The sequence below is a fragment of the Ambystoma mexicanum genome, chromosome 1p, assembly GCF_040938575.1.
Source record: "Ambystoma mexicanum isolate Mex_15411 chromosome 1p, UKY_AmexF1_1, whole genome shotgun sequence".
NCBI lineage: Eukaryota > Metazoa > Chordata > Amphibia > Caudata > Ambystomatidae > Ambystoma > Ambystoma mexicanum.
In genome coordinates, this window is record NC_090921.1 from 945,385,197 (window position 1) to 945,457,285 (window position 72,089).

Here is a 72,089-nt window from a genome sequence, read left to right on the forward strand (position 1 = left end):
ATAAGAAGTCTAAATAAACCTCTTTAGATTCGCCTTTAATCAAATCTGTTTTCTACGTGTTCCGCTACGGTTCAAATTTCTTCTGTTACGTTTGTAAAAAACGCAGGCCAGTGTGTATTCTCTTATCGTGGCCTCTCTCACGATTTACTTATTGCTTGGTCACACTCAAGTCAATATCTCATTCCCCATATATATATTACGTTCTTACTCTCACGTTATATTTTATTCCGCCACCCTCCGTTATTCACTTTGTTTCTTCACTCATCACCCATGCTTTTGCCAACTCACTCAGTTTTTTACTCACTGCTAACATTTTTGTCTTCCGACTCTCGGGATCGTCCGCCTTTTTTACTGCCTCTTCAACCTTCCTACCGAGCCGCTTCTCGTAGACGTAGGAGGGGATTCTATGGAAACTAGGGGACCCGTCACACCCAACTTGCAAGACTTTTCAAATTACACTACCCACTATCTACGGGGAGCTTCACGTCCTTTCAGCCGAATGGCAAAGGCCGTCAGTTATTGCCGGGACTCTAAAGTTTACTCATGCCGATGGCTCTGAACAATCCTCTCAGCTACCAAGTGAACTGGATATCCCAGCCCCTTTGATGAGTAGCGATTACCTTGGAGAGGGATGGGGATGCAGATTCTATTCATACATCAATAATAGAGACGACTCAGGACGTTGGCAGAAGGAAGACTGTTTTAATATCAAGTATCCAAAGCAGGGAGCATAACGAACATCAATAAACTCGCTCTATCCTCTTACTCAAACATTCTTAGTTAAAACTGAGATCTTATAAGCAATACTCATCATCAGTGGCGTTAACCTACGTGTGTACTGATGTCATCCTACATGGTAAACTACAAAAACCTACGTCCATGGGAGATTGGCTCTGAGTGAACATCTATGCATATGATTCATACTAGTCTAAAAAAGTTTGACTGTGTGATTGGTTGCTTAACATCAGGTGGGGCAACTAAGCCCTCCCCTAAAAATGACCACTATGAACGTCACTGAATACACGACGTCCCATTGGTTTACATAACTACAGGACCCCTAATTACACAGTCCTCTACAATTGGTTGCCACTCTAACCACCGTCAGTACATTTCCACCTACGTCTAGCAGCATGCAGGCTGGCCGTCGAGGTGCTGGTGAAGTCTCTTTAACATTAGCTTCCCACCAATTAGCATATCAATCTATCATCACCTCAGTGGTCTACTGTCAATTAGGCCTTTGAAGCTTGGCCTTGAGAGTGTTCTTAGCTCTGAGAAATTTAGGGAGTGAGAAGCAGGGTCTGCCCTCGTGCGTAGGTGTGACCATCTCGTTCGTCCAACTTCATGCTTCCGTGTGACTGGAGACCATGGAATCAAGCCTTTTCGTGCATTTAATACTATTTTTTAATAAACCTCTGAAGTCTTCCTTGTTATGTTCATGCCTTCTGAACAGCAGATTTGTTCTTTTACACGATTTTGTATCCAATGTCAGTTCACTCCAGTTTGATAAGACCTTGGCTTCTTGGCTCGTCCAGCCTCGTCTGCTGAGATTCACTTTGTAATTCAATTTGCTTTTTAACTGCGACACACGAAAAATGAGGCCTTCTTGCTACTGCTATAATGCGTAGTGCAAACATCCATCCTTCACTTGTCCATATGCATATATATATATATATATCATGGACGCAGTAGCGTCCATGTAGTTATGGTTAAGTTGGTGTTTCCATAGGAAGAACATTTTTTGGGTGGCTTATAACTTCGCTCCCCCTGGACGAATCCTCACCAAACTTTGCAAAAAAAGTATATGGCCCACTCCGAATATCTTTGAAAAGTTTGGAGAGGTTTGGTCCAGGGGGGGCAACGTTATAGGGGGGTCCCAAAACTTTTGTTTTTTCCCATAGACATAATGGGAAAAAACTTTGCGCACACCTACAGCCCAAACCGCTGGACGGATTTACACCAAATTTGCGGTAGGAGCGGGGGCCTGGTCCCGAAAGCGTGCTTTTGCAAATTTGGTGTAAATCTGTCCAGTAGTTTTTTTTTAAATGACCAAAATGTAAGGCAAAACAATTAGTGATATCTCCGTTCGCTCCGCGGACGGACTTCCCGGTTCGCTCCATGTACAGTGCCTTGATTGGCCGAGCGGCTTGCTCGATGTCCGCGGACACCCGACGTGTTCGCTGATTGGACGGCGTGGGGCGTGGAGCGTGTCAGATTTTTGGTGGCGCCCGCCATCTTGCATTCGCAGACGACTGCGGACAGCGAGGTGAAACTTGGTTTAAAAATTGTATTTAGTGGAGTGTGTTGGTGTGTAAGAGTGTTTGGGGAGGGTGGGGGAGTATGAGATAGGTGCAATGTTGTATTTTTTTAATGTGCTAGACGCTTTTGTTGTGTCCGATTTGTCTGCGGACAACACGGCTGTTCTGAAATGTTTGTAAATAAACAGAATGGAATTGGTGTCAAGTTGAAAGTGTTCTAAGAAGACGCGTGGGGTCCTGGAATGTTCGCAGGGGGTGTCCTGAAGACGTTGTCTGTATTGTTCGTTGTCAAGCTGAAAGTGTTCTAAGAACACTTGCGGTGTCCTGAAATGGTCGTACATAAAGAAAATGGGGGTGTTCTGATGACGCTGTCCGTATCGTCCTCTGGCAAGTTGAATGTGTTCTAGGAACTTCCTTGTGTCCGCGGACATTAAAATGGTTCAAATGCTTGAATCTGTGGGTGTGATATGCTGCGGTGGTTGTGGCCATGGTATAGAATGTTGGGTGCATGGCCATTTGGCCATGCACCCAAGACTCTATGCCCTGGCCACAACCACCGCAGCATATCACACTCATATGCCATGCACCCAAGAGTCTATGCCCTGGCCACAAGCACAGCAGCATAACACACTCATAGTGACTTATAACTTTGGGTCAAAAACAAATTTATAAGGAACAATGTTATAAGCCAGTATGGGTGTGATATGCTGCGATGGTTGTATTTATCATGTTATATTTACTATTTGGTTTAGTAACGGGAGTCCATGTTTTTCTTGTTCATTTCTGTGATAAAAGAAAATAGCATGTTAGTATTAGTATTTTATAAAGACTTATTACATTGTACAATCACATTTTTTTCTTTTTTTTGACCCTCATATTTAGTAGATGACAAACCAGAGTACTGTGCAATTTGCTCAGTTTCTGTGTTTTTTGCTAAAATCATTGGGTTTGTGGGAGAAAAAAAATCCATGTTGGATTAAAAAAAACCTTTTTCTGTTATGCTACAGTTTATTTGTTTGTTTTCAGTGTTTACTTGTTGTTTCTGGCTAATGCTTTATACATTGGATTGTTCCAGTTTTTGGGAGCAGTAAGATATTAGGTGTTTGTTTGGATATTGTAAAATTTTGGAGCAGTTAGATACCAGTAGGCGTATTCTAACTGTTTATTTTTTTATATAATTTTGTGGTATTGCTTTATCTATTTGGATATTTCTAAATTTTGGGACAGTTAGATACCGCTTGGCGTATTCTAACTGTCTATTGTTTGCTCTTTTTTGCATATATTTCTAAAGTTTGGGACAGTTAGATACCAATTGGCGTGTTCTAACTGTCTATTTTTTGCTCTATTTGAGTGGTATTAATTTATCTGATTAGTTGTTGTAGCATCTTTGGGCAGTTTGATAGCTTTTGGAATATTGTGACAGTTTATATTTTTTACTACAAGTGTACTTAAGGTTTAAGTACAGTTTAGTTATCAAATTTTGGTATTAAGAACATTAAATAAGCGTTTGTAAGATTTGCTGGTAATCTCTGCTTTAGAGTAACGGTACTATCATTACATTCAAACCATCCACATTTCTTTTTTGTATATGCAGTGTAGTGCCCTGAGTTGGTTGTGGCCCCTGCGTGGTAGATTATACCTATTGTTGTGAAGGTTTTCCTACCAAGTGATATTTGACCATGTGTGAATCCAGTCAGCTTGCAGTTCTTTTTGGTACCATCTGCATTGTAACGTAGAAGCATTAGTATTACGTATTTACTATGGGCCTCATTCCGAGTATGGCGGTAAGGGATAGCGGCCACCGCTAACGAGAGCGGTGGCGGTAATCCCTTACCGCCATACTCCGAGTTCCCTTAGCGCCATGGTGCTTTTAACACCTGCTTTTAGCAGGCGTTAAATACCATGGCGCTAAGGGACCTTGATGTTAATTACGCCACCGTAATTTACGGTGGCGTAATTGACGCCTTCCCCACTCCCATTATGCCCTATGGGGCAAGAATGGGAATGGGGAAGGGTAAATGGGGATTGGGGAATTACCGCCCCGCCAACCTTGGAATGGGGCGGTAATTCCGCCAACCACCAAGGCGCTGCCGGTCCGGGTACGGCGTCAACCAAGGCGTTAATAGCGCCATTGGTTAGCGCCGTACTCGGAATGAGGCCCTATGTGTTTGTATTACTAACGTGGAGCGATTACCTGAATTGCAGCTCGAACATAATCTACCGTGGTTTGCATTTTGTACAAGTTGCTGAAATGGAACGGATTCACAATTAGGTATTGATATATACACAAAGCGCTCATTGGGGATTTGTTCTTGTGTCACATTGTTGCAGAGAGTGCATGTATTGGAATGGAAGATTTCATTTATAGGTATGTTTTTGTTTTCCAGTACTAATAGTAAGTACATTAGAAATTCTTGTGGATCTTCCTGTGAGTTTATAGTGAATTTCACCATTCCAGCACAGTAGTCCAATTGTTGTCTTATTCCATAAACACTATACGTGTTGTCAGGATTGTTTGCTGCATTTCTGTGAAGTACTAACATTTGCAAACACAATGGGTCTGTACTGTGTAAGTAAATGTTCTCAACAATTGGTGCTAATTGAAATAGAATATTCATTGCTACATTTGCGTAGCAACTTACACCAACTATATTTAAGAGTTTAAATGGACCAGGTAGTTCTTTATCTGATGGTTTTTTTTGGAGTGTGTCTTCCTTCTTTGAAGAAGTACCTGGTTTACTTTCCCTAATTGATTCTTTTTTGCTTGTGGCACTTGATGAAGTATTACTTTCTTTTACTCTCTTTGGAGGATTTGCAGTGACATCCTGTTGCTTTTCTGTTTGATTTATTTTTCTTCTATAATGTTTTACTTTTTGTGGAACAGAATATGTGTTTAGATGGGGAGTGTATAGTGAACGAAGTCTATTGTATTCTAAAATGCAAGGAATATCAGCATTTATATTACTTGCATCAAAGTTGATTAGAAATAGACCCGCAAGTGTACGTAAGCGTGATAGTGCTACGTAGCTCATGCCTTCTTTAAAGACTGTGTTACCAATGTCTGTCATTGCTTTGTCTAGGGTAAGGCCTTGTGATTTATGAATGGTGACTGCGTATGCAAGAGTTAGAGAAAATTGTTCTCTGCGTACATACATGTCTTTGAAGAGAAGGAATCGAGCTGTTGAGCGTCCTGTTCTTTTTACTTCTGAAAGTTTGTCAAAGAGAATATTGACAAACTGAATTTTGTTGTCACGTGGGTATGTTTGAAAGCCAACAACTATACCCAGTGCTCCATTAACTAGCCCTTGGTCCACGTCAACGTTACGTTTCAGCATTACTCTGCAATTTAAGGATCATTTTAATATCTTTTCCAAGCCTGCTGTGTTTGAGATTGATTTTTATAAACTATTTAGTCTTGTTGTGGCTTGGTCACACATGGGTAGTGTCATTCCATGTACATCTAGTTTTGTCTGTGGCGCTAATTTCCATTATTGGTTGCATTTCTTTACTTAACATTATTTCATTGAATTTGAAACAGCTTGCAAGAGTTGGCATTAAGGCCATACAATTGACATTTTTGTGGGCTAATTGTTCCATAACATCTGTAGCACATGCATTATCACCATAAAGTGCATGAATGTGCCGGGTTTTCAATATTGCTTCTGCTTCTTTAGAAAGTATACCAACTCTGATACTTTTTAAGATGTTGGCATAAGTGAGATCTGCAGATTGGCGCATGTTTTCTGTTAATTCTCTGTATTGGAAATGTTGCCAAAGGTTGACATTTCCAATGCTGCCAACAGTTTTACGGCAGAGTTTGTGTCCTAATGTTTTAAAAATAGGCTCACCTTTTACTGGTGTCAATTGAAGAAAATCTCCGAAAACAATAATGTGTTTTCCTGCAAAGAGCTCTTCATAGTTTGTTCTGAGTACTTCTTGTAATCTGAGGTGAATCAAAGCCAACATTAGGTTGGACACCATGCTCACTTCATCTATTAGTAGCATTTTCATGTGTTTCAATACTCTGCGTAGTTCCATTGCAGCTTCTGCAGAAAGTTTGTAATGATCTAATTTGTTTTGGTGTTCTACTGGCAGGAGAAGTAATTGGTGTAAAGTGACACCACCTATGTTGTAGGCAGCTAAACCTGTGGGGGCAGTGACAACAGCTGACAGTTTGTTGTTTGTCAATTGTTGAAGGAACTTACTGATGATTTTGATTAGGAATGTTTTGCCAGAACCAGCTTCACCACTGACATACAATAGTATAGGTTTGTAATTTTGACAGGTGCATTCTTTGTTTTCATGTTGTACACCATGTGCAATTTCTTTTGTTACTTCTTGAAAAATGCTACGTTGCTCATTGTTTAGCTTTGATTGTAGTATAGTTAAGTCTTCTTTTTCTTCATACTGACACATGGTGTTTTCTACTTCTATCATAGCTATTTCTGCCTCATTTGTTATTAGTGGGTCTCCCAGTGGTTCTTGGCTTCCTGTGATAGAAGGTTGACTACTGTCAGGAGTGTCCTTATCTAGTTGGGCCTGGAGTTCTTCTTCGTGTTGCTGTTCATTGTGCAACATTGTTTTGTACTGTACAAAGTTTACATCAGTTATACTGCTTTAATTTGCTTTGAAAGCGTCTTCATATGAGTCATAGCTATCTAGTATTTCTTCTTCTTTTCTCCATGGTTTAAAGAGTTGTAGCAGGGACATGTAATATACTTCTTTATGTTGAGGAGTCTTTAATGACAATTTGATATGATTGATTAAATTTGGTTTGGTGAGTTTTACTAAGCTGCCTTCACAGTTTGTCACTTTGTATTTACGGTTTTGTTCATCAGGTTTTATATTATTTTTGTATGTGTAGTTTGGGCTATGTGGTATACGCACATGGTTTCCAAAGTGGTACTCCTGTTTGGGTAGTATGTGTCCAATACATTGTTTTTTAAAATGTCTGGCTGTTGGGATCTTGTTTGGCTATTGTTTCTATATCTTCGTATGATTTTAGAACTATTTTTCTAGATTTAGCTGGACCAAGACTTAGCCATACTATATTTGCAGATTTACCATACAATGCAGTACCAGTTAATCGATCAGCTGCTTCATAGGATCCACATTCTCTATGGGACAGCATTTTTATGCCCCAGCTGTATAATTTCTGAGACACTGTTTTATCTGATGACAGGTCATTCCAGAGGTCTTGGAGCTCTGTCTTTTCTGATTTGGTTAAGTATGCTGTGACATATCGTTCAACTGCAGTAGAATTGTCTGCAATGTACTGCACGTCTATGTTTGCATTCCATAAGTGGGCAATGATTGCATTGTAATCATTGATATATTTTTCTTCTTCTTTTCTTTTTATGCAATATGTATTTTTAGGCGACTTACCTTTAACACTATTGCTAACTGAAGACATGAGGTTGTTCACTTGACCTGTATTTGTAACTGGTCTAGGGAAACCAAATCGGCATTTGGTGTAGTATTTCCCTTTGTTTTTGTATTTGCGATGGCAATATTTGCCACATTTGTGTCTTTAGAATTGTAATATTTTTACATGAAGATCACTATTTGCGGATTCTGATGGAATTTCACAAGTGACATATTTTTCAATAAACTGTAAAACAGTGGCATCACTGTCTTGACCAAATTTAGGAGCATCTTTAATCCATCTCCAAAAGAAGTGTTGCACTTCTCCAAGGGGAGGAACAGTTTTATTACAAATAAAATGTAGCATAGCAATGAAGCGATGGTGAAAATATCTTGAAACATTAACAGGATCCTGTGAACAAAGTTCTCCAGGTGTTAGTATATCTATGTTTGTTTTGTTTTCGTTTGATATGCGTAGGAAAGCATGTAAATCTTCCCATGCATATTCTGCGCAACTTAATGTAACAAACCAAGTAGGTGGGCCAAGGTTTCTGATCATACAACGTTCATCTCCATGACGTCGAAACCAGTACTCTTTAGTACCACGCATATTTGCTAATAGATTTGTAAGATTTGCTTGTAAAACCTCATCTTTTTGTTGAACTTTTTGTAATAATTGTGTAGCTGTCATATTTTGAAAGTGTGATCCTGATTTTAATATGTGTGCAACTCCGTAACATAAAGTTGCTAGTTCACTTTCAAAGAGTAGGTGGAATATGTATTCCACATTTTGTCGAAATCTGGGATCTTCAGAATATATTCGTAATGAGCGATATTCTGATGCTGATATTTGAATAGGTCTATCATCGTATCTTCCTCCTTTGCCAGTAGGAAAGAGTAGAGGAAAAGCACATGCTTCTATACTTTTTTCCCATATGCTGATTGGTGATCCTTTTGTTTGACGCATTTGGTACGTTTCCAGTGCATCTTCTATGGTGTCATTAGAGTGCAATGGATGAATTGTATAATGGTCTAAATGTTTGATATTGTTGCAGGATCTAGGAACTCAAATTGACCAGCATCTTGTGTCTCTTGAATTATTTCAGTTGTATCTTTCAAGTTTTCTTCAATATTAATTTCTTTGTAATATTCATTTTTCTCTTTAAGATATTGCAGGGCTTCTCTAACTTTATGTAAATCTACAAGTTGTTGCCAAATTTTTTTGTCTTTTCTAGGTACTCCATTTACCAAGATAATTAAAGATTGCTGCATTGGACGTTGCACTCCTAGAGTGTGCACATTTTCTTTTAGATCTAATGGTAAATACACTACTTTTCCACAAATACCTTTTACTAATTCAGAGGGAGGTAATTTTGCAGTTTTTGGTTGAAGGCGTATTATTGCTTGTAATGGGTGCACTGTTTGAATTATGATGCTCTCATATAAATTAAGTTGTTGAAGGGGTTTTGGTAGTGGATATAATTCCAAGTTATTTGTGATAGCACGTGAAAGAGTTTGGTTGTTGTCGAGTTTTGTAGTGCAGTAACTGCAAAGTATTATGGGGTCAGTTATTTCGTATTTGTTTTCTTCTATAAGGTAGAGAGCTAATTCAAACCATTTAGAATCTTCATTGTCTTCTATTTTGTATGATAGGTCTACAGTTTTTGTGTTACTTTTATAAAAAGTTCTGCGGCAACATACACACACGTGGTTTGGTACTTCAGCTGAAGTACTTTCAAATTTTAGTATTTCTTTTTTGTATGTGTGTAGTGAAAGGTTGCCATGTGCAGATTTGTTTCGAAGTTGGTTTACAGCTAATTCATCTTGTAAGTGGGTTTCACTTCTAAAATATTTTGTCTGGATATAGTCGATTTCTTCTAGTAGGTCTTTTGCTGTACCATGTAGAAGAATGTTATTTAAATTTGCTAGTGCTAAAGCAGGACTTTTAGCATAGTACAGTTTATAAACTAGATTTCTTATACTTGCATGATGTGTTGATATCCTTTTGATATCATGGAAGGGTGTTTTGCAAGTAGGTCCTGTAATGCAGGCCAATGAATGTCCTTGTAGTCCTGTGTACTTGCGTACTGGACAAGCATCCATATTTTGCAGTAGTTTAATTTTGATTTTGTCTTTGCTTTTCACATATTGATTGAGGAATTGGCGTAAAGACTTGAACATTTTTTTGGGAATGTTACACATTGACGTGCATGGCCATTTGTACACTAGATGTTCTGATTCAGTTGAATGGAGGGGTAAATCTACGTTTTCAGGGCATATTTTTGTAAGGAGTACTTCTTGTTCCATTATGGTATTATTAACTTTTTCATAACTTCGACCACTGCTATGTATGGCAATTGTATTTGTTTGCTTTTGTTTGTAGGCTTCTTCATTAAAGTATGGTTCTGTGCTTGTAGTGTGACTCCATTCACCTCCACATATATTTAAGAAGTTATTTCTGTTGACATTTCGTTTATTGAGAAGTCTTTTTTGTAATTTAGTTATTAGTTTTGTTAGTGGTTTCATTCTGTTTAACGCTAAAATAAATAACTTTCTTTTGAGAAGAAGTGCACTGTCTATCAACGCTTCTAAGATTACTTTCCTACGATAGGTTTGAAGTGTTGAACCTGGTTTCTCTCTTGTTTTTATAAGATTTTGAAGGACTTTGTGACGGAACATTTTGGCTAAAATACTTTTCTTGGTATGCTTACTTCGTACTATATCAAGATTTATAGAAGAAGTTTTATTTGTAGTGATAGTTAATTTTCTGTTAATTGTTTTTTGGGTTGTTTTACTTTTTGATAGAGGAGGCAAAGTTTGTGTACTGGAATCTTCTTCTGTTTCACTACATGACTGTATTGGCTGTTGTGTTTCCACTTTTTTTTATAAATTCTGCTGTAGATGGATGTTTATGCTGGAGACTTTTCTTTTCATTTGCTCTACTTCTGCGTTCCTTTCTACGGAGTTGCTTTTTGGTAGGCATGCTTTAGGGTCTGTTGAAAAAAATACAGAAGGTATGGGTTGGGGTGTTCTGCAATGCATGTGTGTTGTGTGCATGAGTGTTTGAGTGAGATGATAAAGATGTATGTAATGGTGTGTGATTGTGCATTGGGAAGTACAACTACTTGGGATGGGTATTCTTAAATTAATGTGTTAATAAACTGGGGTTCAGATGACAGAAAAAAGTAAGCCAGTGGTGTGGAGAAGTATAAATAGTATATTTAAAGCTATACAATTAAAACAGTTATTTCTTCTTCAACATCTAAATTCTAGTGGCTGAGTTGGGTAATTTGTGTGGCGAAAAATAGGAATTTGTGGTCCATTCTGCCAGTAAATCACTGTTTAAGACGGGAGGATTTTTGGTCAGAATGGTGCAGAATCTCTATTTTTAGGCACAGAAGTAGCATGAATTAACATTAGAGTGTGTTTGAGTAATAATTCAAATATTATGGTAACAATCTACTTACTTTTTTTCTAAAATGAGCAGTTTGCTTCTTAGTTGTTCTTTGTAATTCAAATTCGGCTGCTTATTTTCAGGAGAATGGTCTTCACTGCAATTGTAAAAGAAAGAAATTAGTAATTCGGTTTATATATAGCACTGTTTTTAATTTAGACCGATTTGTTAAATTGAAATGCTCAGCACCTTCTTCAAAACCATTAAAACTGTCTTATGACTAACTGTAGGAAAGAAAATATCTTTACTATGGCTTCTCAAAATCATAATGTACCACTGTATACCACTATTCCTGTAACTAAGCTTTTCCACGTAATAGTGAGTCCATGTGATAGCCTGCTTTTCCACGTAAGAGGGAGTCAATGTCATAGCCTGCTTGTCCTATATAAATGTAAGTAATTATATAAACTAAAAAAATTAAAACCAAGTATGTGTTTGTACAAATATTATTCTTTGAGATTTGATGATAGAGTGTGCATGTAATTTTGTTTGATCATATGTAGTCTATATATTTTATTTCAAAAATGTTAGTTTAACATTATTTGCGTGTGCGTGTGTGTACGAAGAAATTAAACGGTATAAAGGTTTGTAAGTCACAGTTCATTTTAGGAGAATGAAAAAATGATCGTAAATTCATTTTACAGATTATACAAGGTAAAAGTCGGTTAGAAAATGTGTTCATGTACTGTATAGAAAATATGCATACCTGTAGTTTGTGTTCATGCATATGGATATGGACGAAGCTGCAAGTAGAAATCTTGGAGAATTGTCTAGTATTTCTCGTAGATCGTGCTTGCCAATGGTATGAGACTTGTAGTCCGAGAGATTCACCGTACATTTGCAGTGCTGATCTATGATGATGCAGTTACATGTAGAGGTCTTGGATTTGATTGGTGGATGGTCATGTGATTTCTTAGCTACATCCAATGAGGGAATGGCACAAAGAGTGAAGTGGAAATGGTAGAAGGGCTGTCCATGTTACGATATGTTCGCGGACATGGCGGTAGTTCTAGGACACCGCGTATTACATCCTGGTAATTTGGGGTGGGGAGGCATGCAAATGAGATTAAATGTAGCAAGGGATTGGTCAGTAAAGTTTAGTGAGTGTGTTGTGCTAGGAGAGGTTTTCTCAGATATTCTTTTTGCTGAGAGAAGAACAGATAGCTATGGCTGAGTGTTTTAAAAAACAGATTGTGTGGATTTTGGGAGACTCGTGGATACATTGGTTGAAGGTGCATGCAGAAAGCTGTGGAGTATCTATAGATCTTGGATTCCCACATGTAGAAGTGCACTGGCATGGAGTCCGTGGAATTAAGTGGCTGGACTTGCTAGCTCTCTGTGCAACTTTGAAGATAGAGGAACATCTAGACATAATTGTAATTCATTGTGAGGGAACAGTTTAGGACATGTGTCTGGAATTTCTTTGAAATTTGCAATGAAAGAAGGACTTCAGAAGATCATGGACATGTTTCCAAACTCCAAAGTAATTTTTTCACGGATTGCGCAGAGACAAATGTGGCTTCGTTCTTTCTCATGTGGTCCACAAATGGAGAAAGCAAGGCGTAATGTCAATAAGGCTGTTTGTGCCTTCCTAAGAGATTTTGGCATGTCCTCTTTTCACAATGAAAATATTATGTTTCATAGTACATACATTTTTCGCAGAGATGGTGTCCATCTTACCTATGCTGGCAATCAGATTTTTCTGAGAAATGTACAAAATGCATTGCGACCTTTTTTAGAAAATGCAGCATGCATTTCGAAGTAGGTGTTAATTATTTGTAATTTTTGACATACAAACACCTCCCAAAGGCTCTTTTCAGAGCCACCACTTCCTCCCAGAGAAAAATGCAATGGTTACAATAGGGTAGCATCCCATTTTTTTTTATGTTCGCGAACTGTCCTCGGACTTTCAAGAAATAGAAAGGGCCCTGCGTTATTTATCTTTACTTCTGTTTTTTAACTGTGAAAGGCGGCTCTGAAAAGAGCCTTATTTTATTTTTGATTTTTGTTATTTTGTATTTTTTTGGTTTTTTACACACGACACACTAGGAGAGGAGGGTTAAGGAGGGTAAAGGGGGGGGACACCAACCACAGGGATAAGAAAGGGCGAGCTGAGAGAGGAAGATGTAGAGTGGGTTTTATTTGGGTAGTGAGCAGGTCTTCTCGTGCTCTGAGACGATAGTCCCAAAAGCACTGCGAAGTCGCTCCCCCCTGCAGAGTACTGTGTCACAGTACATACATACAACTGTGACCCTCGAAAGGTAAGGGTCATTAGAATTCTGTATGGCCTGTGAGGCAGCTTGAGGAAGACTCTGTCCCAGAGAGGTGTTCCTTGTGGTCACAGGATCAGAAACGGAGGATGAAGTAGAGGCAATCAACCTACTACGCTCTTCGCAAGGTACAACCTTGCGAATGGCCCCAGTGTGGAATGAGTTCAGGTGTCGCTTCATGGTTGTAGTCCCAAAGCTATACGAACCATGCCTCCCGCGACTGAGTACCATTTTGCACTCATTGCAGGTGACACGGTTCGCACGAGCCTTAGGACCATTCCCATGAACGGTAAACCACCGCCACACCCAGGAATCACGCTGAGGGTGGGTAGTAGGGTTTTCCTCTACCTCATTCTCGTCATCCTCTTCTTCCTCCTCTGTATCCTCACTCCTGTTCCCCTCTTCAGGCCCTTGGGAAGGTGGTGGTGGTGGAGGGGGTGGGGGTGGTGCTGAGGCAGATACAGCACCAGGTGGCAGCAGTGGAGCCACAGAAGCCATTAGGTTGAAGATGGAAATCTGCAGGTTGCAGCAAAAATCTCTGTGCTCTGTAGAATAGCCAGAAACACAATGAGAATGAGCTCTAGGGAGTGGTTTTTATAGGGGTGCTTGTGCGCGGTTCGCGGACATGCGCGCCGTCCGCAAGACAGATCGAACACCAAAAAAGGTTCAAAAAGTCACAAAAACTATGTCGAAACTTAGGATTAGTATGTGGGATTTGTGGTATGTTGAGTTTTTAATGAGAAATATTATGGATTAATTGGAAATGTACTTTTAAAGTGTCCGCATTCAGAACACGCGATCAGCGTGGGCGCGGTCACATGATTGTTTTATGAGCATGTTCGCTAAGGTAGCAGCCGTCCGCAGGACACCCAATGTACGGACATTGTTTTGCGCATGCGTGTTGATGTTCTACGGACAGTGTTCGGGTCCTCAACTAATTAAAAGTACGTCACACGTAAAACGAACAGTTACGGACAGCCGTTTGTTCTTAGCACAGTTTAATTTACTTGTGCACAATACGGACAGACATAGCGTCTCAAGCACACCTCCATTTTCGTTTATTTACGAACAATTCAGGACACCACGAGTGTTCTTAGAACAGTTTCAACTTGCTAGCGAACACTACTAACAGGCATAGTATTCTTAAGGACACCTCCATTTTCGTTTATTTATGAACATTTCAGGACACTACGAGTGTTCTTAGAACATTTTCAACTTGCATGAGAAAAATTACGGACAGATATAGTGTCCTCATTATTTACAAACATTTCCGAACAACCGCGCTGTCCGTGGACACCTAAATTGGTTTTACCACAAAGAACTGAAAGTAATTACAACACAATATAAAAAAGTAACTTTATTTAACATATATAAACAATTTATGACTGAGAAGGTGGGGCAGAAACGGAAACAAAAACAGGAGAATTAGGGTTTTCAGTATAAGTGGGATCAGGTGAAGAAGGGATGGAAATCTCATCAAAATGTTGTAGTCCATGAAGAGAGTTTGGGGTTAAATGAATGGGATATGGTGAGGGGGGACAAGTACAGGTGGGACAATGGTATGTTGTTGGTGGTTTTAGGAGATCTTCCACAAAGTTCTTTAAATCTGTAAAATTTGCCATAAGTTGGTCCATTTTGTGGGTAATGTGTTCAAGAGTGTTATCCACCTCTTCTTTTTCTTTGGAAGTTGCAATTTTTGTAGGGTCTGTAAAAAAATAATGTATATGTTGAATGTATACAAAATAATATTTATTAATTGGTTTATATAGTAAAGTGGGTACCATTAGGTGGACTATCTTCTAACATTTCATCTCATGGGAAATGGTCCTCTAGCCAGTCCAGAGTACTACACATTTCTGTGAGAAAACAAAGAAGTAATATGTTTTTTTTTTTTCTAATATAGAAAGTTTATAAATATATGAGTAAAATGACACTACTAACAGGCATAGTATTCTTAAGGACACCTCCATTTTCGTTTATTTATGAACATTTCAGGACACTACGAGTGTTCTTAGAACATTTTCAACTTGCATGAGAAAAATTACGGACAGATATAGTGTCCTCATTATTTACAAACATTTCCGAACAACCGCGCTGTCCGTGGACACCTAAATTGGTTTTACCACAAAGAACTGAAAGTAATTACAACACAATATAAAAAAGTAACTTTATTTAACATATATAAACAATTTATGACTGAGAAGGTGGGGCAGAAACGGAAACAAAAACAGGAGAATTAGGGTTTTCAGTATAAGTGGGATCAGGTGAAGAAGGGATGGAAATCTCATCAAAATGTTGTAGTCCATGAAGAGAGTTTGGGGTTAAATGAATGGGATATGGTGAGGGGGGACAAGTACAGGTGGGACAATGGTATGTTGTTGGTGGTTTTAGGAGATCTTCCACAAAGTTCTTTAAATCTGTAAAATTTGCCATAAGTTGGTCCATTTTGTGGGTAATGTGTTCAAGAGTGTTATCCACCTCTTCTTTTTCTTTGGAAGTTGCAATTTTTGTAGGGTCTGTAAAAAAATAATGTATATGTTGAATGTATACAAAATAATATTTATTAATTGGTTTATATAGTAAAGTGTGTACCATTAGGTGGACTATCTTCTAACATTTCGTCTCATGGGAAATGGTCCTCTAGCCAGTCCAGAGTACTACACATTTCTGTGAGAAAACAAAGAAGTAATATGTTTTTTTTTTTTCTAATATAGAAAGTTTATAAATATATGAGTAAAATGACACTACTAACAGGCATAGTATTCTTAAGGACACCTCCATTTTCGTTTATTTATGAACATTTCAGGACACTACGAGTCTTCTTAGAACATTTTCAACTTGCATGAGAAAAATTACGGACAGATATAGTGTCCTCATTATTTACAAACATTTCCGAACAACCGCGCTGTCCGTGGACACCTAAATTGGTTTTACCACAAAGAACTGAAAGTAATTACAACACAATATAAAAAAGTAACTTTATTTAACATATATAAACAATTTATGACTGAGAAGGTGGGGCAGAAACGGAAACAAAAACAGGAGAATTAGGGTTTTCATTATAAGTGGGATCAGGTGAAGAAGGGATGGAAATCTCATCAAAATGTTGTAGTCCATGAAGAGAGTTTGGGGTTAAATGAATGGGATATGGTGAGGGGGGACAAGTACAGGTGGGACAATGGTATGTTGTTGGTGGTTTTAGGAGATCTTCCACAAAGTTCTTTAAATCTGTAAAATTTGCCATAAGTTGGTCCATTTTGTGGGTAATGTGTTCAAGAGTGTTATCCACCACTTCTTTTTCTTTGGAAGTTGCAATTTTTGTAGGGTCTGTAAAAAAATAATGTATATGTTGAATGTATACAAAATAATATTTATTAAGTGGTTTATATAGTAAAGTGTGTACCATTAGGTGGACTATCTTCTAACATTTCGTCTCATGGGAAATGGTCCTCTAGCCAGTCCAGAGTACTACACATTTCTGTGAGAAAACAAAGAAGTAATATGTTTTTTTTTTCTAATATAGAAAGTTTATAAATATATGAGTAAAATGAAGTGCACTTACTATTTCTGGTAACATATGTAATCAGTAGTCTATACGTCTGGTCTTGCTGTTAGTTGTGGAGTGTCTGTGAGGTAATTATGTTGGAAGTTACTTTATCTTCTTTTGGTATATTACATTTTAGAACATATTGTATTTAAATGAATGGTTAGTGTGTTACATATATGGGTTACATTTCTTAAGTATTAATACATATACTTTGTATGTGTGCTGCTTTGTGAATTTGTTAAATGTTCCTATGTTATGATATAACAATTACACATACCCTCAATCTATTCACTATAAAGCCAGCCTTAAGATTACTTTGTCTGCTTGCGTTTCTTTTGGATCTGTAGACTTGTAAAATGACTTGATGTCTTCATCTTTTTCTGTGGCATAAGCTTCTTCACCTTGTTTCCAAGATGTCACTTATCCTTGATACTTTCGTGATGCCTTATAGAATATCTACATTCTCTGGTCTCTGCATCTCTTCTATGTACGTCATCTCAGCTCTGCATGACGTGTACTGGCAATGGTTGGCATCTTTACCATTCGTCTTTACCTTTTATTGGCTCTGCTTCTTCAGGGATTTCATTCAAATGGTCATCATATTTTCTTGTATGTGGGTATGATTTTCTCAATGGGTACCTTGCCTCCCAGATTATTTTAGGTATTGGTACTTTCACTGGTACTTCATAGAGTCCATAGTCTGCCCTTTGTCGATTCAACTGTTCTGTGTATGTCACATACTCTGGTTTCCAGCATACAGGTAAAAGGGGCGGGACGGTTGAGGTAGGTTTACTTGAATCCTCTACACAAAGCTTACGCGAGCAACCTGACTAGACACTATAGGCCTGATTCACAGAAGCATTTTATAATGGCGCATTCCCATAGGAAAACATTCTGTGAATTGGACACTATATGAGTGCCCTTCAAAGCATTTACTGTGTATACTCAGGATCTTTCCCAGGGTATCTATCTTTCGCCATTCATCAAGTTTTGCAAAGGCTTGACAGTAACTAACCATAATGGTTGCATTCTCCAGATGTAGCAATCTTTCGTAACACATGGCTACTCTGGATATGAAGGCTGCAAAACTACATTTCAGGTTGAATTCCAGTAGTATATACTCCACTGATAGGGTGTTTGGCAGTCTAAACAATTTTGGCAACATTTTTGCTTCAAACCTCTGTATCTCACCACACAGATTATGGCCCATACCTCAATCCAATACATCAGAACTGAGACATTCTTAGTGTTATATAGAAGTAAGATCGTCTCAAGAACAGCCTCCGTTTCTACCAATAAAGGCAATGATGGTGTTTACTATCTTTGTGCATTTATTTTTTGTTTTGTCCCAGTGTGTATGCCGCTTCAACTTGTCATCAACCACCGCTCCTAAATATTTACAATGCCTTACTTGTTCCATGATATCACCATCCATCTTCCATACAAATGTGTTACTTATTTTCTTTTTACTTGTAAACACCATGCTCTTACTTTTTGAGATATTAACACGTAGGCCGTTGTTTCTATAATATGCACTCAAAGAATCGAGCATATTTTGAAGACTCTTGGGGGTGTGATCAAGGAGAAGATCATCAGCATAGCCTAACCAGCCGATTCTTTGTGTCCCTACTTTGAGGGGGTAATGGACTATACTGTCAAAGGCATTGACCAGGTGAGCTAAATATAAATTAAAGAGTGTTGCTGCCACTACACAACCTTGTTTGACCCCTCTACTTGTGCAGATATTCTGAGAGAGTGTACCTTGGCCATCTAGACATACTTTTATACTTGTATCATTGTATGATAACATTAGCATCTTTGGTAAACCTTGAGGTATATTCCATCCCACTAATTTCTTCCACAGCCTATTCCGCATAACTCTGTCGAATGCGGCGCTGAAATCGATGTAAGTGCCATAGACAACACTGTTACACCTAGACCACGCATACTCAGTCGCAGAGACCAGAACCAGCAAGTTATGTGTGGTACTTGAGTTTGTTCTAAATCCAGTCTGATTAGGCAGGAGAATATTATTGTCTTTAATCCACTGGTGTAATTCAATCAGTAATACTTTTGCAAATATCTTCCCAGGAGTGGCTGTCATTGCTAACATTCTGTAATTAGAAGGTTCTGAGCATGAACCCTTCTTGTGCACTGGGAGAATGTGGCTCTCCCTACAGGATTCCGATACGGTGCCACATTCACCAATTTGCACAAAGAGAATATGCAACGCTCGGGTCCACAAGTCTGGGGAATTCTTTACCAGTGCATTAAAGGTGCTGTCTGGCCCAGCAGCTCGGGAATTGTGGAGTCTCTCTATAATCTTAGGTATGTCGCTCACTGATGCTTTAAATTCCCATTCAGTAGGTGGTAGGGGTAGTTCCTCATCTATCGGTGTGCTTGCGGGAAAATGTGGACTCTATGTGGGAGCACCAAGCTGCCTCTGAGACCCAATTGATAGGTAAGTCTCTCTTGACTGTCCCCCTTAGCACTGACAATAGGCAATGTTGTTTCCAGTATTGGCAAAATTTGCTATCTGTTGCCATATTTCCATCTCACAATATCTGTGATGGTTTCTCAGCCACCTGCAATACTCAACTTTGACTCGCCTGATCTCAGCCGTGATTTCTACTGGGGTATACAGGTCATTTTCCCCGCTGAGAACTGTGGCTATGGTTCATTGTAGTTGTTTTTCTGCAGCTGTTATGCGACTATCATAGTGTTGTCCATTTTTATGGTCGTTAGTCCACCTCTCTTGTATGCTCTTATAGTTTGCTCTTTTTTATAGCATCTTTGATACGCATCGTGACTTTTAGAAAATCTATTATATCTGATCTTCTAAACTGATTGTTACCGTCATACTGATCTATAAAAACAGGTAGTAGCTCAGCTATAACCTCCTGAGCTTTATTTAGATGAGGCACGTTCCACTGAATGCAGTTTTGGTAATTATTAATATTTATGTCCCCATTGTGTGCAATGTGGGTTTTAATAGTACACATAATGGCATATGGTCGCTTTCATCTCTCATGGCAACTGCCATGTCCTCCGCCAAGGCCAGTGCTGCTGTGTTTGCAAACACATAGTCGATAGTAGTTGCACTATTCCCACTCATGCACGCGAATGCTTTATGAGCATCTCCTGGGCAAAGTCTGTTTAGCCTCTGAAAACCATTGGAACATAGCAGATTGGCCGATAATTTGCCTTCCCGATTTAAGTTTGAGGATTTAATCGGGCCGATTCACTCACGTTAGCTTGATCTATATTGTTTTCCTCTATGTTGGATTTAAAATCACCAACTATCCATACTGGTTTAAGGCAATTAATCTTCTCGAGAATCTTCTTCACTGTAGAAACTTTGTGATTTGTTGCTATTGTGTTAGGTGGATCAGATACATTCACCAGGAATGTCTCAGTTCGATCAATAACAATTTTTACCACTTGTATCCTGGTAGAGGATCCTATAACTTCACTCAAGACCAGTGGGTTACGGGTCGTAATCAATAGCCCCCCTTTAGGATGGCCAATTGGTCCCTTAGTAGCAGGACTTGTAAGGTGCTCCTACCATCAATGTGACTTGTCTCGGTCATCCATTTTTCTTGCAACGCTGTAATACTGAAGAGATCCATCGATTTTAAAAGGCCGTCTTCCGCCGTAAAATGGTAAAACCCTCTAGTGTTCCAGGAGCAAATGCTTGTACTGTCATCGAGAGATCGAAGAGAAATGCGTTTTAAAGACGCCAGGCATCCATTGCCAATAGCCCTCACCTGTGTTACACTTGTCATCTCTGACAACCTCCACACTTGGTTTAGCATTACTATTACAACAGTTTACTCTTGTGTCAGTTTCTGGCCTCGCGTTCTTGTTCACTACTGTATTTCTGATTTCATTGTGGCTTCTCATGGGGTCACTTCTTGCGTGTACACCTTCTCGTTCTTAGGTACGTGATCTAATATTAGTACATTCCAGGTTAATGTCGTAGTTTCTGTCACCATGAGCAGTGTCCCTATCTTTTTTTGTTGTCATTTGTTCCATTTTACAAGTGTAGCCCATGCAATATATCTCTTTTTCATACTGCATGACATATTCCAAAATAGTACGGCTTACAAACCAAACATTCGATATTGGAAATATTAGGTGTTACAATTGATCAACAATCGTAATGCCATTAGAAGTTATCACCCGCAAGGCAAGTACACTGTGTAGAATACATAAAATGGCCTCTCTGTTAAGGGGGGCAGATGTTCAACATGAGATACTGGTGTAATTTGGAGTGCACTAAACGCTTCACTTGAGTCAATTTGGATATTTCAATCTTTGATTGTCTTCTGTTTTTGGGGCTGGCTAGCCCAGCACTCTGGAAGTTTAGACTGACCACTTGTGCAAGTTTGAGTGGCAATGCTCATTGCTATTTTCCCATTGATTTCTTTATTTGCTTGTGGCATAATCGTCTGAGCATTTGCTCTAGCTGCATGCTCATCTTCACTAGCAAACAGACATACTATATCCTCCAGAGCTTCTTTGTTAATGTTGGAGCATGGATTGTTTCGTTTTTTTGATTTGTTCTCTTTAATTTTAGTTGGTTTACTATTAGCTTGCACCTTCTCAGTAGCTACATTGTTTAGATGTGTATTAGATTAAGCAATGATTTCATGGGATGCTTCAATCTCACTCTCCATGCAAGCTTTTTTGTTCATTTTAGGTTTGTTACCATACATAAAGGCTTAGGAGATCATTGTTTTCTTCGTTTTCCCACGTGTTTCCCATGTGTTTCTATATCTACAACAGCACCAACTTTGTCTATCAGATTTCTGTGTGGTGGTTTATCTCTCTACAGGTTTGGTGCTAGTTGACATTTGGGTAGGTGTATCAGTATTTGTGCTTTGGTCTCGAAGTGTCTTTCTATTTCGGTTGATAGATTTGTGTAGTAAAAAGATTGTGCATCTAATTTCTTTTCTAACTTATCACATTTTTCTACCAAAGTCGCGAATAGATTTTCAACTATACTAAACATCACACTTGATGTAATACTTGTGTTGCTAATGTTGCCATTACTATGGTCACTAGCAAGGTTTTCTTCTGAGAGATTTGACACCTTCTCTGCTTCCTCCACCCTACTACACTCGCTTTGTAATGATGCCTGATCCAGTATCTTATTATTTTGTTGTGTCAGAGGTTGTATATCAGCCCAGCTAGACATATCTCCCAGATCAGCTGCAAACGGGACTGTGAGGTCAATACTATCATGACAAGGTGTAGATACTGGGACGAGCGACATTTGGACCATTTTATTTGTTATTACAACTACTGGTTCCAATACTGTAGCTGTTGAGTTGTGGTTCAGGGGTGACTTCTGTCTGTTCGCAAAAGAGTCACTTACCACCGTCCCAACATCAATCATATCCGCATTCTTAGCTTTTTTATTGACAAAATAAAACTTGCATTTGATTTTTCGCTATCATTACACTCATAGTTATGCGAGTCCATCCTCATTATTAACAATATTTTCATTAGTTGCAGGCCTTATAACATGTTCAATTAGCTTAGACCTTAGGCAGCACAGGGACTTATTCAAGTCTGCCTCAATATCTTTGGCTGCGTTTTCTTCGTCAATTGCAGTTAATGCACTAACTTTAGAAAAGAAGGTTGTCATCGTTCTAGTTTTCATAATGGGTGGTGGTTTAACTATAATTTTCGGGGGGCAGTTTTTATGGCCCTGCCGCAATGTCTTAGGTTCTTGTATCTGTACGGCTTGTGTGTCAAGTACTAACGTCCCATTGGATGATGCCAGAGATGAGGATATGTCATCATTCATTACGTGGTCTGCCACAGAATTGCGGCTTGTGGAAGTCATTACAGAGATCTGCCTTCAGTGTACTATCTCAGCATACTTTCTCCTCAATATATAATCTGTGAGGTTATAGCTATCAACAGGCACTCAACCACATTATATGCTGCTTAATGTCTTACGCTAAACGTACACAGATCAAGGAAATAGCGCCTAGGAGCTGCGTCACCAAAAAAAGGGGGATGTTAATCGGTCACAAATAGAAACTCTACAAAACGTATAAACACGCACATACAACTTCACAGCTACAGCAATAAGATAGTATTATGATGGTATTGCGACGTGTTGTACCTCAGAAATGTGTCGAACAGAGCTATAAAATCCCCCAGGACACTAAGCCTAGCAGCCCAGCAAACAGCCAACAGCACTTTCCAGCACTTTCGAAATGTGTACACGTTTATGTGCCCGGAATCTATTGATTTAGCGCTTCCGGGTTAAGGGGGCGGGGCCTCTTCTGTTTTAGCAGATAAATGCCTAAACAATGCCTACAACAAATAAGAGAAGTATAATTAAGCTACCATTGATATAAAAAGCCATAAAGTCCATATTTCTTGGCAGTGTTCTTTTACCAATTGCAATTTTCAGCAGCTGCACCTCAGCCAAGTACACGCAACAGCACTTTCCAGCACTTCCGAAATGCATGCGGAATCTATTGATATAGCGCTTCTGGATTCAGGGAGCGGGGCCTCTTCAATTTTAGCAGATAAATGCCTAAACAATGCCTGCACAGGTCCCCCTTCTGTCCTCTTTTGGAGGCTCTCTCCTAGTCCTTGCCAGTATATCTCAACTGTTTGTGTTGCTGCTATGTTATGGTAAGGTGCCAAGGCCCCGATATGTTCTAGTGGCGTCCTGGGTGTTGGGGGGTGCTGCAGTATGCCATGATTGCTGTGCGTTCCTTATGTGCTTGGATGAGTGTCTGGGTGCTCTTTCTTTTTGTTGTCAGCTGTGAAATACCAGAGGGTATCTCACATAGCGAACCTCGAGAGACTCTTATTCAGGTGGCCAACAAAGGACTGATCCGCTCAGATCTCATCTCTAGGGGTGAAAGAGCGAGAAAGGGTTACCAGGATGGGGAATCCCAGGGTTATACTTGAGGGAATAACCCAAGGGATACGCGGTATGACACAGGAGAAGGAGAGGAGGGCAAACTCCCTAAGATCTTTATAGGCTATCATACATCTGCCCTGCTTCCTTCCATTCAATCTCTCCTGCCCAGATCCAGTGATCCCTCTGTACCCAACCAACACCACGTTACATCCAAAAATGATCTCTCCCATAATCCCTGTTTTCCTGCGTCCTGCCCGAACATTCCCAGACATTCTTCTCCACGTCCCTATGATCATTCTTACCTTCCCATTCACCTGGTTTACTTCACGGACCCAGTTTTATTTTTTAAATACTTTTTATGGATTTTAATAACACAAACAACCGAAATAAACCAAACAATAAACAACAGCCATAGTTGCAACAATAGCATGATATGTCCATCACCACCCTGTTATTCCCCCACTTCCCCACCCGGGCTTACTCTACCTCACCATTATCTATCGTATCGTCTAAGGGTGTTCCCACTTCTGTGCCTGTCGAGGAGTCATCTTCTCCTGGGCCGGTCTGGCCACCAAATGTCTCCAAGCCCTCAATGTCTCCCCTAAGTCATCCCCACCTCTGCTAACTGCTTCGCTCCACACCGCTGTCTCCGCATCCACCCATTTCTGAAGGTCATGCCATCACACTTACACCCTTGGTCTAGTGTTGGCTTTCCAGCCCATGGCAATTCTGCGCTTGGCCAGTATTTAGGCCAAGTCCTTAAGTTTACTCACATGTTCCATCTTGCGTGGCCTGGGAAATGCTCCCACCATGCACGCCCACAAAGATTCCACTTCCAGTTTAATCCCTTTCTCGTTCAAATGGTGGGCCACCTCCCCCCAGAATCTGCTTATTTCAGAGCATGCCCAAAACATGTGTATCATTCCCACATTTACTTCCCCAGATTTAGGTTTGTATCTCCGTATTCTTGAACCGTGCAATCCTCGGAGGGGTCGTGTATGCCCTATGGGTAACTTATAACTGGATTTGCTGCAATCTCGCATTTTTAGACACTTTTTTGTGATACCTCTGGACTCTCACCCACAACCCGTCATTCATAGATTCCCCGGCTTCCTCTTCCCAATCTCGTTTCAACTGGAGCACCTCTTTACCCACCCTGGACATGATCAGTTCATACATTCGGGAGACTTCGTGGCCTCCATCTGACACATCATAGATTGTTTCTATGGCCATGTTGGGCTGACCCTCCAGCACTATTTCTGCCCATGTATCTTACCATCCCCACCAACTTGGTATACGTGATATATTGTCCCCGGTGCAGACCGGTGTCCTCTGCTAGCGTATCGAATACCACTGCCTTCTCATCCTGCTATATGTCACCTAATGTTGCAATGCTTTTTGGTTCCCAATGTCTCCGGATTATTTTCCTCAGTTGCTCGTCTACCCCCGTCACTGCTACTAACGGTATCTGTGGGCAGCACAGGGTTGGGTTCTCCATAGCCTGGCAAGCTTTCTGCCATATCTTCCATCCCAGTGCTAACATTCTCGTGCACCCCCTTTGTTGTGATTTTGGCAACCATATCCATTATTTCAGGAAGAACGGGGCACATTCTGCCTTCAGTAATCTAGACTCTGGTGTTGAGTCATTTGGTAACCACCTGGCCACATATTGTAATTGACTAGCTATGAAATAAATCTCAAAGTTTGGCAATTTGATGCCTCCACTATCATATGTGTTTTGCAATTTCCATAGTGCTATCCTATTTCTAGTGTTGTGCCATATGAATCCCCTGCACAAGCTTTGGAGCTTAACAAAGAATTGCTTGGGTATCATGTATGATATATTCCCGAAGAAGAGCAACAACCTAGGCAGCACCACCATCTTTAACAGCGCCACTCTGCCCATCATGGTCATGGGGAGCTTGGCCCAAAACTTCATACTGCGTTCGATGTTAGTCACCGACTTCTCTGTGTTATGTCTGTGTTCGACCTCAGTCGTATGACATACATCAATCCCCAGGTATCTAAAGGTCTCCGTCTCCCATTGTATTTGGAGTATCTGCAGCTCCTCTCGTGGTATTCCTTTATATCTACCCAGGGGAAATATACATGATTTCTTGGGATTCACTGTGATCCCCGGAAATGCTGTGTATCTCTCCATCACTTCCAATATGTATTGTAGGTTCTCCTCGGGGTATCTTAGATACAACAGCATATCATCAGCATACATCGATATCAAATGCAGCCCTCCCTTCGTACTGATCCCCACTTCCCTGTAATGTTGCCTTAAGTATATCACCAGGGGCTCCAGTGCTAGAATAAACAACATCGGGGACCACGGACACCCCTGTCTGGTACCCTTACTAAGTTGCCACCGATCTGAGGTGATCGCTCCCATCTTAACTCGAGTCAGTGGCGCGCTATATAGCATGTGTGCCCATCTCAAGTATACTGGTCCTATCCCAAATCCTTTTAAGGCCACTATCAACCAAATCCATTTGACAGCGTCGAAGGCCTTCCCTGCATCTAATGATATTATTGCAACCTCTTGTTAGTCTTTCTCCGTTTGTTCAATGACATGATGGAGCCTCCTGAGGTTGTCAGATATGTTTCTGCGCGGGACATACCCGTTCTGATCGGGATGTATGAGTCTATTAATAATCGGTCTTAGCCTATTAGCCAACACTGCAGTTAGTATCTTGCTGTCTTGGTTAAGCATGGATAGTGGTCTGTATGACCCGCAATCCATGCTTGGCTTGTTAGGCTTAAGGAGTGGGATCATAATCGCCTCCCTCAGAGATTCCGGTAATACCCCTTTCTCCAATGCTTCATTTAGCATTGCTAGCAGCGGGGGAACAGTTCAACCTTGTATATTTTATAAAACTCACTAGGGAGTCCGTCCGCCCCTGGAGCCCTACTGGTAGGTAAGAGCTTGATCACTGCCTCCAGTTCTTCTAAGGTAATTGGGACCTCTAGGTTCTCCCTTTCTGATGTCTCCAGTTTGGGAAGGCCAATGTCTTCCAACGTGTCTATTATATCCGTCTCTGTCTCTCCGCCAGTATCTTCATGCAGCTGCTGGTAAAACTCTACAAAGCCATTGTTCACTTCCCTTTGAGTATCGAGTGTTTGCCCATTTTTACCCCATATTGCTCTAATTGTTTGTATGGGCGTCTCACATTTGTATAATCAGGCCAGCAGCCTGCCCGGCTTATCCCCCCCTGCATGCTGTCTTTCTACATATTTTTTATAGTTCAAGTTGCACAGTCTCCCCCAGCATTCCTCGCAATCTTGTTGCAATCGTCTTATAGTCCCACTCTACTCAGAGGAGTGCCCTACAATGTGCATAATTTCCTCTAGTTTTTTCTCTGATTCATGTAGCTCTCTAGTAATCTCGCCCTGCAGCCCTTTGGATTTAGATATTGCTGCTCCCCTCACTTCCACTTGAAATGCCACCCATAATGTGCCAGCTGTCTCCACACTCCCGGTATTGTGTTCAAAGTATTCTACTATCTCTTTTTTCAGGTCCTCTGTAAACACTGTATCTTTCAAGGCCTCGGCCCTAAGTCTCCAGGTTGGGATACGTGCTCTGGGTGGCGAATACTGCCACTCTGCGATCAGTGGCGAGTGGTACGAAAGGACTCTCGCTTTGTATTCCGAGCACTATAGCTCTCCCGTCGGCTCCGATGTGGCAAACATATAGTCTAACCGTGTGTAGTGGTCTTGTGGGGCCTGCCTGTCCTGTGGGTGGTGCATCCTCCATATATCTACTAGATGAACATCTCTCAATAGGGTTCGCAGGGCCTTAACCGCTGGGGTGGGCTTCACTATCTGTCTTTCTGATCTATCCACACTGGGATCTAATGTGCAATTAAAGTCCCCTCCCCATATAACTGTCCCTCCCATGTATGGACTGATCTTGCTGTATAGGGTCCCGATGTAACCTACTCTATTTTCCACCAGGCCCTTTATCAGTACCATCCTCCCATCTGGCTCTATGGTAGACTGTAACAGCTTAAAGGGGACATGCAGTGCCATCCGTGTAATAACTTCCCTGGCGTACGCTGAGAATGTCGCTCCTATGGTGGTGCCTCTCCATTTCCTTACCACTATTTCCTGCTTTTCTTTCGTTAGGTGAGTTTCCTGTAATAAAGCGATATCAATTCTCCGTCGTTTCAGATACATCATGACCTTATTCCTCTTCAAATAACTATTGAGCCCCCTGACATTCCAGGTAGTGATCTTCAGGTCTCCCATCTTATCCATATCCAGTCCCGCCTCTTTCCTCCCTTGTCATCCGCTTCATGCACAGTGGTGTATAGGTGTAAGCTCGCTCTATGACTGTTGATACCACATCAAACCCCCCAACTCCCTTCCCACCCCAACCCAACCTGCCCAACATCTCCACCTCGTAACAGGCTTTCAAACTCCCTTAACTCCCTCCACCCTCCCCAACCGATGCCCAGCTCCATCCCTGGATCTCAGGCTACCCCGCATCTAGCCCTTTCTTGGCCTCTGCCAGCACTCAGAACAAAGCAGGGGGATATCACCTTACTGGTGATTCAACTAATCTAACTACTGGGGGTGAGATCGCATTTCCCTTTTATCTCCTGAATTAAGGCTACAGTATGCTGTGCATGCCTGACTCATGTCTGACGTTGCCCATGTGTATATTCAAGTCCGAAAAGTCCACATGATGAGTGTACATAATGGTCAATATTTACTTCCCAGCTTACATGTGTACCCCCTCAGGTTTTAATACTTCCCGCTACTATGTCAATATCGGGGTCGCTACATTAACATCTGCCCAAGCAATCAGTAGTGAGGCGCAGGTTCACTTAACCTGTCCACCGCAATCAAGGCCATCCGCATCCATCGGAAGCCTTGAGTGTCCAGCCAGCTCGCAGTCTCTTTGGGTGTCTCGAAAAAGAATGCCTTGCCATTGTGTAGGACCTTGAGTTTCGCGGGATACAAAAGCACGTATTTAAAGCCAGAGGCTCTCAGCCGTCTTTTCACAGCCACATAGTTGAAACTTTGCCTCTGTACCAGCATGGTGTAATCTGGGTACGCAGAGACAGTTGCTGATGCTCTCTTTATCATTCCACCATTACGAAAATATTCCAGGATCTTTTCCCTGTCTCTATAGTTCAGTATTTTGGCAATGATTGCTCGAGGAGGAGCTCCTGGCTGGGGCTTCCTAATCTGGGCCCTGTGCGCTCTTTCGACTGTAAACCCTTGGGTGAGCACGCAGGCACCTAGTTCTTGGATCAGCATGTTCTCCACATAATTTGTTGGGTCTGAGCCCTCTTCTCCAGCATGGGGTCTGGCATGGATTCACATGCTCATGAATATTCCCCGTCGTCAGGCTGGGAATCCCCAGCTCCATCCCTGGATCTCAGGCTACCCCGCATCTAGCCCTTTCTTGGCCTCTGCCAGCACTCAGAACAAAGCAGGGGGATATCACCTTACTGGTGATTCAACTAATCTAACTACTGGGGGTGAGATCGCATTTCCCTTTTATCTCCTGAATTAAGGCTACAGTATGCTGTGCATGCCTGACTCATGTCTGACGTTGCCCATGTGTATATTCAAGTCCGAAAAGTCCACGATGAGTGTACATAATGGTCAATATTTACTTCCCAGCTTACATGTGTACCCCCTCAGGTTTTAATACTTCCCGCTACTATGTCAATATCGGGGTCGCTACATTAACATCTGCCCAAGCAATCAGTAGTGAGGCGCAGGTTCACTTAACCTGTCCACCGCAATCAAGGCCATCCGCATCCATCGGAAGCCTTGAGTGTCCAGCCAGCTCGCAGTCTCTTTGGGTGTCTCGAAAAAGAATGCCTTGCCATTGTGTAGGACCTTGAGTTTCGCGGGATACAAAAGCACGTATTTAAAGCCAGAGGCTCTCAGCCGTCTTTTCACAGCCACATAGTTGAAACTTTGCCTCTGTACCAGCATGGTGTAATCTGGGTACGCAGAGACAGTTGCTGATGCTCTCTTTATCATTCCACCATTACGAAAATATTCCAGGATCTTTTCCCTGTCTCTATAGTTCAGTATTTTGGCAATGATTGCTCGAGGAGGAGCTCCTGGCTGGGGCTTCCTAGTCTGGGCCCTGTGCGCTCTTTCGACTGTAAACCCTTGGGTGAGCACGCAGGCACCTAGTTCTTGGATCAGCATGTTCTCCACATAATTTGTTGGGTCTGAGCCCTCTTCCCCCTCTTGTAGCCCCACCACTCGAATGTTGTTGCGTCTTGCTCACCCTTCCGCCCGGTTTTTCCAGTTGGCGCACCTGTTGTTGCAATATATGAACCTCCTTGGCGTGGCCGTGCTGACGTCTGTGTTGGTTTTTACTGCACTTTCTAAGCTGCTCGTGCCCTCCGCCAGTGCTCTCACATCCTGTCGTAAGAGGTTGACGTCCACCCCAACTGCGTCAATTTCGAGTTCCAGTGCTGTCTTTAGTTCCGCCATGGCTGCATCGATCTTGCTCCTCCATGAGGATTTCAGCTCCGTTATAGCGTCTAGGATCACATGGTCGTTTCGCGACGAGGCTGTCGTCCCCTGTGTATCATCTTTTGCCTGTGTGGACATGTTCGGGGATTGTGGTGGTTTGGTTAAGCTGTGCATCGTGGGCTGTTTCCTTTTAGCTTTACCACTATTGAGTGCCATTTCTCTCGTCGTCTGCTGGCCTGGACTGCCTGCTTCACAAAGTTATGTGGTCCCAATGCAGCCCTAGTTCCTGTCCATTGGTCGCTGTCTCTCCCGGGGAGGCATCCTGGATAGGCTCCTGCTTCTGCCCTTTGTCCCAGGGTGTGGGGGCAGTATTTTCTGGCACTGGTCTATTTTACATGCCCTGCAAGGTTTTTTTTAATGGCAGTCCATGCTGGTATTGCAACAGGCCGCCTTACCTATGCCGGCGCCTGTCTCTAGAGAAGCCTATGCCTCTATCCCTGTGGGGTTATTCTGCTGCGCACTCTGTGCTCACAGGCTGGGCAATGTCATCCTCTTGCCAATTGCCTGGGTCCCTAGGGTTGTGCAATCATATGTGTTCTCCTTTCCTTCAATGGACAACCCCTCATGAATTGATTGCCTACGTCACCTGTTCCTGTGCCTGCTGTGTCCTTGTGCGCCCATTAGTCTTATTGTGTATGTTTCTTGGTGGGGGTTCTCAGTCGCTCCTCAGTCCTTTCCCCTATCCTTGGTTCTATCACTGGTTGGGCGCCATCTAGGAGTTTGCCGTGTGTTTTTCGCCGGGCGTCTGTTGATCTATCGCTTTGATGCCGATATGGACTTGGTTGGCTGTGCTGTCTCGCTCGTGTCATTGCTATGTGAGCCCCAGCTCCACTTGTCAGCTCTTGCTTGCGCCCCTGTTTGCCTCCTCCTTATTCTACAGCTGCGCATTCCTATGTTTCCCTGTGTATGGCACAATGTATCCTTGGTTGCTCCGTCTGGTCCGTTATTCTGAGCTGCCCCACTGTTGCAAGCTGCAGTCCCTGTACTTGCATTTAATTCACTTCATCTGTCTCCTAGTGTGTCCCGCGCCGCAGTCTCCCTCACAGGAGCCCCTCCACACTCTGTGCTCTCAGGCCAGGTCCTGCCTCTCTGCATAATCTTGAGTATTCTTCTTCATTCCACTTGGCATCCCCTTCATACGTTGATTGCTCACTCTGGCTATTTTCATACCTGATGTGGCCTCTTGCGTCCATTGTTACCGTTCGTTTCATACTGAGGTACACGTTCACTCTCCAGTCCATCCCCCGACCCTTTGTCTTATCGCTGGCCAGGTGCCATCTTGGTTTCGCCGTACGTCCTTCGTAGGGCTGCCATTTAAGAATCTGTCCGGTGCCGTTATGGGCTTATTCGGCTGTATTGTCTCATTTTAATCATCCCTCTGCTTATTGAGCCCTGGCTCTCCTTTGCTGCTCTTGCACTCCTCCTCCTTCTTCCGCGTGCTGCACGTGCCTATGTGCCTTTGTTTATCTTGCTTGGCACAATGTATCTTCGTCTACTCAGTTCGGCCAGTTCTTCCGAGCTGCCACAATGTTGCGAGCTGCAGTCTTTGCGTTTATGGGTGTTACGCCGCGTCTGGCTCTCGTAGCTGCAGTCTCCCTCACCGGGGCCCGGCCACAGCTCCGTACATCATTTTACTCTTTTGTCAGCGCCATCTTCGCTTCTCGGATGTGTTGGCCACTCGTCCTTAATTGTATAATACTATCTTCAGGAAGCATACGTTCCCAACGATCTTCGAACCTTACGTGCACCGCATATTCCTGCGTCCATGACTCCAAGACAGCTTATCATCAGCTTGTTATTTATCCTATTTATGCAAGGATCAATTCCGGATCACAGGAGCTCACAGAATCTGTGACCTAGTCCATGGCCCTGTAGCCACGCCCCCCTACTTCACAGTCCCATTATTCCTGTTTGCCCCCAAACCCTACCAATCCTGTCCTCTGATTGTCATTTCCCGAACACCCAATCCACTATGACAAAACACTACTGTTCCCATAATCCCCTCTGTTAACAATTCCGGTCATTCTCATCCATTTCACAAACCATACCCATCTCGTCTTTCTCAGTTTACCCACCAACCCCCTTTTTATAATACCTTTTTATCCATCTTATCCCTTAGAATATTTTGACAAACAACAGACTAAAATGAAACCTGTTTACCTGATATGTCCCGTCACTAGGGTCAGGCAGAGTCAGGCATTTGACCTAAATCGCACACATCAGACGGCCCTTTCCTTATCCACAGGGATAAAAGGTGGAGATAGAGAGCACAGTACGTGCAAGATGAGCACGGCAGACAGCACGACAAGACGGCTAACCAGGCGCAGCAGTTGAAGTGAAGGAGAAAGCCAGCCAGAATTGAGAGGGTGGCGAGGAGAGAAGTGACCTTGCCCTTTCGGTCACAGACCCGTGGAACCTTCCTGGAAGAGACCGCGAACAATAGCACAAGTGTCTTGCAGCGGATGTCAATGGTTCACGGGGCAAGCCTATGCTGATAAGCAGGAGCGAGGGAAGCTCCCGTGACCGTGGTACCAGCCTTGCTTCAATGCAGAGGAAAGCCAAGCGGTTCAGCACAGCCGGTGAGTCGAGGGGAGAACCGATAAGAACCAGGCTGTGTTGAGTGAGAATCGCAAAGTGGCAAGCTTGAACCAAGTTCGATGAACTATGAATGAACAGTAAAAAGTGTTAAAGGGGAGACCAACTGCAGAGGGAAACCGGCACCATGGGGGCACTTTCTTAGTGCATCCTAATGCGTGATTGGATCTGCAAAAGATACAGGGGCACAGGTCTCAGCATTACATGCCTAAGACCATCCCCTACAGGCAAGTGATATAAAATATAAAATACATGTTACATAGAGACCACTCATTCTGATAATCACATGACAGCAGCCAGGCAACCTCTAACAAGGATATGACCTATAACATACTGCAGCGTGTAGCAGGCCCCGGGCGACATGCGATAAAGATCTAGTAAAGGCCATGCATCTGCCATTGTAATATATTACTTATGCGACACTGATAAGACATGTTGTGTTTGGTAGTAGATCCACGGGATCATTACATAGCTAAGTGCTGTTTAAGCACATTTTTACATGTGCTTGTTGAGCTCACTGCCGCACAGAAAAGTGAAGGCAACCGCTTCACTCACCCAGTTGGCACCCCGCCATCACAACTAAGCCTTGTTTTCACTATGAGGCTTGGTTCGCAGTAGGTAAACAGGAACTCACGGCAGACGCACAGAGAGCTCTGCAGCATCCAGTGAATCAGATGTGCGACCAGTCCCATCCGACTCCTTAATCATTGAAGGAGGTAAGTAAACCGTTTCGTTCCTCTGACATTTGAAGCAGGACAGGAAAGGGATTCCCCCCTGCCTGTTACACCGTTAACATAATGGCATGTCAGTAGCTCAGCCATCACTCAACAAAAAGAAATCCCTGGTTATTCTATTTATTTATTGCATTTAAAACAGAAAAAATATAGATCTGATTCAGATCAATTAAATTGCATCAGCTCACTGAGCTCGATTCAAAGGACAATCTCTCAAGAAATACATACTTAGGTTTTGAACCATCTATCAGCAAAGGCCACCAGGCAGCATGATAAGATGCTTCAAAGTCTGAAAACAGATGCCTAAAATATATTGTGCGAAGGTCTCTCAGCCCAAGGCATCCTGTAACAATGTGAGTCAATGTTTCATACTCCTCTGGGTTTCTGCAAAATCGACAGCACTTGTCTTCTGACAGACCTCTTATTGCTTGGATCTCTTTTGTCGCATATAAATTCAACCGTGCTTGAAGGAACTTATCCCATATTCTTTTATCTAGGAATTGCTTCAAGTAAGGGTAAACATAGGGGGTCATTCCGAGGTTGGAGGTAAGTACCAGGCTTTACCGGCATGGAGCAAACAACGTGTCCGATTTGGTAATAGACCGCTAATTGGGCCCTATTACGACTTCGCAGGCACGAGCTTTGCGCCATGCCGGTAAAGTACCTAGCGCCATGCCGCAAAAGGGCCCGAAAAAGCCCTTACCGGCATGACGCGCACTGTACTTAACAATACCGCCATAGAACAAAGTGGAAACAGCGATGTCCATAAATAACGGTGGCCATAAATTACAGGTACCATTAAATAACGGAACCGGAAATATCGTCATTGCACAGGAAAGGGAAGGAGTGCGGCGCCCATCTTTAAAAACACAGTCCATTGCCATCCTCAACAGGCAGCACCCTTGGGAGCATTTTGAACCCTGGAAAAGGTCATCAGAATCTGGAGGAATGCCAAAAGCACCCAGAAGACAGCAGACCGGCTCGGCAAGCAGCGATTCAGCCCGGATGAATTGCAGGTCATTGTTGACACCCTTGAGGAGCACGTTGACATCGTGTTCAGCGGGGACATGCGCAGAGAGCCGGTGCTCTGGAAAAAGAACATCTGGGCACTAGTGGCCCAGAGGGTGAGCGCAGTCTGCACTACCCCCCGTACCCACAAGGACTGCCTCAAACAGTAGGACGACCTGCGGCTGAGGAGCATCCTCTCTGCCAACCGCAGACAGGCCCAGGAGACCGGAGGGGGCCCAAGTTCCCCGATGAAACGTATGCCATGGGAGGAGAGGAGACGTGTGCCGGCCTGATCGGACAGGAATCAATAGAAGGCGTCGGCAACATGGAGTGTGGGGCACCGTCGTCCGCTGATGGAGGTGAGTGTCCAAAGTCAACACTGCCAATGCCAATTCCATGATATACACTCCCAAGGCCCGGCCAAGGAATCACGGCATGGTGTCCTTCCCCCCATTAAAATCATGCCGAACCAACTGCGACCCAAGCAAGCTCCAAGTGCAAGGGCATAACGCACATCACACATAGTGCACAAACTGGCACATCCCATGATGCACACTGTGCAGCTGGTGTGGCCAGTGGGCGAGTCAGACTGCACAGTACCCGGCCAGGATGAGTGACACCGACACCTGCATACATATCACACCCATAAATAGAATGTAGTGCTGTTGCATACACAAATGCCCATAAACCCCAAATGAATATGTGAATGTAGCCATGAATGTAAGTTGCGTCTTAAATCATCACTCATGCCGTCCCTCTCTTCTACCCCCACAGGCAGTGAGCGTGACAGCGAGGACCACGAGACCAGCTGTCCCATCACATCCAGGGGCAAAGGCAGGGTCTGCCGCATCCCCACCAGGAAGGACACACCCACACCGGCTCCTGCAAGGCCCATGGAGGGTGCACCACCCCCACCCCTCCCTGCATTGGCGGCAGGTACATTGTCCACCCCAAGGTCCGAGGAGTCCAGCATCACTGAGGAGGTGGCAGCCACGGCCCCCCTGGAAACCGTGGACAGCCCCTTGTCCACCTGTGGAGTGGCAGAGGAGGACTCATACCCAATCGCCCACACCCCAGAGGCCAGCAACTACCCACAGGTCTCATGCATTGACTCAGGGGAGCCAGACACACCTGGACGATGTGCCCGTGGAGAAGCACAGGAACAGGCCAGTCCTGTGCCCAGTCCCCCAGCCGGAGCCCTGTCAGGGCATGGAAGCCCAATCCCCTGCAGGGACGACACCCCATCAGCTGATGCACAGCGTACAGCACAGCTCACTGCCCTCATGATGCAAGACAATCGCCAGGGCAGGGAGGAGTGGCGGGAGGAACTAAGGGCAATGCGGCAGGTGGTGACGGACAGCACAAACCGCCTATGTGAAGTCCTTGGACACATTGCTGATGCCCTTGAGGCTGCGCGTCCTTCTCAGCCGGCTCAGCATGAGGACACCCCCTCCACCAGTCACTCAACCCGGACGAGCCCACTGCGTCGTTCACTATGTTCCCAGTGCCGCCGGGACATGGCTCCCCAGGGAGTGGGGAGTGACTTGTGTACCTGCCACATGTGGCCTAGATGGACACCATGGGACTACTGTTGGAGAGTTGGGGGGAGGGGGAGGGGGAGGGGGGTAAGGGTGTGTTGGGGAGTTTGGGGGGTAGGGGGGTGAGGGTGTATTGGGGAGTTTGGGCGGAGGGGGAGGTTGTTAGGGTGGTGGAGGGTTTGTTATACACTTATGCACGTACAATTTCAATACACCGTTTGTGTTGCAAAGGTAAACCTGTGCGGACATTCATCATTGAGCATGTGTATTCTGATATCTGACAGTGCATGCTGTCCATGTATCCCCAGACCCAGTGCCCTATGTCCCCATGTCATGACACCCTCTGCTGAATTGTGTTTCGGTGCTAATGTCCAATCAATGTTTGCCACACGGCATGTCCCTTCTGTGCATCGGCACCATGATGCTGTCCTGCCCCTTCCTCCTCCTCCTACCCTTCATCATCATCTGGTGGTAGCAGTCCCATGTCAGGGGACAGGGGCACGTTCCAAGGGATGCACATATTGTGCAGCATTACACATGACATGGGGGGCTTGGACACCTTCTCATTGCAGTAGATGGGTGCCCCACCCGACCGACTGAGGCGACTTATTTGTGCCTTGACCAGGCCAAGTGCCTGCTTCATCACCACACGTGCACGGTATGGGCAATATTGTAGGCCTCCTCGGGCCTGTTCTGTGGGTTTCTGACAGGGGTCCTGAGCCACGGCGTGAAGAGACAGCCACCATCACCTGCATGTGTAGGGAATGAAGGTAAGTGTTTGGACTTTCATGGTGGACATCTGAACTAGTCTTACATGGCAGCAGGTTATTTCTGCCCATACGCACATTTCCATGGATGCATTGACCCCATTCCTGGCCCCGCTATGTGCCTTCTGCAATGGAATGATGTAGGGGGTAGCTGTAACGCTCACCTGATTCCCGTAGAGGCACCGGTCTTGACTGGGCGTATACCGTATCTTCAAAGGTGATGTGTAACACACGGCTGGCTCTTTGGGCTGGACCTCTGTGCACTGTATGTCTGACTCGAAGGGTAAGATGTCTGCAGATAGAAAATATGGGATTAAGGAACTGGGTTATTGAATGTCTCTCTCTTCTTCCCTTTCTCTTCTCCTGTAGAACCCCAAAGGTTAACGCTCTCACCTTAGGTAAGTGAACGCTGTGCTCTCCATCTGCCTCGGGGCAGGGTGCTGTAACCAGTTTCTTCACTGGATAAGGGGAGCAGGCCTCTTGACTTCAGAGGACTGCTGTCCGTCGTTTACTGCACGAACGGTAAGTTTCGAGTAATTCTAATGTCTTTAAAGTCTTTAGTAATGATGTCTCTGGTTTTGCAGGGTTCCGGCGATGGCGGGTGACGGGCTGAAGTGAGTTGAAGATGGAGCCCGTGTGATGAATAGAAGCGCCTGGAAGCACGTAAGTAAGCGCTTGTTGCCTGCTTCACGATGCGCTCTAACTGTCTTTTTATTTTGCAGGTACAAGTTCGGAGCGGCTGCAGGGTGCCGGAATACCCACTGGGTTAGATGTGGAAAGGAGTAATGGCACGTGAGTATTAAAGTTCCCCAATGTCTTTAAACGCACCTTGTTTTGTCTTTCAGATGCGGGATGCGGCGCCGAAGGCCTCCGGAGCGTGCGAAGAGTTGGTAAGCTTTTGTCTTTCAGATGCCGGAATGCAGTGTGAAGACCTCTGGAGCGCACGAAGAGTAGGTAAGCCTTTGTCTTTCAGATGCCGGAATGCAGCGCGAGGCGTTGGTGACAGCCAATGGACCAGGTAAGTGAAGAGCTGTCACTGAAGATCGTAATGCTAACCTGTTCTTTCTTGTCTTTATAGGTGTTGCTGAAGACTGGATTCAGGATGGTAAGCCTTTTTCCTTAGGCCCAGGATCAGATGCAGAAGACACAATGAGCGTTCTGCTGCAGAGGATGCAGAATAACGCAAAGCAAGATTCATCCATCGGGTGTGGTTTAAATAGCCTCCTGTAGTGCTTAGGTGTCTCCTTCCACAGCCACGCCTAGGTAAGAAAAGAGTTCCTGCTTTCCAGAAGAGTTCCAGTGTTCTGAATCTAGGGAGTGGCTCCTGCCCCACCCAACAGGAAAAGTAGTTCCAAACAGAAGAGGATCAGAGGCTCAACTGGCAGGCAAGTAAGCAGCATGGTCTGCTGCAGGTAAGTCCACCCAAGCATTATGAGCCCGGCGCTTCCAGCGCTGGGACTGGGCATATTTATGAGCCTGGTGCCACTGGCGCCAGGACTGGGTCCAAAAGGTCCCAATTGGGACTGGTTGGCACTCGGAACCTGGGTTATGGATCTGCTTCCAAGGGAGTTGGGAAAACCCTGACCTTTTGGAAGCAGAGATCATGACAGTACCCCCCCCCTCAAGGCCCCTCCCAAACCGGGCTTCTCCGGGGGTTTTGGCTTGTCAGGAAATGTTTGGTGAAATCTTTTGATTAGGCGAGGAGCGTGGACATATTCAGCAGGTTCCCAGGATCTCTCTTGGGGGCCATAGCCTTTCCAGTCAATTAGGTAAAATAGTTTAGATTTGGAGATCTTGGAGTCCAGAATGCTTTTGACTTCAAACTCGAGTTCTCCATCAACTAGGATAGGTTTTGGAGATTTAGTTAGTCGGGTTTGAGGTTGCACGGGTTTTAATAGAGAGACGTGGAAGACCGGATGTATCTTCATGTGCGGGGGCAAGTCCAACTTGACCGCTACTGGGTTTACTATGGTAGTGATGGAATAGGGACCAAGGTATCTTGGGTTGAATGTGCGTGGCCCTTTTAGAGGTAGATATTTGGTGGATAACCAGACTTGATCCCCTACTTGATATTGAGGGGCTTCCTTCCGATGTTGATCTGCTCCTTTCTTCTATTGTTCTTTAGCCCTTTGAAGGTGAGAAACAGCTTCCTTAAAGGCTTGGGTGATTGTAGAATGCAGGTAGTCTACTGCTGGTGTTTCAAGATCTTGGAGGGGATCCAACTCCGAGGTTCGAGGGTGACTGCCGTACAAAAGAAAAAACGGGGTTTTCCCAGTTCCCGAATGGACAGAGTTATTGTAGGCATATTCGGCTATCCAAAGGATGTCTTTCCAAGTTTTTTCAGTTTGTTGCAGCATGCAGCGTAAATACTGTTCCAGAGTTTGATTGGTCCTCTCGGTTTGTCCGTCGGTCTGAGGGTGGTGACTGGTCGATAGTCTCACATCAATTTGAGCCGACCGACAGCAACTTCGCCAAAAATGAGAAATAAATTGACTACCTCGATCCGAAATTAGAACCGAAGGAAAACCGTGCAGTCGGACGATGTTTTCGAGAAATTCTCGGGCCAGAGTTGCTGCTGTTGGCAAGCCTTTGAGCGGAATGAAATGCGCCATCTTGGAGAATAAGTCCACGATTACTAGAATCGTATTGTATCCGGAGCATGGAGGTAGATCGGTGATGAAGTCCATAGAAAGCGTATGCCAAGGGCGAGGTGGGATGTCAATAGGGCGTAAGAGGCCTGCTGGTCTTTCCTTTTGACTCTTGTTTTGGGCGCATACTCCACAGGACATTATAAAGTCTCTGATATCTTTTTTCCAAGACGGCCACCAGAAGTAGCGCTTGATCTTTTCTGAGGTCTTGGCCATACCGGGATGTCCTTCCATTAAAGAATCGTGATAACAAGAGATTACTTTTTTCTGTAAATCTGTGCTGGGTAGGTATAATCGTTCTTGGAAATACAATAAGTTGTCCTTTACTGCAAAGTCCTTTCCCTGCAGATGCCAATTCTGTATGTCTGCTGGAGTTACAAGTTGCCTGGCTTTATCCTTAACTTCCTCTATGGATTCTGTGGCGATTACACCCAGAATTCTTTGTTCGGGAATGATTGGTACAGGTTTAGGGTTGATCAAGTGTTCTTCCACTCCCATCCGAGAAAGGGCATCAGCTTTACCGTTCTTTGTACCAGGTCGATAGGTAATTATGAAGTCAAACTCGGCAAAGAATAATGCCCAACGGAGTTGTCTAGAGGATTGGGCTTTTGCGGTTTTCAAATATTGCAGGTTTCGGTGATCCGTAATCACAGTAACGGTGTGTCGGGCCCCCAGCAGATAATGCCGCCAAGCCTTAAAGGCAGACTTGATAGCCAGAAGTTCCTTGTCAGTAATCGTGTAATTGATTTCAGGAGGCGAGAATTTGCGGGACCAAAATGCCACGGGATGCAACTGATTGGTTACCGGGTCCTTTTGTGATAGAACTGCCCCCATGGCAAGGCTTGAAGCATCAGTTTCCACGATGTAGGGGAGTTCGGGGCGAGGGTGTTTTAAGATTGGTGCAGAGATAAATTTAGTCTTCAAATCCTGGAAAGCTTGTTCCGCCTCGGTAGACCATTCAAAACGTTTGTTTTTCTTTAACAAGGCAGTGATGGGCTGGACTATTCGAGAGAATTCGGGGATAAACCTGCGGTAAAAGTTAGCAAAGCCTAACATGCTTTGCACACCTTTTACGGAGGATGGTGATGGCCATTTGAGAACTGCATCGACCTTCTTTGAATCCATACGCACTCCGCCAGGTGATAATATGAATCCCAAGAATTCAACTTCAGTCACGTTGAAAACACATTTTTCCAACTTAGCGAAAAGTTTGTGTTGACGCAATCTTTCGAGGACCATTTTCACGTGTTTCCGATGTTCAGATTCCGATGAAGACTAAACGAGGATGTCGTCAATGTAAACAACAACACACACATCTATGAGCTCTCTGAGGACATCGTTCATAAAATATTGAAAGGCGGCCGGGGCATTGCAAAGTCCGAAGGGCATGACCTGATATTCAAATAGCCCATACTTGGTGCGGAAGGCCGTCTTCCATTCATCGCCCTCTTTTACTCGTACCAAGTGGTAAGCTCCTCTAAGATCCAGCTTTGTATATATGCATGCTTTTCTGACTTGGTCCAGGAGTTCAGGGATCAAAGGTAACGGATATCTATTCTTAACGATGATCTGGTTCAGGGAGCGATAATCTATACAAGTTCTAAGGTCTCCTTCCTTTTTTGGAACGAAGAACAAAGCTGAAGAAGCAGGGGACTTGGAAGGACGAATAAACCCATTTGCCAGGTATTGATCCAGGTATTGTCGAAGGTGAAGGTTCTCAGGCTCGGTGAGGGCATAAATTCTACTACAAGGAGGAGTAGATCCAGGTATCAGGTCTATCTGGCAGTCATAAGACCTATGAGGAGGTAGAGAGTTAGCCTGATCCTTCCGGAAAACATCTTGGTATTCTAGGTATTCGGGAGGTAACTGGGGAGTCTCTGAAGAAATTGCTGCCAGTGCAACACCAGGTGGAGGGTGACAAGTAGAGACACATTGTTACACTCACGAAGCGCTGGTCCCTTTGGTCTAGAAGCCGGCTCTGCGGTTCCGTTCGGAATGGTACCACCAAGATGGTGGATCGCAGTACGAACGGTTCCGCTATTGCCATTCCAGTCCTCTCACGTTCGCCAGAGGTACGGCGTACCGCTCACGTGACTCTTCATAGGCCATGGAGACTTCCAGCTCTTCGCGTCGCTACTGTGCTAGCAGATGCTCCGTGAGTTCGCAACTAGGCAATCTCAATCCTTCGTAAAGCCTCTACCTCTACCGTTACTAACCCCTCTTCTCTTGACCTTCCAGATCCTCTATCCAGCATTCTTGGCAGATACATATTCCCCGGATTCATCTAGCGTCTCATTCTGATACGCTGCCTCAGAGTTCTCTAGTTACTGCATTCTGGGTATTCACAAAAACTCTCGTCCAAGTCCCTTCCTTCTTCGAGTATTTTAGGATCTGATTCTACTTACCTTTACTTTCTTCTTACAGACTAGGGTTCCAGTTACCACTCTCTGTGTCCCGTATTCTCGGCTTCTCTCCTGGTATTTCTAATCCGGCTGGTTAAGAGGTCAGGGAAATCAGTCTCCTGCCTGTTTTTACCCATTTCCCTTCCAGTACTGCTACTATTCATCTCTTCGCTTCTCATCTCTCCCCTCTCCAGAAGCAGTCTTCCGATACTCAACGCCATGATCGAATAGGAGTCATCAGCCTGCGAACCACACTCAAACCACACTCCAATCTTCGGATCCTGCGCTCGACCAGGGTTTTCTTCCCCAGAGGGTTTCCCTGACTGGTGCGTACCTCTCACGCTGAGTTTCCCTACCGGTTGAGAGGTGGACGCATTGGTCGGGGAGATTCTTGAGCTCAGCATTTGCTTTCCCGTTGAACATATCGGTCTGCTCAGGTAAGACCTCCAAACCTATTCAATCGGGAGTTATTGTAAATAGCCTAAGGTTCTAGTATTGCATAATAGTTAGCGACGCCTAAAATAAAAATATAAAATAAGGCTACGGCAGACTGTGATTCAATGGAACAGCAAATGCAACAACTAATTGCCGCCATGCAATCAATGTCCCTAGAGATACAAGCTCTTAAACAGGATAATGCCCAATTACGACAACAGGTTACTCGTGCCTTCTCAGACTCTCCTCCAGTATGTTTGAATACAGGCAAGTTTGACGGAGACCCACACAAACTCAAGGAGTTTCTTGATAGCTGCACTGTGCAATTTACCTTCAAGTCCCGCTTCTTTCCAACAGACAAAGATAAGATTGGCTTTGTGATTTCTCATTTGGCCGGACCTGCTTTGGCCTGGGCTACACCTTTAGTGACCTCTAATAATGTGATCTTGGACTCTTATTCTGCTTTCACCAACAGTTTGAAAGCAATGTTTAGTAGACAAGAGATCTCGGTATCCACGCAAGAAAGACTGTTAGATCTTAGACAAGGTAACAAAGACCTACTTACCTATATCACTCTCTTCAAACAGCTTTCCTCTGAGTCAGGATGGCCAGACGATGGGTTGCTCACCTTATTCCGACGAGGACTTTCAGACGAATTAAAGGATGAGGTAGCTAAGGTTCCGCGTCCGGCAAATCTAGCGGATATGATCACACTCATCATGCAAATCGATTACCGCTTACATGAACGTTCTTTTGAAAAGAAGAAAACTAGAGGCATACGATCTCAACTCGATTATCCCCCCGTAACAAATAAAGCTATCACTTCAGACGAGCCTATGCAAATAGGAACAGTGAGAGGGCCCCTATCGATAGGTGAGAAAGAGAGAAGGAAGAGTATGGGACTATGCATGTATTGCGGAGCTTCGTCTCATAAGTTACGAGATTGTCCTTTAGTTCCCCCCCGACGCACTCCAGCCAAGGGGTCGGGAAACTTCAAAGCCCTACCGCAGGGGGAACAACGGTAGGGGCGCAAGATTCTGATTCCCCGAAGAGAATCCCTGTAAATCTGGACTCAGTAGCAACCACTCAAAACATGGTTATTATTTCTGTTACTCTTGTTTTTCACACTCAGATGGTACAGAACATACCTGCTCTGATAGATTGCGGTGCTGCAGGGAATTTCATTGATGACCAATGGGCCAATAAACATGGAATTAACTGTATACCCAAAGCGATGGTCACTCCTATTCAAGGAGTGGACGGACATCCACTAAGTTCTGGTCCTATCCGAGAACAGACAGAACCTGTTGTCTGTCAAATTGCCTCTCATAAAGAGACCTTATCTTTCGATTTAATCAAGGCAGCCCATTTCCCCATTATATTGGGTCTCCCCTGGTTAAGGAGACATAACCCCTTTATAAATTGGACAGCAGGTACTCTTTTCCTCGGCTCGGAATACTGTGTCAGCCATTGTTTAGCCAAGGAATCAGTTGGCATCTACATCCCGACTGAAAACTCGATCCCTTCACCAGTATCCTCAATAAACAACTTGGAGATTGTTCCGGAATGCTATTCTAAGTATCAGTCTGTCTTTTCCAATCCCCAGTTCCCTACTCTACCGCCTCATAGAAGAGATGACTGTCACATTGAACTTCTTCCGGACAAACCTATCCCGTTTGGGAGGATGTATGTCCTTTCCCAACAAGAAAAGGTAGTCCTCAAAGAATATCTCCAAACCAATTTAAGGAACGGGCTCATTACTGAGTCGGTTTCCCCGGCCGGAGCCTCTCTCTTCTTCATTCCAAAGAAGGAGACTAATGAACTTCGACCTTGTATTGACTACAGGGGTCTTAACAAAATCACAGTGGCAGATAAATATCCTATGCCTTTAATCCCTGACATCTTGGAGGCAGTCCGAGGAGCTTCCTTTTATACTAAACTGGACCTTCGCGGAGCATACCATCTCATCCGGATTGCCCCTGGAGACGAATGGAAGACAGCATTTCGAACCCCATTTGGGCATTTTGAGTATCACGTCATGCCTTTTGGATTGGTGAACGCACCTGCTGTGTTCCAGCGTTTCATGGACCATCTGTTCGCAGATATTCTATTCCATTTTGTAATCATCTACTTAGACGACATCTTAGTATACTCCTACTCTCAAGAAGAACACCTGATACATGTAGAAACTGTACTCAAACGACTGCAGTCAAATCAGCTGTACTGTAAAGCATCTAAATGTGAATTTCACCAAAGACAGGTAACCTATCTCGGGTTTGTGATGTCAGCCCAAGGCATTTCCATGGATCCAAAAAAGATCTCCGCTGTGGTTGATTGGCCCATACCTTCTAACGTTAAGGAGATCCAACGGTTTTTAGGTTTTGCTAATTTCTATAGGAAATTCATCCCTAACTTTTCGGATATTATTCTGCCCCTGACTCGACTGTTAAAGAAGGGAATTCCGTTTGTTTGGGATAAATCCACCGATTCTGCATTTCAAACACTTAAATCCTTGTTCACTTCTGCATCCTGTTTGATTACCCCCGACCAGAATAAACAGTTTTTTGTGGAAACTGATGCATCTCATCATGCTCTGGGCGCGGTCTTACTCCAACAAACCGACCAAAGAGATGAAAGACCAGTTGCATATCTTTCTAAAACCTTCAATGCTTCGGAACAGAACTACTCTGTGCTCGAAAAAGAATTGTTGGCTATAAAAAGGGCGTTTGAAGAGTGGAGACACTTGTTACTAGGTTCACCCTTTCCTGTAGTGGTACGAACAGATCATCAAAATCTCAGGGTCCTACAGAATGCACATACAACCAACAGCCGACAAGCACGTTGGGCGTATTTCTTCCTTCCATTCCGGATCGAATTCACTATTCTTCCAGGAAAACAAAACCAGAGGGCGGATGCTCTCTCTCGTAAGGACGTTCCTGTCTCCCAATTCAGCTCTGAACGATTGTTCCCCAAAGCAAGATTCATCGCTGTCATCACCGACTTCTTAAGCGAATTGAGGACTGCATCGGTTTCTAACCTTGACGCCTGCAAGAAGACAGCCAGTACTTACCATCTTTCCCAGGACGATTCCTTTTTCTTTCACAAATCGCAAGTCTTCATCCCTACTTCAGAGTTGCAGCATGAAGTATTACGAATGTGTCACGACTCTCGGGCCGCTGGGCATCGAGGCGTTCAAGGCACTTTGAACCTAGTGCTAAGATATTTTTGGTGGCCGGAAGTCCGCAAGGATGTACAGGACTATGTAGCAGCCTGCATCGTTTGTTCCCAATCCAAGAATCCCAGAACTCCACCTTTGGGGCTGCTCACCCGGATGCCGATTCCAGAGAAACCTTGGCAAGTGATCTCTACCGACTTTATAGTAGATCTTCCTCCCTCACGCAACAAGACCGCCATAATGGTCACCATTGATTATCTTACGAAATTGGCACATTTTACTCCCATGAACAAGCTGCCTGGGGCTGGGGAAATGTCTAAGATTTTCCTTTCTGAAATTTTCTCCAGACATGGCCTACCGGACACAGTGGTCTCCGATAGGGGCCCTCAATACACCTCCAAGTTTTGGGAAAAGGTTTGCCAAGTCTTAGAAATCAAGCGGGCTCTCAGCTCGGGATATCACCCACAGACGAACGGACAGACGGAACGCCTTAACCAAACCTTGGAGGCCTATCTACGGTGTTTCACATCAGCCGCCCAAGACAATTGGTTGGACTTGTTGCCTTTAGCCGAATTTGCATATAACAATGCCCTTCATTCGGCCCTTCATACTAGCCCTTTCCATTGTACTTATGGATTCCATCCTTCCTTTGTTCCTTCTGTCCCTTTATCCCCTTCTAGTTGTCCAGGAGTGGATGGCCTTATTTCCGAAATACAAGAAGGACATAAATCGGCTAGAGTCTCATTACGAATGGCTCAAGATAGGGCCAAGCGGACTGCTGATAAACATCGCCAAGACGTCCCACCTTTGAGCCCGGGAGATACTGTTTGGTTGGCTTCTCGCTTTCTTCCCCGGCATCTGGTCCCTTCCAAGTTATCCCCTAGGTTCTTCGGTCCCTTCAGGATCTTATCGATGGTGGGTTCTGCGGCAGTCAAGCTCGATTTGCCCTCGTCATGGTCCCGGATTCATCCTGTTTTTCACCTCTCCCAGATTCGGTTGACAGTACCGGATCGATTTCACCGGTCGGATTGTACCCCTCCTCCTCCTATCTCTACCGATACTGGTCCAGAATATGAAGTCGCCAGTATCTGTGATTCCCGTTATCGGAGGGGAAGGCTACAGTTCTTGGTGGACTGGAAGGGGTACTCCCCTGCAGAAAGAACGTGGGAGCCGGCCTCTGGAGTTCATGCTCCACGTCTGGTCCGACGATTCTTTAGGTTGCATCCAGGGAAACCAGGGTCGCCCCCCGGGAGAAGGGGGCATACTGTTACACTCACGAAGCGCTGGTCCCTTTGGTCTAGAAGCCGGCTCTGCGGTTCCGTTCGGAATGGTACCACCAAGATGGTGGATCGCAGTACGAACGGTTCCGCTATTGCCATTCCAGTCCTCTCACGTTCGCCAGAGGTACGGCGTACCGCTCACGTGACTCTTCATAGGCCATGGAGACTTCCAGCTCTTCGCGTCGCTACTGTGCTAGCAGATGCTCCGTGAGTTCGCAACTAGGCAATCTCAATCCTTCGTAAAGCCTCTACCTCTACCGTTACTAACCCCTCTTCTCTTGACCTTCCAGATCCTCTATCCAGCATTCTTGGCAGATACATATTCCCCGGATTCATCTAGCGTCTCATTCTGATACGCTGCCTCAGAGTTCTCTAGTTACTGCATTCTGGGTATTAACAAAAACTCTCGTCCAAGTCCCTTCCTTCTTCGAGTATTTTAGGATCTGATTCTACTTACCTTTACTTTCTTCTTACAGACTAGGGTTCCAGTTACCACTCTCTGTGTCCCGTATTCTCGGCTTCTCTCCTGGTATTTCTAATCCGGCTGGTTAAGAGGTCAGGGAAATCAGTCTCCTGCCTGTTTTTACCCATTTCCCTTCCAGTACTGCTACTATTCATCTCTTCGCTTCTCATCTCTCCCCTCTCCAGAAGCAGTCTTCCGATACTCAACGCCATGATCGAATAGGAGTCATCAGCCTGCGAACCACACTCAAACCACACTCCAATCTTCGGATCCTGCGCTCGACCAGGGTTTTCTTCCCCAGAGGGTTTCCCTGACTGGTGCGTACCTCTCACGCTGAGTTTCCCTACCGGTTGAGAGGTGGACGCATTGGTCGGGGAGATTCTTGAGCTCAGCATTTGCTTTCCCGTTGAACATATCGGTCTGCTCAGGTAAGACCTCCAAACCTATTCAATCGGGAGTTATTGTAACTAGCCTAAGGTTCTAGTATTGCATAATACACATTCTGGAAACTGGACCGTTCTTGCTCGCCAATCGATCAGAGGATTGTGTTTCTCTAACCAAGGTATTCCTAGAATAATCTGAAACTGAGGGGCCTTGATCACATCGAACACGATCTTCTCATGGTGTCCATCTTGACTTACTAGCATCACCTCTTGAGTGGTATGCGTTACTGGCCCGGAGGCTATCTCCGTACCATCCACCGTAGTAATGACGTCCTTTACAGCCTTGGGACAAAGAGTTAGATTCATCCTCAAAACCATTTCATGATCCACATAATTGCCGATGGCACCGCTGTCGACGTAAGCTTCAATTGCATGTAATCGATCCGGATTATCAGGGCTAATGAGGACCATAGGTATCACGAAATGCAAGGTCACGGAACTGGTTTTCACGCTCGGCAAGAGGACCTCTATTCTTGTCGGGCGAGGTCGTTTCCCTGCTCAGAGTTTGTAACTTTGGTAACTGCAGCTCCTACTGCCTTCTTGGCAGGTTTCACCGGACAGTCTCGAAGAAAGTGCCCTGAGTTTCCGCAATAGAGGCATAATTGCAACTGTTTTCTCCTTTCCCGCTCCTTTTGTGTTAGAGGACCTTTCAGACCCCCTATTTGCATGGGTTCCCCGGAGTCTACTCCTTTGGAAGGAGTTGGCGGTTTGGAAAATACTCGAGCATCAAACTTGGAACGATCGGCCTTCCTGTTCTGCAGTCTGTGATCTATTTGAACGACTAAGTCTATATAGTCCGAACAATCTTGTGGGGGATTCACTACTTGGGCTAACACATCTTTGAGCTCTCCACGTAGACCTCTATAAAACAGCGTAATCCTTTTGTCCTCAGGCCATTGAGTTTCCACTATCAGTCTGTTGAAAGACGCAATATAAGCCAAAAGGTCTTGATTACCTTGTCGCAACGAAAGAAGCTCATTGTCCAAGGCCTGCCCCTGTGAATGTCTTGCGAACAGTTTTTCCATACTGAGCTGAAAAGCTTGAAAATCATGGAGGACCGGATCATCTTGATTTACTAGAGGGATCGACCAGTCTGCCGCATTGCCACTAAGGTACGAAAGCACGAAAGCTACTTTAGCTTGATCAGTTGGAAATGCTGCTGGCCGGCATAAGAAATGCAACCGGCACTGATTGATAAATACTGCAAACCTCTTTGGGTCACCAGAAAATCGTTCGGGCGGAGCCAGAGGTACATTCCCAGGTAGGTTGATCTGCACTGGATTCATAGAGGATGTAGAAGGAAGATTTCCCCCAGATGCGGGAAACGGGGTATGTCCGGCTTGTGACTGTAGCAATTGTCTAGCGAGATCATCTGTTCGCTCCTTGGAAATAATCAGTTCCTTTCTTAGAGCGTTCGTTTCCTGACGGGCTGCATGCACTTCTGCCCTTAGTTCCCCAAGTAACTGGGCTAGCTGGTCGGTATCCGAGGTTTCCATAGCGCCTGGACGGGAGTTTTGTGGTGGTCTTTGCGTTCTGTAACGCTCACCTGATTCCCGTAGAGGCGCCGGTCTTGACTGGGCGTATACCGTATCTTCAAAGGTGATGTGTAACACACGGCTGGCTCTTTGGGCTGGACCTCTGTGCACTGTATGTCTGACTCGAAGGGTAAGATGTCTGCAGATAGAAAATATGGGATTAAGGAACTGGGTTATTGAATGTCTCTCTCTTCTTCCCTTTCTCTTCTCCTGTAGAACCCCAAAGGTTAACGCTCTCACCTTAGGTAAGTGAACGCTGTGCTCTCCATCTGCCTCGGGGCAGGGTGCTGTAACCAGTTTCTTCACTGGATAAGGGGAGCAGGCCTCTTGACTTCAGAGGACTGCTGTCCGTCGTTTACTGCACGAACGGTTAGTTTCGAGTAATTCTAATGTCTTTAAAGTCTTTAGTAATGATGTCTCTTGTTTTGCAGGGTTCCGGCGATGGCGGATGACGGGCTGAAGTGAGTTGAAGATGGAGCCCGTGTGATGAATAGAAGCGCCTGGAAGCACTTAAGTAAGCGCTTGTTGCCTGCTTCACGATGCGCTCTAACTGTCTTTTTATTTTGCAGGTACAAGTTCGGAGCGGCTGCAGGGTGCCGGAATACCCACTGGGTTAGATGTGGAAAGGAGTAATGGCACGTGAGTATTAAAGTTCCCCAATGTCTTTAAACGCACCTTGTTTTGTCTTTCAGATGCGGGATGCGGCGCCGAAGGCCTCCGGAGCGTGCGAAGAGTTGGTAAGCTTTTGTCTTTCAGATGCCGGAATGCAGTGTGAAGACCTCATGAGCGCACGAAGAGTAGGTAAGCCTTTGTCTTTCAGATGCCGGAATGCAGCGCGAGGCGTTGGTGACAGCCGATGGACCAGGTAAGTGAAGAGCTGTCACTGAAGATCGTAATGCTAACCTGTTCTTTCTTGTCTTTATAGGTGTTGCTGAAGACTGGATTCAGGATGGTAAGCCTTTTTCCTTAGGCCCAGGATCAGATGCAGAAGACACGATGAGCGTTCTGCTGCAGAGGATGCAGAATAACGCAAAGCAAGATTCATCCATCGGGTGTGGTTTAAATAGCCTCCTGTAGTGCTTAGGTGTCTCCTTCCACAGCCACGCCTAGGTAAGAAAAGAGTTCCTGCTTTCCAGAAGAGTTCCAGTGTTCTGAATCTAGGGAGTGGCTCCTGCCCCACCCAACAGGAAAAGTAGTTCCAAACAGAAGAGGATCAGAGGCTCAACTGGCAGGCAAGTAAGCAGCATGGTCTGCTGCCGGTAAGTCCACCCAAGCATTATGAGCCCGGCGCTTCCAGCGCTGGGACTGGGCATATTTATGAGCCTGGTGCCACTGGCGCCAGGACTGGGTCCAAAAGGTCCCAATTGGGACTGGTTGGCACTCGGAACCTGGGTTATGGATCTGCTTCCAAGGGAGTTGGGAAAACCCTGACCTTTTGGAAGCAGAGATCATGACAGTAGCATCTACGAGATGGCCTATGGACTATGGCACGCACATCTTGTTGAACAAGCATCGTTTATGCATGCAGCAGTCTTGGGGTAAGATCCTTGGAGTGCTGTGTACTGTGAGATTCCGTAGTTGGGTGTGTTGGCTGTAGTTAGTAGCATATTCATCATACTGCACTGATCCGTACTATGGTGACTTCCAGCACTCCTATGGGTGTGCCGACCCGGTGATGCGGTATGGTATCCCTGCTGGCCTCAGTTCAATCCACTCCCAGGGATGAATCTCCGGTGTGGTGATATGCTGGAGGCAGCCACATAGTGCATATGCAGTGTGTTTTCCTACATGCCTTTACGGTGTGTGAGGGCCGCCGATGAGTGTTGCATGTGTTGTGGGATGTGGCCTTGTCACCTGTTGGTCATGTAGTGAGGTGTGGGCCTTACTTCATTAATGTGGGATTCTGTAGTCATGTTCCGTTACTCTGGCTCTGTGGCACAGTGTTTGGTGGGGTGCACATCGTGCACTGGCGTCGACATTTCCACCCGAGTTGAGTATGCAGGCACCCACCTCATGACACCGATGCACTGCCATGGCACAGTCAGGCAACTCACCAAGCAGCCAGGCACGTCGTCCTGCATATCGCTCCATGTAGCGAGGTGGCGTGGAGTTCAGCAGGACCATTGAGTCATGAGTTGATCCTGGATGTCGGCCCCACCCATGGATGATGATCTTGCTTGCGTTGCATACCGTCTGCACGTTGGTGGAGTGGTATTGCTTGCGGTTGCGATGCGCCACCTCCATGCCATGCGGGACCGCCAACTCCACGTGGGTGCAGTCAAGGGCACCTATGCAATTTGGCATGCCTTCCAGTGCATGGGAGGCAACTTTTGTATCGTATATCTCCTGGGTAGTCCATGGTAGGGATATGTAGTCCCTTGTGTGCTTGAGGAGGTGATCCAGCACTTGGTTTAGTGTCCGTGAAATGAACGGTTGTGATATGCCATGCATGTGCCCCACTGTGTGCTGGTAGGTGCGTGTGGCATGGAAGTGGAGCACTGACACCACCTTCAGTTGAGGGGGGATGGCGGTGCGTACTTCTATGATGCTCATGGTCGTCATGTCTCAGGTCCACTATGGTGGTGATGGTGTCACAGTCAAGCTGGTACAGGGTGTGGATCTGCTCACGGGTTAGGTTGAGGGACTGGACCTGATGGGTGGGATTGGGGGCTGCCGGGGTGGTAACGGTGGCTGCACTGGTGGTGCATGCTGGGCCTGTCTCACCCTCCTTCTTCTCGTGTGTCTCCTCTGTGCTGGGGCCTGGTGTTGTTGGTGTAGTTGAGGCCTTGCAAACAGGGCCTCCTGCTTCAGTGATGCTACCACTATTGGTATCATCTTAGTGTGGGAGGGGGTGTGGTGTGTGGGTGTGATCCTTTTCTGCTTTGGCAGACTCCATTGCCTACACCTGTGCTGATTGTGTGCACCTGTGCCTCTGAGAACCACTGCTCAGGGTTCTTAACACCTTCTCTGAGATGCCTGTATGTACTCCATGCCGGTAAGGTACTTTACGGGCTTAAGGAAGCCGTTATTTACGTGTGCGCATTACTTGTGATCAGCTCCGGTTTACACCATGCCGCTAATATTGGCATGGCGTGTCGCACGCGCGACCCAAGACCGCTATTTACTGCATCATACTTTACGGTGCCGTAAATAGCGGTCTGGTTGGCCAGAATAGCCCGTAGCGGTTAACGATGCCGGTAATCAATTACCAGCATCGTTTTTCCCTTACCTCCAACCACGGAATTACCCCCATAGTCTAATTTCCAACCCTCCAGAGGCAAGTGTGCCGTCAGTTTAGACCTATTTGCCACTTGTAATGTTTGAATCCAGTCAATCCTTTTTTGTTTTATTTTTAGCCGCTTTGGGTTAGACAGAAGTTGGTCGAGTCGACTACCTATCACTTGTAGACAGCTGATCACGTCTTGGTACCAATCCTGTAAAAATGGATTTTTAAATTGGTTCATTTCGTTATGGACTAAATCCAGAATTCGAGGTCTTGAAGTTGCAAAACACTTGCCGAACAAAGTCAGTCTATTCCAGGTGAGTGCACATCTTAAAGAAGAGAGTCCCAGTTCTCGTCAAAGAGAGGTAATCGGGGTGGTTTTTGGAACCCCAAGGACTTGTTTCCAAAAGGAACCCTCCAAACGGGTCCAGAAGGGTTCAGAGATGGAGAGCATAGCATCAGCTCCATAGACTACCGTGGGGATAACTTTCGTTTTATAGAATCGAATAACCGGCAGAATGGAAAAACGCCAACAATTTCTGTTTATTGCGCATGCCTGCTAAGTTAAGGTTTTCATTTTCTCCACAAAATTGGATATCATCGGAGCTTCTGGTTTTGAGTTGCTGAGCCAGACTCCCAGGTATTTAAAGGAATCCACATGTTCGATTTTCTTACCACCAATCTTCCAAGAAAACCGCTTTTTTGCCTTTCGTCGGTATACCGGAACTCATTGTTTTGGTTTTGCATTTGTTGATCTCGAGCCCATTCCAAGAGATGTAATTGTAAAGGTCATCGAGTTGTCTCTGTAGGCCCACCGCTGTCTGGTCGATGGCGTACATCATTGGCGTATAATAGTCGTGCAAGGTGGACACCACCCACCGTTGGGTGAAATGATCTTGTGGTTTCAAAAGCTTCAGGCATGTCTTCCAAGAAGACGTTGAACAGGGCTGGCGCCGTCGGACACCACTGTTTTACCCCTCTCATAGTCTTAATTTCTTTTGACAGGAGTCCTTCTCTGTTTAATCTAACTCTCAGAGTGGTATCAGAGTGTATGGCCTGAATTGGTTCCAAGATACCTGCCAGACAGTTCTTTTTCTTAATTTTAGACCATAACAACCCTCTGTCCACCCGGTCAAATGCCTGGAGGAGGTCCACAAACTCCATGTGTATTTTTATTTTGCGTCGCCTGGCATTTTCTTTCAGTAGCTGCAACAAGAGGATATTAACGGCCGTACCCAGGCCTTTAACAAATCCACATTCAAAATGATCTTAACTGTCAATGGTCCTGCACCAATCGTGGAAATGGTCCAGAAGTATCATGCCAAAAAGTTTCCCTATTACATCGAGGAGGGCGATAGGACCATAGTTTGCTGGGTCCTTCCGGTCTCCTTTTTTATGGATTGGGACCACTATTGCCCTCCTCCACGAACTCGGTATTTGATGGCTACTGGCAGTCTGACCGAACAAGGACACTATGAAGGCAGCCCAGTCTTCCGAATGTTCACGGAGCATCACATTGGTCAGGCCATTAGGGCCAGGTGCGCGGGAGATCTTTAACCTCTTGATGCGCTTGATAATTTCATCAATGTTAGTGTTCGTGACCCGAGGGTCTTGAGTCTTAGAAGGCAGCTCCACGGCCCCTATGGCAATAGTTTGTGTGTAAAGCCTTGCGTAGCGATTTGCCCAGGTTTCCTCGTTAATAGGGTTAGACTGGTCCACCTTTACAGAAGTTTCCACTGGTTTAATGAGCGACCAAAAGGCCTGGAAATCTCGTCCTGCCAAGGTTCTCAGCATAGCCTCAGCGTCGTTCTGGTATCTTGGATGTTGAGTCGAACGAAGCTAGTTTTTATGATTGAGCTGTGCCAACTTTGCTTCGTGGAGGGCCTTTGGTGAATTACTTCTCTTGGCAATCCGCCACATTTTTCGAACCAGTCTTCTTTTTGCTACTAGAACTGGGTCGAACGCGTGTGCACCAAGCTTTGAGGTAAACCCTTTAGATGTTGAATTAACGCTAAAGTCTTCTTGCAACGGGGAATATTCAACCGTGGCTGAATTTTTTGCGAATGTGGATACAAAGTCTCTGATTTTTGCTGATGACATCCTTAACCGCAATCCCTTGTTACAAGAATCAACCACAATTGGTGTATAATCTTGAACTGTAGAGCCAGAAGTGCCCCATTCTAAAAGAAGCAGGTTGTGGTCTCTCTGGGGGGTTAAAATAACTTGAAAACTTTGCACAAAAGGTAGAAATTTAGTAGATACATATATGTAATCTAGGGTGGAGATAGAACCCCGCCCTTGCTATGTCGGTTTTGTGCAGGAATGTCCCCCTTAGTGCTTAGTGTTACTATTAAGAAGGTGCATGGCTCTCGAGTTCATAAGTGTGGTCCGTTTGTCGCGTCTAGCGTGTTTTGGGTCATCACGGTTCCAGAGGTGACTGTTTTGTTTGAACAAGGTCAGGGATATTTAAATCACCACAGATGTTAAAGTATATAGACTCCTGGTCTATGTAGAAGTCGTCCAGTCTAGAAGAGATCCATATCAATAAATAAATCATCCGCTATCAGGGCAGGATTCCAATATACTTTTAGGATCTAAATTTTAGAGCAAGGGCCAGTTCCTGGCGATGGTTGGCCAGGTTCCCATGTGATGACGTTTTCTTGTATGAGGGAATTAAGTGAAACTGATTTTAGAAGTTTCAAGGTGCTGCCCAATTTCACTGCCGTAAGCAAACCAGCCGATGGACGCCCAAAGTCACCCTTCTCTGCTGGAACGATGGACAGATCAAAACCGTCCAATATAGGTGATTTCCTTAACCACGTTTCCTGTAGGTTAATAAAATCAAATTCAGCCAAGTTTATATTGCTGGTGCGAGAGAGATGTACATTTCAGTATGGATGTAATGTCTGAAGTGGAAGCCGCCAAAAGATCTCTTCTTTGGTGTCCGATGGTAGTGCTGGGTTGCTAAAATCCCTGGTTATACAGGTCTGAAGAGAACCTGCAAGCTGTAACCTGGTAATAAGAATCATACCAGATATGAGAAAATGAAAACACAGAAAATGAATGCTGAGACCTGTGCCCCTATATCTTTTGCAGATCCAATCACGCATTAGGATGCACTAAGGAAGTGCCCCCATAGGTTGTTTTCCGATCCCACCTGGGTTGACAACGAAAATAAAAATGAGATAAGAAACAATTAGTTTGGCAACGGCCATCACTACCTATGGCTGTACTTACCATTTAGACGAATACATTGAAACTACTCTGAACAAGGAACAACACTAATGAGGCCCCCACATTTTTGTCTGTCTTTATAGAGGGAAGCAACCGCACCCTTGAAAAGAAATTGGTCTAAACCAAGTACCCAGATGGAAATCAATCTCCCCAAAAAATCCCTATGCCACCTGCCCTATTGAAAGGTAGGTTTAATTGCTAAGAGGGCATTATGCCCATCATGATGATATTTTATATAAGAGAGATGCTTGATCAAGATTGAAAACTGATGTAATGTTTTCATATTATCGGAAATGATAATAGCAGGTTTTTCAACGGACTCACCCTGAAATGGAATTATATGTATGTCCTGAAGATGGCCTCTAACAACTAACTACGTGAACACGTGCGCACAAGTGTATCACAAGTAGAAGAGCTGAAACACGTGTCGACTTGAGAGAAAAACCTAACACTACAGCTTTTTGGTGTTCCCACAAAGAATAAAGGGTACAACGTCCTTTCATCGCCGGTAATTTCAGCAGCAGGAATTTAAACGTGTACATAATTACGAAAATGTTAAATGAAATTTTTAGGGGGGGTGGGAAAGGACTGATAAGGGGTTGGGGTAGGGAATAGGTAAAAATAGGTGGGGGATAGGGGGTTTGGAGGGGTAATTGATGAACATTTTCATAACTATGTACACGTTTAAATGCCAGGCTTTTAAATTACTGGCGATGAAACAACATAGAACCGACTAAAGACACTGAACAAATAGTTAAGCCACTTAGACTCGCAAAAACTAAAAAACTGTTGCAGAGTCAGTCAAACCAATGCAAAATAAATACTACAGCATAGACTTTTTTTGTTCTCCTATTTCAGTGCTCTGTTACATGTCCAAAAGTATCCTGCAAAGTCACTGTATACTAACGCCCAGTCACATTTCATTGACCAAACTGTTTTTGTAAAGAATTTTGTTTCGTATAATATTGTTTGTGATATAATTACTGTATATCTATATGTTTTGTTTCGCTGAGTCTTGCGGTTTTTAATTGTTTACGCTGAACAAGAATCTTTCTAAATAAATTAGTGGCAATAGATATTTTTAATGTCTTTCTCTCTTTAGCTGTTGTGCAAATAATGGCAAACAGTGGTGCAATTAAGACAGTGTTGGCCCACTAGTGCGCTTTTTAACTAAGGGAGGAGTAACCATTCTCCCACAGATAGATAGTTGGTGCTTCAACTGACAGCTTTGGCCGTCAAATGCTAAGGTTTCTTGTGGGGCCATGATATCACACTACACAGGTTTAAAAACGTAGTTATAGCCCACCCCTTTTTAGTTTGTGTTTATGCATCGGTCTGGTCTGGTTGGCGTTCGCCAGTCATTTCTCTTTACTTCTGTGTTGAAATGCTACTTATCATGTCAGTAAGTCAGAGGTTACTGTGTGCAGGAGCTTCTTGGTCGGCGTCTCGTTTCCTCTGTCTGGTTTGTCTGGTTGCAGCTGCAGTGGATTCAGGGTCTTGCATTTCTAAATATGGAAAAAGAAAATTCTAGCCAGAAGAGCAGCTGGTAGGACTTGGGTGGTTGACAGTGGTACCCACATGAATCAACAAGGCACAGTGAGGGTTGTCAGGGTGTGGGGCCCTCCCAACTCCCTCACCCCGCCTTTGAAATAGGATCAGCTCTGGCATACGTCATGGTAGACTGCCTACTGCAAGTGGAGTGAGGTCCCTGTTCCCCCCTGAAAGGGTCAAGCCTGTGACCCTATAACACAAACCTCATGTGCTTCAAATCTCTTGAGCCAGGTTGCCGGATTAATTACTGATGGATAAGGTTACAGCAAGTCTGAAAGAAGAACACCACAAATATGCAGCCATCTCGTCAACTTTTATCCCATTTGTCTATGTTTCCAGACCCCAAATTATCAAGGCATTTGCGCCTTACTGAATGTTTTTCTACCTTATATAATTTGCATTACTTTAGGAATTTGTAATTGTTGCTTTAGAAGATGGATGCCAAATTTACCTTTTTTAATTACTGTGTTGTTGTTTATAGCTGCTGTTGGTACAGTTTTATCAAAATATCACATTGTGTCGATTTTGCTGAAGTTGTTGATTCATGAAAGTCTTGATACTGGGGACAAATTTAGTATTATACTTACCCTTGGCCATTGCACAGATGAATGCGGTGAGTACACTGTTTAAATATTTTGTAAAAAAAACAGTTATCACGCTTGCAATGTATATTGTGTTTGTAAGGAAGCTATACGAAATATAACTGGTCATAAACTCTGTTGTAAATAGGGTATACAGTAAATATATTTACCCTATCCAGAATGGTATCATTCTATGTAAATGTTTGGCTCTGTACTGAGTTCAGGGTTAGAGTTGGGTCGATGGAGTACTGCCTGATTTTGCGGTTACTGATCTCAATGTACACAAGAGCAAAGACGGGCAGTGGCTTGTGTAACCACCCTCAGGCGCAGGGTTGCAGGGTGTCACATATTATGCTATGCATGTTATCTGATTTAATCAGTGTGGCGTGTCGGAAGAATGAATCGAACACGTTAAGGATATTCTGACTTGTTTTGAATGAAATTAAATGATTAAGGCCTATCTTTCCCTACTTTTTTTTATTTTTTTTTATTTATATGGTTAATAAAATCAACCTTTCAAATATCAAGAGATATCACAATATCAAAACACTACAATTCATAAAAGCAAATTTGCAGTTTGTTCATTCACCACAGTTAAGAATTCAAAATTAGTTTAACTCAATTATGCTAATTATGAGTATACACTAAATATTTCATCCAAAAATCGTACAATTGCTATTTTGGTCCTTAAGGCAGTTGATGAAAAGATACAATGCCACAAGTTCTTATTAATATGTGCATTTGTTCTTCAAAAAAATTTCCAAAGCATTTTTGTCGAATAGTGGTTAAATTTGTACAAAACACTAAACAATGCTCCAACGTTTCTTTTTTGTCAACATTCTTACAAAAGCGACATACATTTTCTGATTGCATAATTTGATTTCTGCAAGCCTGAACATCTAATGTCGGCCAAAGGTTCAACCAAAAACGGAGAAACTTCTGACGGGTCTTTGAACAAGAAAATTTGGCCAAATAATCAGACATTGTTCTACATTGCTTGTGCCCAAATAGCGCTCGATCAAAATCCTTGTAATTGAGACATTTATTTTGGGTCAGAATCCAATCATGTTGCTGGACTTTCATTTTGGCACGAGCTTCATTGTTCAAAAGTAACTCTAAATCAACTGAGGCATCAGACATTGCATTCATAGTAAAAATACACCATTGTTTTGAAAAAGCCTGATTTTGCTCTAAAAGATGACAGGCCACCTTTCCCAAAATGTCTGATCGCTTTAAAGACAATAGACATTTACGGAAAAAGGCACAATATTTCCAAATTACAAATGAGAACATTGAGAGTGAACCCAATTCAAATCGAATCAATGGTAAAGGTGTGCAAGCGGGCAAATGTAGTACTTGTTTCCAAAACAAGGATTCAATTCTATCCCACCATTCCACAGGTTTAGGACTGCGAGCCTCAGACCCATAGGTCAAGATTGGCATCACCTTCTGAAGAAAGAAGGTGAGAATATGTTTACACGTAAATTTGCCAAATTTGGCCATAAGTATCTTTGCTTGCGCAATTAAGGACCGTAATTTGCCCTGGATCTCTATGTCAGGGTCAATGCTTGGTAAAGTATCCACTATAAGAGTGCCCAAATACTTATAGTTGGCTACCTGTTCTAATGGAACATTGTGTAATCGCCAACAAAAAGTTTTAACTTTACAACTTTCATGCCTCTTACAAACCATTATTTGGGTTTTATTAATATTAATTGTCAAATGGTTCGTATCTACGTATGTTTCAAGGCCATGAAGAGCAGTATGGGTTTTTGAAAAAAGAATCAAATCATCGGCATAAAACAAATAAGGAACATTATGCCGGCCTAAGCGGGAAGAGTCACTCACAATTTGACTCAGAGTTACGCCCAAGTCGTAAATAAAAAAAATAAAAATGGAAGACGCCAAGATACAACCTTGTTTCAGCCCTCTAAATGTTTGATATTTCGAGGTCAGATCACCACTCAAATTAAGTCGAACCTGCATGGTAGTATTGGAGTGTAGTAGAATGATTAAGGATAATAGAGAGGATGGACAATTATGTTTGATCAACTTATGCTGTAACAGTGATCGATCAATTGAGTCAAACGCGACCTGGAAATCTACAAATGCTAGATACAAGGTCTGCCTTTGGGCTGCGTGATCAGAAAGGAGCATTTGTAGCGTGATGATGTTAGGGATGGTGCCTAGGCCAGTCACAAAGCCTGATTGAAATGGGTCATTAAGGTGGACCTGCGAAATCCACAAATTTCCTACTGCTAGAGGGGGCTCTCCTATCTAAAGAAACTGAAGGTGCTTGTTGGTCGTCAGGAAGTCCCAAAGTAAAATGTCCTCCATCCAAACCTAACTCTACCTGACCCTGACCCTATCACTAATATAGTCTTTCTTCTCTTGGTCTTCTTTTATCTCCTGGTGTTTTAAAAGTCTTTCACTCCATATGTTTCCTAATACAATCTTCTGGAATAGTCTCTGGATATCTTCCTGATGGGCTCTTGTAGCTCTTCCACAATGTTCTTGGGTATTATCGTCTCTTTACTGATATTCTTGGGATAATTCTCTTTGAGATACTTTCCCATAGTCATGTCTACTGTTGTAGATCTTTCCCAGTCTTTTAACCCAGGCTTTCCTAGCTTGAGTTGAACTTGATCCAGTTTAATAATTCCCCATGTGTGAAAGGGACTGTGAGTGTCGGACGGTCCCCGATCTGGACGGAGACGCAGAGATGCTTGTGCACCCCACCTGGAGAGAATACAGAGGTTTAGCACCTCGCTTCCAGACAGCAATGCCAATTAACCAACCCACTAACAATTTCACCACTCTGGATACCCCTCTCAAACCAAACACAACCACAAGCCTACAACACAACAATCCAACAATCCGCACAAACTTCACTACACTGCAACAACAAAACAAACCACACATAGACTCGCACAACAGCACACAACGACTAGCGACCAGAAAATACCCCAAGCCCAGCCAACAGAGTTACTGGGCTGAGGCTACCAACAGCACAGAACATCACTGCTCTCTTGCACTTTTCCAGCTCATTCCCACTAACTCACCCCCCGCCCCTTTTTTTCAGAACCGCCACAGCGCCAGGGGAGCACTCCGGTAGTGATAGTGTGTGGTACAAATATCCTTTAACATTAACATTTCCTGGGTTCTGTATAAATGTCTCTTTTTTATCTTGTTCGCTTGGTAGTCCTATCTCACATCCCTCAGTACAGGATTGTATGTCAGGCATTCTCCACTCTTCACCTTTAAACTCGTAGTGTAATTTCCCTTCCTTCCATGGTATTTGTGTCGAGTCTTTAACTATATCCCATACAGGGTTGCTCGTTATTTTCTAGATCTGTTTTCCACACTTCCAGTTAAACAGTTTGTTAGTGAATATCTCCTCCTTATGACTGGGATGAGTTTCTCTCTTCATATAATCTTGCCCCGACGGCCTCTGCCTTTTCTCGTTCTCCCTGGTACCACCGTATACGAAGGGGAACATAGCGGGGCGTGGCTCTTGCTCAGGCAGTCCTCTTTGGTATCTAGTTTCTCGTGCTTCGGGTTCATTGGCTTCCTGTTCGCGGCTTCCATTCTGGCTGCAGGGAGCTGCTCGCGCCTCCCGCTGTGATGATCTTGACATGCTTCTCCGGGCATCGTACCCACCACAAATCTGGTCGTGGTCACGCCACCACCTGGTACAGGATTCTTGTTTTCTGCTTCACAACGATCTCCCCGTTGTTATATGTACCGGGCATCCAGTGTCTCACAATGGCGTTCTTTACCTCCTCGAAAGTCGCGGGATCCGTGGCTCGTTTCTGCTCTCCGAGGCGTGATCACGTCAAGGGGATTCTCCTGCATACGACACTCTTCCCCCTCGTTACTCCACTTGTCTCAGTTAAATGTATGTTTCTCCTTAAAGAGACATCCTCTTTTTCTTTCCCAGAATGGTTTGTTTCATCATTGCCTTCAGCCAAATATACAGGGATCACATTCTTCACAGAAGGTAGCCCCATATATGCTGTTATGTTGTGTGGCCTAGGGAGTTCCTCACAGGAACGGGGAGTCCTTGTCCCCTAAGGGGAGTCTCTCCCATTTAGGTCCCACTTGGGAGGGTCTTGCAGAGCGGGCTCACCTCCCTAGCATCAAAGGGGGAAGGGACAAATACAATCAATTCATCGCATCTGCTTGCAGTGCCAGTTCCAGAAAGGAGGGTCAGTATTCCATGTAAGTTCTTGGCAAATAGGGTTTCCCATGGACTCTCTGCTTTAGTTCAGAATTGTGACTTTGCTCTCCCGTAACAGCTTGAAGTGTATAATGGCCGAGCAGCCCAGCTTGTTCTAGAAGGTGGGCAGGGTGACCCAGCCCAGGGCATGTCCTCAGGGAGAAAATATAAGCCTGTGCAAAGAGCAGGTAGGGAGTGTTTTCACAAGTGTTATGTTAGGTCTTTTGCATTTATCCCACATACCATTGTCATTTGCATGATCTGTAAGTGCTTTGGTTCCTGAAAATGGGGAATGGATGGGTCCGGTTAGTCGAGTGTGATGAAGCCAAATCTGTGAGTCTGGTAAGTGTGATAAGAGTGTCCTGGGGTTCGGGAAAGCCACCTTCTTCCTGATGTGTTCACCAGACGCAGTATATTGAGGATTCCTCAGGGCCTCTCCCCCATTCCCATCCCTGCCACTCATTCCACCTGCATCTGCCCCAGACTTCCTTAGAGTAAGAAATTCAGACCCTGGAAAACATAGACTGCAATGGCGATCCGAGAGCCTAACAATAATTTTAACATAGAAAATTCTATTTGCAGAAATAGCACTTCACCTATATTTAGATTTACTAGACTGAGATGCGGGTCTTTACTCGGAAATGGCATGCATAAGGACAAGAGCAGTGAGTGGAGCCCTCCCTTTGCAGCTTGCTTTACAATAGTTGAAAATTATATTTGAGCAGAATGTGAACCAGTTGGTGGATCACAGAGATATAAGTGGGAAATTTGCTTTGTACAGCACAGACTGACAACGCATTTGAAACATAGTTTATAATTGAATATATCTTTACATTGTTAAAAATAATGTACATTCATGTGACTTGGCCCGGGAAACATTATGTTCCTTTGTGTCTCTGGTGCTTGCACTCTGGATACAATTTCTTTTTTTAGAGCAATCTAGAAGGCCTTCATTGTGGTTAAGTTACTGATATCAGAGACTAGATAGACTGGTAAAGAGCAAGATGATTGAAGGAGCGGAAGAAACAGTATTCACATGTGGCGCAGCGAACTGACAGATTGAGCACATTTTCTATTGCAGTTATCTATGTGCATTGGTGGTAGCCCCTGAATGGATTTGAAAGCAGGGCGTAGGAATTTGAAGAGGGACTGGTGTTTCATGGAGAGCCCTGTGGATGTGGGCAGTTGGCAGAAAAGGAGAGAGGAATAGCAGAGGTTCTCAAAAGAGTTTAGATGAAGGCTAAGGATGAGGCTGGATCAGCATTCAGGACGACTGAAGGCAAATGAGGAAATCAAGGTGTCAGTAGAGTGCTAAGTGAGGTTAGGACAGATTTTGCACATCTGCTTTAGATTTATCTTGGCAGCCCTGGAACTTTGGCAGTTCACTGTCACAGATGACCCAAAGTTTGTGATTCCTGGAGATGGGGTGAAGTCATCTGGGGAAAGGATGAGCGAGAGGAAAGTAGGTGGGACATTGGTAGCAGAAGTAGATGACTTCGGTTTTAGAGTTGAGCACAATATAGTGAAGGGGACAATAGGTCAGTTTAGGGAAAAGTCAGGATCAATGCTTTTCTAGCTTGAACTTTGCATCAGTAAGGTGTCACGATCCATGCCCCTGACCCCCTCAGGTATAACATGCTCCTGGCAGAGGTGGGGCTAAAGCCCTTCAAACTGGCCCCAAGGGCCTTAAAACTCCATCAGAAACATACATGGAGTCAGTCCTGGCGCCTTTGGGGCCAGTCTCATCATCAGAAATAAAGCAATACCAGTTTTGGACCTTAATCCAACATGGAGGCCTATTACACAGCTCAGTTCTTTAGAATCAAGCCATGCGATCTAGTGTTTTGGGTGTGGCTGGGCCTGGAACTACTTGGCCTGGAACTACTTTACCTGGGCTATTTAAACCATAACCAAACAGCAGAACACGCTTCGCGTTATTCCGCACTCCTGCAGCGTAACTCTCACCGTGTCCAGCTCCTGCTCATCTGCTTCTCCGGCGGCCCGATCCTGAAGCCCTAGATCCGGATTCCATTAATATCCTGAAAGAACAAGAACAGCATTAGCAAGCAAGAACACTTACCTGTGAAGTAACCTGTCTTAAATCCATCCTGCACTTTGCTTACCTCGCCCAACTCCGGAGTTTGCCGCAACCTGCAAAGGTAAAGAAACAAGGACAGCATTAATAACAATTCTTACCTGGGCAAGTAGCGAGTCCTAGCAGCACCCTACGCTTCTCTTACCTCGCCCATCTCTGGGTTTCACTGCAACCTGCAAGGGAGAAGGAACAAGGTCAGCATTAACAAAGCACTTACCTCGGCAAGCAGCGCTTTGATCGCTCATCACTCTGGAACATCACCGCAACCTGTACAAAGAGAAGAGAACACAGGTTAGCAATTAACACCAATAAACAGTGCAGCGCTCCGCGCATCAATAACTCACCGTGGTCTTCGGTATCGGCGCGGCAACCCCAAGATCACAACCATCCCTGTGAAACAAAAAGACATTGTTAGGGAACAGCATAGTGAAGCAAAACGCAGAGAAGATAGAGAAAATGGAGGGAAAGAAAGAGACAGAATAAAGACAGAAAAGACATTATAACTCACCTCGAAGACAGCAAGCCGAGTCGGAGTCACAGCTAGTCTGTACCCGACATAAGGGCACATGGACCAGTGAAGCAACTAGGTCCACGGAACACCCGCACCAACCACGCGCCCCTGCACAGAGACGCAGGACGGAGAGTTCAATGCACAAAAACCCAAGGTGAGCAATAACCCCAAGAGAGGGGATTTGGACCAGAGGGAGGTGGGAGTCCACCCATCACAGAACCAGTATCTTAACCCTCCATTCTCCTGTTATAGGCGCTACCCAACATCTGTCACATAACCAAGCAGAGAGGGGTCCGGAATAGCGCTTAGACCTCCATCCAGTATCGTGTGGCGCCCCCGTGGATACCAGGTGAGCGTAACATAAGGTCAGCACATTATTGTTCTATTCATTTTAAAGCTGTGCCTATTAATACTTAAAAGCCTCAAACAAAGATGATGTGTGACTACCCTGCTAAAAATCTGAGAAGAACTATCCACCTTTGACGAGTGTCTATTTGGACTGAAGACTTACTGTGAGAAATGGAGGAATATATGGATGAGTAGTAGCAAATTCCTCGAACTACTACAAACCAAAAGTGATCTCACTCATAAAGGGGAAACTTGCACAGTCAAGCGATATACCTCTGCTGTCTTTTGTGGTCATATGGGCTCTGAGGGCAGGCTATACTCTATAGAGGGGTGTGAATGTGATTACAGTAGCATCCCAAACAGCAATAATAGAAGACGCCAAATTAAAGAACTGTCCAAATAACTTTATATAAATATTTGTATTTATTTATTTATTTATTTATTTATTTTTGACATTTATAAAGCGCACCAAACCCTCAGTCATCAGGGCGCTGTTTCATACATGTTACTCTTGGTGCTTCGGTTACGGTTATGGCAGAGCTACACCTCATGGTACGGGGGCTACTGCCCCTGTACAGGTAAAAATGTATTAGTCATGTCCAGTGGTTACAAACAGGTAAAATACAAGTGCAGCGGAGGCTGCAAAAAGTCAAATCCATTAGTTACATATAGTTAAAGTGCAAATGCAGCGTATGCTACAGGGAGTCGCATCCAGTAGTTGCATATAGGTAAAAGGCAAATGCAGTGCACGCTATAGGGAGTCAAATCCATTAGTTGCATATAGGTAAAATGCAAATGCAGCGTAGGCTACAGAGAGTCACATCCAGTAGTTGCATATAGGTAAACTGCAAATGCAACGCAGTCTGCAAAAAGTCAAATCCATTAGTTGCATATAGGTAAAATACAAATGCAGCGCACACTACAGGGAGTCAAATCCATTAGTTGCATATAGGTAAAATGCAAATGTAGCCTAGGCTACAGGGAGTCCCATCAGTATTTGAATATGGGTAAACTGCAAATGTAACGCAGGCTTAGGCTACATTCTGCTGAGGGAAACAGTGGTGGTGGCCAAGGATTATCAGGAGGTAATCGGGGTCAATGGGAGCAGTGAAGAAGGCTGCATGGCAGAGATTCAAAGCATGCTGTGCCGTGCGCGGCCGCACATGGCCAGACAGGTAAAGTGGCCTTATGAGTCAACCTTCGAAATCAGGAAGAACCGGCGTCGCCATCCGGCTTGTTTCCATGCACGTCGATCTAGCGCTTCCCAGCCGATACCAGCGCTCAATAGGAGCAGGCTGGGGAATCAAATTTCCTGGTCGAGGGGGTGGAAATGCGGCAGCCATGATGGTGTGGAGCTCCAGCTCCTACACATGATTAAAAGCACTAGCAGGCAGAGCAGCAATGGTCAAATGAGCCTGCCTGTGCTGCTCGTGCTGGCAGCATAACAAGAAGGAGGGCCCAGACAGGTAAAGTGGCCTTTTAAGTTGGCCTTTGAAGTCAGGAAGAACTGGTTTCGCCATCCGGCTCGATTCTAAGCAGATGGATGTAGCGCTTCCTAGCCAACACCAACGCTCGATAGGAGCAGGCTGGAGAAGCAAATTTCCTGGTCGAGGGGGTGGAAATGCGGCGGCCATGATGGTGTGGCGCTCCAGCTCCTACACACCATTGAAAGCACTAGCAGGCAGAGCGGCAACATTGAAATGAGCCAGCCTGCCCTGCTCGTGCTGGCAGCATAATGAGAAGGAGGATATGTATTCTTTAAGTAAGCACACCAATATTAAAAAAACTGACTATAAAAACACACTGGCAAAAAGCCACCAATTTGGAAACAACACAGAAATTGGAGATTTGTTAACAGGTCACAAGATAAGCAGTGATTTTTGTTAAACTGTACGGACTACTCTGTCGCCCTTAACCTACCTGTTATTTCCACCATGTCCAAAAGGAAGGCAAGCTCTGTCATAATTTCATTCCCGTCAAAAAGCCAAACCCTATATACCAGGGAATGGGGCAGATGGGGAACAAAATATGGATGTGTGCGATCTGGGAACTGGGAACGAAAACACCCACAAAAGCCTTAGAATAGAGGCTTAACAACCCTGCTAATAGCTGGTTGGCTGGCAATCACACAAAAATGGAAAAAGCAGAAACCCCCCACGATACATGAATGGTTACAAAAAGTGTAGAACTTTGTGGCTCTAGAATGGGTAACATACAAAATTCAATGGGATCAGGTGAAGTTCAACAAGAATGGGGCCCGGTCCTGACATACTTGCAAAGTGACTACATGGTAAAATGGTGCCCACACAAGATAAGAATTTTGGACATATTGTGACTCACCAAGACAAAACAAAGGAAGAAAGAGAGGGCTGCACTTCTGGGGGTCAGGGGCGATGGAGGGGAGGGGATGTTTCAAGGGGATTGGTATTCTTTATGTTGTACTTGGAAAATAGTAAAAATAAGTTTTTAAAAAAATGAAAAAGCCAAACCCCCCCCCCTCTACGACATCCATGAACGTATCCCAAAATCTCAGTGATGAAATTGAGGTCCTTTTGCTTCACATTAGGAAAAATGACTATTATACTAGGCCCTCAAAAAGAAAACCAGATACTAGGAATATTCCAGATAATATCAATACTTGCCCTGCCGCTTTGTATGCTTGAATTACAGAGCTCGCCAAATCAGGAGGCAGGCCGTAATTTTCAGGTAACAGTGAACACTCATCATTATATCCACCCTACCATCTCCTGTAGCAACAAGTTATCTATTTTATCAGACTGGGACGAGACAGAGAACCCAAATGGGCATACAAGCAATTCTGTTATCTTGTTGGGGGGGAGAGAGGCAATTATAGGACCAGAAAAATCACGTGATGGCATGTATTGTTACATGACAGAATTAGGTGCCTCACTGGAAACTAGAATAGATAAGTGTACACAAAACATTTGTGTTGTAAGGGGAGTGGCTATGTCATGTGGGGAGGAATGTACAAAATGTAATCTCTTGTGAGACACAAATAGCTCACTAGAAAAAGATTTTGAAGTAGTAATAAGTCAGGCTTTAAAGAAAGCTGTTAGTATGCTAAAAGGAAAGCTCCTTCCACCTGTAGTGGTCTACACTTCACTCGCAGTGATTGTGTAGTATGTAAAGGTTACTTGGGAGACTAGAACCTATTCTCCACAGGACAAGAATCCACTGTCTCTAACATGGAACGCTTTACAGAAGAAGGTGAAAGGATTCTTGAAAGTAGGTTTACTAGAAGTAGCTCTACTACTTATAAGTATGAACCAGGTACAACGGGAAGAGGTATATCTTCACATCAGGGTGGGACCAAATTAAACCAACCCCATGTTCAACATCATACCTAAATCATCTATATGACTAAGGTGCCTAAACTCACATGGGGTGTAACAGAAGGAAGAGATACCATGATAAATAAGTGCACACACTGGCTGAGCTATAAGAAAGGATGTCTGTCAGCCATACAGTCAGATATTTTGGAAGCATTAAGGCGATCAGATAGCACGAATAGTAACCTCCCCCTTCCTCTTAATCTTGGCCCGGATCTCCTCAAATTCCGGAGGCTCGTCAAGACCTTCATTTTCACCTCCTCCTTCCTCCCTTCTCTGTTAAACCCCTTTGGTTGCTGAGATTGGTGACAAGTGCCCTTATGTGCCTTCCTGGGTCCTGGCCTCCCACACCCAATCGCCTTAAGTCTCCGCCCACTCCCAGCACTTGCCTTGGCCTCCACTGGCCTATGCCACCACATGTCCGCACTTATTTATTTATTGACAGATGACCACTCTCACCAAGTCACTTAACAGCTGCGTACTCCCTAGCACTTCCCTCTTTGTTACACCTAGCACTTACCCCCCGTTCACCCATCCCTTTTCTCTCTCTGCACTTGCACGTTCTGAATTCTCACAAAGCCTAGTAGTTCTATTGGATTTTCATTCCCATGCTCTCTCCCTGTGGGCGCTTTGAAACACAATTTACTTGATGTATAAGCGCCTTACAAATGCACAATAAATAAAATGAATAAATACCAATTCAGCTGCAGTTGCCATTTTCTGATATTGGTACTTGGCTGGCCATAAAGTATTGCATGCCTGATAAAATGTTGAGGAATAACCCATCAATCAAAAACGTCATTCTGACCAGTTAATAATGGCATGTAAATGTTTGATGAGCTATGTGATTTAGTCTTTCTAATGCTCCAGCACTGCATCCAGTAATATTGAGATCCTATTTCAGTGCCTGGCCTTCATTCACATTTTTGAATTGTCATCAATGTATTTCATGTCACATAATACAATATACATGGGCTTCATTATGAGGTTGGCAGTAACCCGCTGGTCCGACTGGCTGGTTGCTGCCAACCTCATAACACTGAATCTGGCGGCTGACTTCCCGGTGCCACCAAGACATTACAAGACCAGCGGCGCAGGAAGTCAGGCACCGGATTTTGTAACTCCCCATTCCCATAGAGTCCCATAGGACTCTATTGGAGTGGGCAGACGAAAGCACTGGCACTGTTGCTACCGGTGCTACAGTGAAAAGTCGTCCTACCAAGGCCACTGCGCCTGGCAGGTCAGACCTGCTGGCGGTAACGCCCTGGCCGGCAGACTCGTAGTGTTGCAGTCCGGAAACGAGGGTGCCTGTAAACTTACCAGCACCCTTGTTTCCAGATCACCACACTCGTATTGAGACCCAGTATCTGAAAAAGAATGGTGCAGCTATATCCTTCCTTTTGGAAACATACTTTGGGGAGACAGAAGCAGAACACTGAAATGATCAGGTGTGGGCTGTAAATTCGATTATTGTTTTACATTCAACGTCTTGGTATTAAACAAAAAAAATATCACCCAAACACTTTGGCCAAATGTCCAGGGGGGGGGCGGCGTTCTCTGATGTATCCTCATTGTACCTTACACCTACTTGATAATCAATAGCACGGTGGAGGAAGCAACCACAGCAGACCCATGTCCTCTTTACTAATCCTGATAGTAAATGAGCTGCAGTAGCTTTACCTTCAGATTTAACATACTTAAACCAAGGCAAATCGTTCGCTTGTACCTGAGGATAAAAGATCTTTAAGTGATTCAACATATACTTCTAAACTCTCATTATTCTATATCTTAATCCAGTAAAGGAGGGGTTTTAAACATATTGTCTGGGTTATGCCATCTGTTCCCAGCTCTAACCTAATTGGCAGGGAAAGTGCACTATACAGTCTCAATTATATTGATATTAGTATGACCCCACAGTTCTGCGCCATACGTTGCAGCAGCAACTACTTGGACCTTATACCCCTGACATATACAACCATTAAGTCTTCAGCTGCATCAATAACTCAAGCCAGCATGCCTGAATACACTGTAGCCCCGGGGTCTACCAGAATGCTTTAATACCTCCTATCTCCGACGGTGTCCCGACATGGAGCTACAGCACTCTATGGCGCCATATTACACACCAGTTGCAAGGAACATATTAGGGCTAAAGAGGAAACGGAACGGAACAACACCAACTTAAATGCCAAGTGGAATAAGGCTTGTGCACCAACTAAAAAGATCTACTTCAATGCCAGATTCATATTAATGCAATACAAGGTGTCCATGAAATTGTATAGGACACCAACCAAGTGTCATTCATTCTCTCCTAAGAATATCCTAGAATTTGTTAAATGAAGGCATGATGCAGGGTACATGTGGAATTCTCTCTAGGTGTGCTGGGTAATATCACAATATTGGCAGTCTGTCCTAAATGAGGTACAGTATTGTTTATAGTATGTACACAGATTCTCAGAGATCCTCTAAACATATTGCTCATATTAGAATTGGGGTTGCAGCCAACACAAGAGAGACTTGTCAGTCTTGCCAAATTATTAGTAAAAGGAAGCATACTAATGTGCTGGTTAAAGACTAAACCCTGGACAACACAAAATGGATTGGAGACATGCTATGTTGTAACTATGTGGAGGAAACATAGATGAATTTCTCAAGCAAAGTATAGGCAAAAAGACATATTTCAGTCTCAACGATAGACAGGTGCAATGTCTCCCAAGCATGGATGAAGAAGATCAATCAAAAATGATATTTCAATGTTTCAGGTTGATTTGTGAAAACATTGATTGGACATAGGCAGTGTGTGAGGTTACAGTGATAACACATCAAGTGGACCATCTTTAACTATTTAGTAGTGCATATTGATCACAGCCCATGGGTATGGATGGATCAGATAAAGATGATATAAATGATAGGGCATGATAATGAATTGTACTTGTTTAGTATTTTAAAGTAAAGTAATTGTCATTGATATTTGTAATATTCGCTGACACAAATGTGTAATATTAGCTGGCACAAATGTGTAATATTAGCTGGCAAGCACCCTGTACTTAGATATAAGACCCTTTTTCTTGGTGAGCACTGCTGTCACCAATAGTCCTAGAGGGAAACTAACTGTATCTTTCCATTCTCTCTGTGATGTAGTGCTAGATGCAACCGCATCAGCCATGCTCAATCTTCATCAACACTGTTTTTTCGATTTTTTTTGCCCAAATTATTTTTTGAAAAAATCTCAATAACATTTTTTTTCTTTTTGGGGGTCCAACCCTATTAGTCTTACAATAATACCGGCCCCCAACCCTTATAAAACCTTACCCACCACCCCTTATATTTTTCTATGTGTTTTTTCTAGAAAATAAATTCTGCAAAAAACCCTTCGAAAAAAACACTGTCGATGAATAAACGTTGTACCATGAGGACATACCCAATATATTGCATTATCCGCTTCCTAAAAAGCAGGCCTGAATGCTATCCCCAAGATGATGGTGAATTTATGGTGACATTTGGTGCCAAAATTTGCTGTGCTTAAAACATATGCATGCTTGAGTAAGCAAACAGCCCCATGGCTTGGTAGCCGAGGGGATCAAACTGCCCCAGTTCGGAACTCTGAAGTGCTCAGGTCGTGAGCCCCCACACCCATGTCAGACTTCTCAATAAGA